This window comes from Trichomycterus rosablanca, chromosome 5, assembly GCF_030014385.1.
Source record: "Trichomycterus rosablanca isolate fTriRos1 chromosome 5, fTriRos1.hap1, whole genome shotgun sequence".
NCBI classification, from domain to species: Eukaryota; Metazoa; Chordata; class Actinopteri; order Siluriformes; family Trichomycteridae; genus Trichomycterus; species Trichomycterus rosablanca.
Genome location: NC_085992.1, coordinates 33,377,012 through 33,439,229, shown reverse-complemented (window position 1 = coordinate 33,439,229; position 62,218 = coordinate 33,377,012). Strand labels below are relative to the sequence as shown.

General features: G+C 40.1%; 1 protein-coding gene across 1 annotated transcript; it reads right to left on the bottom strand.

Annotated features, from left to right (window-relative positions):
- Positions 1-10,019: 10,019 nt before the first annotated feature.
- Positions 10,020-37,093, bottom strand: lingo2b (leucine rich repeat and Ig domain containing 2b). The gene is made up of 2 exons (XM_062995074.1): positions 36,875-37,093; positions 10,020-12,685 (listed from the first exon to the last, which is right to left on the bottom strand). The coding sequence occupies exon 2, from the start codon at positions 12,677-12,679 to the stop codon at positions 10,856-10,858; it is 1,824 nt and encodes a 607-aa protein (XP_062851144.1). The 5' UTR covers positions 12,680-12,685; positions 36,875-37,093; the 3' UTR covers positions 10,020-10,855.
- Positions 37,094-62,218: the final 25,125 nt, after the last annotated feature.

The following is a 62,218-nucleotide window of genomic DNA, read 5'->3' as shown; positions in this document are numbered from 1 at the left end:
CCAGCAGAGGGGGCACAGAGGCACAGATGATTGATGTGTCATTTTTTCCTAATTAACAATACCCTGTGCCTTGTGAGTGTTAATTCACTCAAGTTAGAAGCTTTTGTATATATCATGGTGTCTCCTCTCACATTTGGCAAACCTGTTGTTTCTCTGAAACTGTAATACCGGGGTTTTTGGCCTGGTCCGGTTTTCCACTGGTATGTAAAGTGCTTTGGGCCTCACTTTGGAACTGCCCTGGAAGAGCGGATTGCCCCAGAGGCGGTACCCATAAATTCATAAATTGTTGGGGTGGCACTCATGTATTGAAGCTCTGGGCTGGTTCTGAGGGTTCCCTATCTTTCCTTCTTCTGAGATGTTTTTTGTCTTTCATTTGTTACTTTGTTTCCATTATTTTGGCCACCTTATTTATCTGCAATTATCCCCTTTTTTCTGACTGTTTAGCCACAGTTTTGTTCTACCTTGGTTAAATATCTTGTACTTGGAGTCATTTTCATTCATGCAGGTAAGGTCTTTACCTCAAGATTCAGTTTCAACAACCTGCCATGTTATACATAAATAGTGGCTCAGCTTCTGACAAGACTGTACAAAACGTATCTTAAGGTGATATTTAAATTCTTAGCTCCTGGAGGCTCAATACCTTAATAAAACACTCTGTTGTTGTTGTTTAAAAATCTTGTTTTTAAAATCTCATGTGAATGAATTAAGCTAATTAGCACTTATTAATGCACAAGCGTGACTGTGACCTCACAGACTTGATGTGATGACACGTTTTGTGTGAATTAGCTCTGCCTGATTGGTTTGAGATAAGTAACTACTTCTATTAGCAAATATTTACAGTGTAAGTGGCTATTCTGTGTAGTTGATCCAGTAGTCATATAATAAAAGGTTATAGGTTTAGATTAAATGCAGATGGCTTTACGCTACAGTCTGACAAACCATACATTATGTTTAAACATTGTGCATTTGTGGCTTGTAAGCAACACATCATGATTTACACAAGAAGATTTCCTGTTTAGAGGATTTTTCTGTGACTACAAAGGCTAACTAAGGAAAGATATAGGCATTCAGGTTGTCATGGTAACAATAGTGCAGCACCATTTAGGCAGCACAACACTTTTAGGCAGCGCCTAGCAACCGTCGCTATGCATCCAATGGCCAGGTTACTAGACAGCAGAGGAGGTACCAGATTACAATAGGTTCTCATCAATTTAACTTGCTAAACAAGAATTACTCAGTGGTTCCTCTGAGAACTGTCAGTGTGTTGGATTAAGTCTTTGTTTGTGTGGTTAAATTCCTTTAAGTACTTTATATGCATCTGTACTCTAGACCTCACCAATAAGTCCTATTCTGATTAGAACACATTGAGCTAATTAGTGGTTGCCATGTTTCCTCTTCATTGAGCTATTCTATCTGTAAGCATGCGTTGGTGTGGAAGAGTGAAGATGCATGCTCTTTGTGTCACCCCTTTTCACATGGGGTAAATGAGGCTATTAATTACCAAGCATTCCTTCTATGCCAGTGGTCTGTTTACAGAGCACACGCAATGGCACAAGTGGATCAGTGCACCAAAGCTTGAAGCAATGCAGAGTCAGACTGGGACACCCGTCTAGTACAAATGTGCTAAAATAGATCAGCGATGATGAGGCACACAAGCTGACGGTATTCTGACGGTATTGAAGAAAGATTCAAAGGGAGATACGTATTCTGGAAGATATAAAAGGAGCTCAGCTGGTGACATCCTCCAGCGCTCTTTGTTCCTGTTTTATTTGGCAGGCTTATAGGTGTATTGACTGAAAGCTCTAAACTTTCCCTAATTTCTGTATAAGTGATGCTCATAATCACTCAGATCTCCCGTTTCTGGTGTTAAAAGCTTTTGACCATTGCCTTTATGATTTTTTGTTGATAGAATGTTTGAATGACTACACCGATCAGCCATAAAAATAAAACTGTCAATTTTTCAGCTCCACTTACCATATAAAATCTTTTTGTAGTTCTACCATTACTGACTGTAGTCCATCTGTTTCTCTACATACTTTTTTAACCTCCTTTTACTCTGTTCTTCAATGGTCAGGACCCCCACAGGATCACTACAGAGCAGGTATTATTTTGGTTGTGGATCATTCTCAGCACTGCAGTGACACTGACATGGTGGTGGTGTGTTAGTGTGTGTTGTGCTGGTATGAGTGGATAAGACACAGCAGCACTGCTGGAGTTTTTAAACACCTCACTGTCACTGCTGGACTGAGAATAGTCCACCAACCAAAAATATCCAGCCAACAGCGCCCCGTGGGCAGCGTCCTGTGACCACTGATGAAGGTCTAGAAGATGACCAACTCAAACAGCAGCAATAGATGAGCGATCGTCTCTGACTTTACATCTACAAGGTGGACCAACTAGGTAGGAGTATCTAATAGAGTGGACAGTGAGTGGACACGGTATTTAAAAACTCCAGCAGCGCTGCTGTGTCTGATCCATTCATACCAGCACAACACACACTAACACACCTCCACCATGTCAGTGTCACTGCAATGCTGAGAATGATCCACTACCCAAATAATACCTACTCTGTAGTGGTCCTGTGGGGGTCCTGACCATTGAAGAACAGCATGAAAGGGAGCTAACAAAGCATGCAGAGAAACAGATGGACTACAGTCAGTAATTGTAGAACTACTAAGTGCTTCTATATGGTAAGTGGAGCTGATAAAATGGACAGTGAGTGTAGAAACAAGGAGGCGGTTTTAATGTTATGGCTGATCAGTGTATATAAATAAGCAGATATACAGGTGTCCCTATTTACTGTAAAAAGCCATTTGGAGCTTTATAACCCCTGAGAAAAGTTACGTGTTTGGTCTCCCTACTGTGTCAGCCTATTAGTCTCTGAGATAATTGATTAAAGAAGGTGTGCCATTAAGGCTGTGATCATCAACAAGAAAAAGAGCTGATGTAAAAGGAATAAGATTTAACACAAAGGAAGTATTGTAGAAACAGCACAGTCAAGGCACATTACCACCCTTGTCATCATTACCCTGCTTAGCATTTTTACCGTAACGATGTACATTTGGTTCAGATCTTTGATAAAAAGAAAAACCGTGGTTGGCAAAAGCATATTTTAAATTCTTATTCTGTTAGAGCAGGGGTGCCCAATATGTCGATCGCGATCTACCAGTCTACACAGATCTATAGATCTATAGATCTACGCAGTGCACGCAGGTAGATCGCGCCTCGTTCAAACAGGTCAACGTGATTGACATGAAATGTGGCCACTGTTTCTTTAATTTGCGGTTTTGTACCATGGCTACGCCTCATCCCGACTAAAGCACTGCGAATCTTGAAAATTTTCATTCATCAGTAGGCAGTTTGCGCCATTTTTGCATTTTTCCTTTTGTAACCTACACTGTGAAGATGAGTGCGCAACCAAGCACAAAGAAACCAAAAACGGTTCGATTCGGACAAGAACACTGCAAAGACGACTGTTTCGTTTATACGTAGAAGAAGCTGACGGAGAAATTTTAACCCTACAATCTGACATTCATATGAAATCAAGGGCCTCTGCTGGACAACTTTTTTGCTGGCTGAGGAAAAATATCCAAAATAACAAAATGTGCCTACTTGTGTGAATCAGTCTTTTTCAACATGAAAATAATTAAGTGAAGTGACTGATGAACACTTGGAAGACTGCTTGAAAATTGGCATCAGTAGCTACTGTCCAGACTACATAAACCTGGCTGACACCATTCAGTGCAAATCATCAGAATAAGGTTAGTGTCATAAGGCCAGCCTTAAAAAGTAAATCGTGATGACCTGTGTGGGCACCCCTGTGGTAGAGGTTGTCATTAATTTTGTAGTTAGTGCGCTACATTGTAATGAGGCCTTAATTTCTAGATAGAATGCATAAAAGCTTGAATTTAATTGATTAAATTTATATTTTATTTACATTACTGCATTAGCTCTTTGCCTAATTATTTTGTAACAAACATGTTAGTAGTTAGTATGTTAATGTTAATATGATGATGATAATAATAATAACAATAATAATTCTGGGGGCTGTAACAATGTGATGTATAGGGCACTGTAACTTGCTGAGCTACATTTTTCTAGAGCATTTAACATTATTAGCATTTCCATCTTTTGCAACAGAGAATATACTCCAGATAGCAAACAATGGGTGGCATGACTTGATTAATAAATGCGTGCTAGCATCTAGCTTTAGTCACAGTACCACTCATGGAGCCCTCTCATTAGAGCTATTTGTTAGCTCCCCTCAGACTCTGACTGCCTGGTTCTGTCTCTTTTAGGCAGCAGGTGGTTCCTCAGGTCGAGCTGAAGGCTAAGCTCATGCATCAGTTCATGCAGTCTCTTAGGTACATTCAGCTACACAGAAAACCTGCGGTTGTTTGGGCTCCCACTCTGACTTATACAAAAAGAGTCTGGCAAGGTCAGAACAGAATCACTAATAGCACTTTCACTGTCAGAGGGCATTTTTACTGAAATGGCACATCCAGTGTTCCACCCCTGCATACTGCATACATAGTAACAACAGTAAAGAGCTTACAATAACTAGTGTATTACTTGAAAGCCTTCGCTGGTTATCCTAGATTATGCAAACTCTTGGAAATTCATTAATTAAGCTGCTTTCTCTTTTTAGAGACACATACCATTACAGTATTTGGAGGAGAGCAATGTTCCAAGGTTCATATCCCCAGTGGTGATATCAGCTAGTCTGGCGTCTAAATACAGACATGTTTAACTATGTCTAATGGGGGGGTCAATGTCCCACGATAGACTGGCATCCTGTCTGTGGTGTGTACTGCATTGTGCCCAGTGATTTCAGGATAAAACATGGTAAAACATAAATATGAAATCTTCACTGCACCTTCTCAGCAGGCTTAATATAGGAACAGACATTACATAACTAACTCAAAGTGGTGACTGGAATCAAATGACATATTGTGGCATACATACTTAGAAAGGCCTTATTTTTCTGAGACACTTCCCTAGGTAGGCCAACACTATATCCACAAACTCCATTTTTGAAAAATATGTAATAAAAGCTTAAATCTGATTGGTTAATTGATCTTTTATCCAAATGACAAAAGTAGATCTTTCTTCTTTTAATTTCTTATCTTCTCATGGACAACGTGTTGTGAATGCCATGAGTTGTATATATAAACAAATTTTGAATTTGATGCCTGCAACACACTTAAAATAAGAGTTAGGACAGAGACATGTTTACCATGGGGTTACATCAGCTTTTCTATTTATAGGAATAAAAAAGTCCTGACATACGCTAATGGTACCTTCACACATATGAGCAGGATAAGGATTTTTTTTGGCTCAGCACTCAACATCCATTTACACAAAGTGCTGAACCATGCATGGACTCATCTGATCACAGCACACACATACATATATACAGTGTATCACAAAGGTGAGTACACCCCTCACATTTCTGCAAATATTTTATTATATCTTTTCATGGGACAACACTATAGAAATAAAACTTGGATATAACTTAGAGTAGTCAGTGTACAACATGTATAGCAGTGTAGATTTACTGTCTTCTGAACATAACTCAACACACAGCCATTAATGTCTAAATGGCTGGCAACATAAGTGAGTACACCCCACAGTGAACATGTCCAAATTGTGCCCAAAGTGTCAATATTTTGTGTGACCACCATTATTATCCAGCACTGCCTTAACCCTCCTGGGCATGGAATTCACCAGAGCTGCACAGGTTGCTACTGGAATCCTCTTCCACTCCTCCATGATGACATCACGGAGCTGGTGGATGTTAGACACCTTGAACTCCTCCACCTTCCACTTGAGGATGCGCCACAGGTGCTCAATTGGGTTTAGTCCATCACCTTTACCTTCAGCTTCCTCAGCAAGGCAGTTGTCATCTTGGAGGTTGTGTTTGGGGTCGTTATCCTGTTGGAAAACAGTTTTCGAAGGGAGGGGATCATGCTCTGTTTCAGAATGTCACAGTACATGTTGGAATTCATGTTTCCCTCAATGAACTGCAGCTCCCCAGTGCCAGCAACACTCATGCAGCCCAAGACCATGATGCTACCACCACCATGCTTGACTGTAGGCAAGATACAGTTGTCTTGGTACTTCTCACCAGGGCGCCGCCACACATGCTGGACACCATCTGAGCCAAACAAGTTTATCTTGGTCTCGTCAGACCACAGGGCATTCCAGTAATCCATGTTCTTGGACTGCTTGTCTTCAGCAAACTGTTTGCGGGCTTTCTTGTGCGTCAGCTTCCTTCTGGGATGACGACCATGCAGACCGAGTTGATGCAGTGTGCGGCGTATGGTCTGAGCACTGACAGGCTGACCTCCCACGTCTTCAACCTCTGCAGCAATGCTGGCAGCACTCATGTGTCTATTTTTTAAAGCCAACCTCTGGATATGACGCCGAACACGTGGACTCAACTTCTTTGGTCGACCCTGGCGAAGCCTGTTCCGAGTGGAACCTGTCCTGGAAAACCGCTGTATGACCTTGGCCACCATGCTGTAGCTCAGTTTCAGGGTGTTAGCAATCTTCTTATAGCCCAGGCCATCTTTGTGGAGAGCAACAATTCTATTTCTCACATCCTCAGAGAGTTCTTTGCCATGAGGTGCCATGTTGAATATCCAGTGGCCAGTATGAGAGAATTGTACCCAAAACACCAAATTTAACAGCCCTGCTCCCTATTTACACCTGGGACCTTGACACATGACACCAGGGAGGGACAACGACACATTTGGGCACAATTTGGACATGTTCACTGTGGGGTGTACTCACTTATGTTGCCAGCCATTTAGACATTAATGGCTGTGTGTTGAGTTATTTTCAGAAGACAGTAAATCTACACTGCTATACAAGTTGTACACTGACTACTCTAAGTTATATCCAAGTTTCATGTCTATAGTGTTGTCCCATGAAAAGATATAATGAAATATTTGCAGAAATGTGAGGGGTGTACTCACTTTTGTGATACACTGTATATATATACCGACTAGACATAACATTATGACCACTGACAGGTGAAGTGAATAACACTGATTATCTCTTCATCACGGTACCTGTTAGTGGGTGGGATATATTACGCAGCAAGTGAACATTTTATCCTTAAAGTTGATGTGTTAGAAGCAGGAAAAATGGGCAAGTGTAAGGATCTGAGCGAGTTTGACAAGGGCCAAATTGTGACGGCTAGACGACAGGGTCAGAGCATCTCCAAAACTGTAGCTCCTGTGGGGTGTTCCCACTCTGCAGTGGTCAGCATCTATGAAAAGTGGTACAAGGGAGGAACAGTGGTAAACCGGCGACAGGGTCGTGGGCAGCCAAGGCTCATTAATGTGCGTGGGGAGTGAAGGCTGGCCCGTGTGGTCCGATTCAACAGACGAGCTCATGTAGCTTAAATTGTTGAAGAAATTACTGCTGGTTCTGATAGAAAGGTGTCAGAATACACAGTGCATCACAAAATGCTTCAGGAATGGTTTGAGGAGCACAACAACGTGTTTGACGTGTTGATTTGGCCTCCAAATTCCCCAGATCTCAATCCAGTCAAGCATCTGTGGGATGTGCTGGATCCAATCCATGGAGGCTCCACCTTACAACTTACAGGAGTTAAAGGATCTGCTGCTGACATCTTGGTGCCAGATACCACAGCACACCTTCAGGGGTCTAGTGAAATTCATGCCTCGATGGGTCAGGGCTTTTTTGGCAGCAAAAGGGGGACCAACACAATATTAGAAAGGTGGTCACAATGTTATGCCTCATTGGTGTATAAACAAATTTAGAATTTGATGCCTGCAACTCAAGATTTTGGGCTCAAAGAACTCGGCTGAAAGAATTAATGCACATCTTTCTCTTCGCATTAGATAACTGTGAAATCCTTGAATCTTTTCACAATGTTATGAACTGTACATGGCGAAAGATCTAAATTATTTACAATCGTGAATGAGTGGGAAATGTATTTTTTTCTATTTTATTTATGCATTTTCTCCCATTTTCTCCCAATTTAGTGTAGTCAATTCTTCTTCCACTGCTGGGGGATCCCTGATTGCAGTCAAGCTGGACCCTTAGCGGAACCCTTTTTCACCTATGCACTCTGCACAGGCGCCTCTCTATCTGCCAGTCAGGGTCCTTACACAGCGTTTGAAGACCCCACCCACATAGTCCGGTCATCCCGCCCTGGCAGAACCGTGTCTGCTGCAGGCACTGCCAATTATGGCCTCTAGAAGACACCCAGCCAACCGGTGGCAACGCCGAGTTTCGAACTGCGGAGTTCAGAATCTCTGCACTGGTGTGCTAGCTGAATATCTCGCTGCAATATACCTGAATATACCTGATCACCAGAAATGTATTTTTTTACTGGTTTTCAATGACCCATGGCTTCTCTTTGTTTGCAAAAAACCTTTGGTGGCTCCTATTATACCCCTTCATAATTTACTCAACTATTACTGATTCACCTGCTTACCTGCTGATTGTTTTAAAACAGCGTAACCTGAATGAGACAGTGAACAGCACCACTGGTATTCAAAATGAAGTTCAACTTTAGACCCAGCTCTGAACTACAGAAACATGAAAATGAAGCTGATTATCATGATTCACATCACTGCCATTGTTCTTATTGTTATGCAGACGTGGTTAAAATATGCAGAACTACTTTGAAACAGGAATATTTATTTAGCTCTGACCAAAACAAAAGAGCTAAGTGAAATTACACTATTTGGTGAAGATAAAATTTAACTGAAATGGTTGAACATAAAAGTGCTGGGTAATGCAGATAATACACTATATTGCCACACATATGAATTTGAGTGACGTCCCATTCTTAATCCATAGGGTTTAATATGATGTCAGCCCACCCTTTGCAGCTGTAACAGCTTCAACTCTTCTGGGAAGGCTTTCCACAAGGTTTAGGAGTGTGTTTATGTGAATTTTTGACCATTCTTTCAGAAGCGCATTTGTGTGGTCAGACACTGATGTTGGATGAGAAGACCAGGCTCGTAGTCTCCACTCTAATTCATCCCAAAGGTGTTCTATCGGGTTGAGGTCAGGACTCTGTGCAGGCCAGTCAAGTTCTTCCACACCAAACTCACTCATCCATGTCTGTATGGAGCTTGCTTTGTGCACTGGTGCGCAGTCATGTTGGAACAGGAAGGGGCCATCCCCAAACTGTTCCCACAAAGTTGGGAGCATGAAATTGTCCAAAATCTCTTGGTATGCTAAAGCTATAAGAGTTTCTTTCACTGGAACTAAGGGGTCGAGCCCAACTCCTGAAAAACAGCCCCACAGCATAATCCCCCCTCCACCAAACTTTACACTTGGCACAATGCAGTGAGACAAGTACCGTTCTACTGGCATCCGCCAAACCCAGACGGAGAAGCGTGATTCATCACTCCAGAGAACATGTCTCTACTGCTGTAGAGTCCAGTGGCGGCGTGCTTTACACCACTGCATCTGACATGCTTGGTGATGTAAAGCTTGGATGCAGCTGCTCAGCCATGTAAACCCATTCCATTAAGCTCTCTACGCTCTGTTCTTAAGCTAATCTGAAGGGCACATAAAATTTGGAGGTCTGTAGTGACTGACCTTGCAGAAAGCACACTATACACCTCAGGATCCACTGACCCCGCTCATGGCCTACCACTTGGTGGCTGAGTCGCTGTCGTTCCCAATCGCTTCCACTTTGTTAAAATACCACTGACATTTGACTGTGGAATATTTAGTAGTGAGGAAATTTCACGACTGGACTTGTTGCACAGATGGCATCCTATCACGGTACCACGCTGGAATTCACTGAGCTCCTGAGAGCGACCCATTCTTTCACAAATGTTTGTAGAAGCAGTCTGTATGCCTAGGTGCTTGATTTTATACACGTGGCCATGGAAGTGATTGGAACACCTGAATTCAATTATTTGGATTGGTGAGTGAATACTTTTGGCAATATAGTGTAGCTGATTGTTAAATACTACAACAAAAACAGGTTGTGAAATGTAATGGCAACAACAGTAAAGCTCTATAATTCATGTTTATTTTATTTTTTTTGGAAAATATACCAATATATTTATAATGTAAAAACATTTGAGCAGCATTTGACAGAACATCAAAAAACAGTTTCACAAATTTCTACTGAGTCACAAACACAGCCCCCAGTACCCACCGTCAGAATAGGTACTCACATCGCAACACATTGTATCTTTACAACAAAATGGCAGATGATTCTTCCTCTTCCCCAGAGGATCTGCTAACTAAATATCCTCCCAGAAGAAAACAGTGATTCTGAGCAAAACCAAACACTTTACACCACATCAATGCTGAGCCTCTTGTCCTGTAGATACGTCGTTTGTTGGGGAAGACAGTTTTTGAGTATTTGCAGCAATTTGAAGGTTTATAATACTGGAACCTAAAACATGTTTATAAATAGACATTCCCTGTTTCACAATTATGTTATTTATGCAACAACTTCACCTCTTCACATGCCTGAGCTTTTCAAATCATGCTGTCCACAGACAATGCATCGTAGAAGATGCATGAATACTCTACTGGGATACTTAATTCTGTTGGATAGCATGTGTAAACTCTTACGATAGAATACATCCATATAATATAGGCACAGACACATGCCAGTAAACATGTATGGCATATTTCTATACACGTTCATACACACATCCACACTAAAGCACACTAGTCCAACGAAAAACGGTGTGCTGCTCATTTTTCATATTCTACTAGCCAACATATCACTGGTCCTGGACTCTTTTTGTTTTTTCTTTTTAATCTCTTGCAGCTGCGTATCAGCTGATCTGTTAAACTATCATGTTAAACTTTCCTGCCTTTACAAACAACTCTTGTCTCAGATCATCTTCATGTTGACTCGTCTGGGGCCGCTGGTCTCTGTAAGATCACTGCTGGCTCCTTTTCTCTTTCGGGGGACATACTGTATGTCTACGCTTCCTCTGTGCTTGCCTTTGCCTCTGCTCCATGCGAACAGCAATAGGAAACAGAATAGAACCACACCCAAGAAGCTGAGGCAGCCCATCGCTGTGGACACAAGGATAGTAGTAAAGTCCAGAACCATCCTGATGGTGTAATGCTCTGTGCCGTTGATCAAAGAGCTGTTGTAGTCAGGGTCGAAGATGTAGCTGTGGTTGGCATAGAGAGCCACATCTCTAAGGCCCAGGCTTTTTACAGACAGGGTTATTGTTAGAGTGGCATTTCCTGCAGGGTTTGATGCCACACACACATAAATGCCACTGTCCTGAGGTTCCACCACCCGGAACTCTAGCGAGCCATTGCTGTAAACGACCATACGTCCGGTGCTCTTGGTGGTGATGTGGCGCCTATGAGGTGTCAGCCAGGACACTGAAGGGGGTGGTGCTCCATCTGCTGTGCAGTATAGCCATGCCCTCTGACCTTCTTCTGCTTGTGCAGGTTGTGTTGACATGGCAATGACTCTGGGTTTGGTGCACACAACATATCTTGAGAGCAGCGGCTCAACCACTTCATTAAAGAGTTTCCCAGCCAGAGCACCTGGGGCAGTGCATTGAGGCTGAACCTCCCCAAACCCTATGGGCAGTGTCCTCTGCAACAGCCAGCGCAGACGACAGTCACACACCAGTGGGTTCTGGCTGATCAGCAGGCTCTGCAGGGCCACCGAGGCTGGCAGCACGGCTCTTTCCAATGTAGTTAACTGATTGAAAGAAAGGTCCAGGAGACGCAATGACAGTGGCCCCTGAAAGGCCTGGGGCTCCACGCGGGTCAGCTGAGCTTTGCGTATTTGCAGAACCTCCAGACGATCTAGGCCACGCAACCAGCCAGCTGGCAGCACCCTCAAACTGCTGTGTGACAGGTTTACATGGGTCAGGAAGGACAGATGGCTCAAGACTGGCACCACTGTCAAGTTGGTGTGAGTGATAAACAGAGTGCTGAGATTTAGACCATGCAGGGCAAGAGAGGGCATAGTTTCGAGTGCTGGCCAGTGATCCAACTCTAGGTGGCGCAGGCGGCCCAGGCCTTTGAAGCTGTGTGGCAGCAGTTCGGCAATGTCCAGCTGTCTAAGGCGCAAACTGCTCAGACCATGTAGGTGAGCCAGAGCATGACTAGGCACAGAGCTCAGGTTACAGCGTTGCAGTGTAAGTGAGCGTAGCGCTGGCAGGCCGCTAAAGGCTCGTGGTGCCACAAACACCAGTTCATTATCGGCAAGCTCAAGCACACGCAGTCGCCGCTGTTCTTCAAAGCCATAGTCCAGTAAGATGACCAGTCGGTTCTGGCTTACGTCAAGTAGAGTTAGTTCACTCAAGCCTGCCAGTGCGCCACGTGGCAGGAGCGTCAACTGGTTACTGCGCAGGCGCAAAGTGCGTAAGCGTGGCTGGGCACGGAAGCTTCCTGTCTCCACAGATGAAAGCAGGTTGTTGCTTAAGTCCAGCTCCTCCAGCAAAAGCAAGCCAGAGAAGTTCTGTGGTGTAATGATGCGCAGGCGGTTTTTGCTGAGGTCCAGCGCACGGGTCTCGATAGGAATGCCCTCGGGAACCTGTGCCAGCCGCTTGCGGTGGCACAAGACGGAACGTGTGGGCACAGAGCACTCACAGCGGGCAGGGCAGGTCCAGACAGGGTATGGAAACAGTAGGAGTGGTAGGAGAGAAAAGCCCACAGCACAGGAGAACAAAGAGAGCAGCATGACCACCTGCAGGATGGAGAAAACAGACACAAAGAGACAATAAACATTAATGTAAATGTGACTCGTTTACATACGTTAACATCGTTTACAGACTTGGCAGCTATACACAGACAAACAAAACCAAATTCATTGCCACACACAACAGAAAACACACAACCTTTCAAACAATGATATAGCTGTACAAACATCTCCTTTCACCCTGCATCCCAACCCCAGACTTTTGTAAGACATGTCCTGCTCTAGACAATGATAGACGCTGTGGTGTATTGATTGTATGATGCACATACACACCCGTACACTCACTCATGCACAAGTGCTCCTTTCAGACAGACCGCTCCAAACATGCAATCACCATGGAAACCCCACGTTCCCTCACCACAAGTCTTTGCTTTCCCAAACTGAATCAATAAGTATAAAGCGCAGGCATTCTACAGGTCCCCCGAGATTCATGCCACAAAAAACATGAGCATGGCATTGTCTCAAACTACACCTATTTAAACCTTGTTGGCCATAATGATCAAATCATCATCCAGTAGAAATAAAAGAAGAAGCTAGTTTTTTTCAATTGGCTTTTAGGTCAGAGGGACCTGTTTAGGCTGGAACTACAGGATCTATCATTAATCTCATTAAAAGAATTTGACTGTTTCCATCAAAAACCTCACAGCAGGCGTAACAGCTTCCTAAAGAGGCGCGTAGAATCTTATTTTTCATCCTGACAGCATCCATAAACACCCTCACTATCTCAGAAGGGTGCAATTCACAATTCACTTCTAACTACGACTCTATTCCGGCTTTAATTTAGAGGTTATTTAAAATCTGAGCTCACACTTTTCAGACATTGATGGTGCCCACAGTACTAAAGTGGTTCTAATGCCATTAAATATGGAATGAATAATACATGTTTTATTTATGACTCATTACTAAACTAAACGTTAAAATTCAAGTGAATTCATTTTGCTACTGCGGTCACATTGAATAATTTGAGAGGTAAAATATTGGAATGTCAACAAAAATATGAACTGAATTTTAAAACCTTGAAATACAGTATGTTTACACTGCAAAGTGCTGCATTTGGGGGAATGTGCGTAGTTTCTTTATTGCTTCTGACTGGCAATAAAGATAAATGGGAACCTCAATAATCTTAGCAGTGATTAAAGAGTGAGCCACTTAAGTACTTAAGTTGAATAAGTGAAATTCTGCCCTATTATACAAGCGCTCGGATATCTATGAGGGTGATTTACACCACACACACACACACACACATACACACACACACACACACATATAAGACACAGACCATGCTGACAGTATTTCATTTTGCGATATTGGAATATTTCATCATTTTGCTATTCTCAAGAGGAGAGTATAAACTCCTGTAGTCTGGTGTATGTGACTAAACATGTGACAAATGGTTCAATATATTCAGGATTTCTCACATTTAGGCATGATAAACTGACATTTGTTACACATACAATATAAATAGAAGTATTAATACATAGGAATTCATTCAATCACCAAAAGGCTTTAGGCAAAGACTGAAAGGACTGTTTCACATCCTTAATCCAAACAGTGGAGAATGTGCTTTTGTGCAAGTGGGGAGCTATTGGCCAAGCCTCATGTGTTCAATAAATCAGAGCGATAAACAAGCTCTGTAGTAAGCTTTCCTTTTAAATCAATATCAGCAGATGCTATAATGCTTGTCATCCTATTGGCTTATGAGGGAGAGTAAGATTTAGTGTTAATAGCTATCCTTTCATCTGAGAGGTTTTATTCAACAGACGTGTTTGATTAGAATGATAAATATCAATTCTAAGTAAATTAAGGTAAGCATTTCAAAGTAAGATGTGTTGGCACAGGGGGTTGGTTGGCACAGTATTACTCTCCGTGTACCTATCATATTATTGTACCATTTCTCGCTACAGCTTCAGGGTTGTGGTGAGTCCCAACATTAGCCCAGGAACACAGGGTGCAAACAACATAATGGAGAGAACATCCCAGGGCATCAAGCAATTCACATACCTACAGGCAATTTAAATGATCCTACACATAAGTTTTAAGGAGATGAGAGAAAACAAGAGTACCAGGAGAAGTACCACAAACAGTCAGCTGTGCTGTCTTACTCTAAAAAACATTTCACTTCACATAAACACACACCCACGTGCACAACTGAAGTGGATTTAAAATGCCACAAAAGCAAGACCGAAATCTACCAGAAATCACTAAGATTTGCCAAAAGGACGAGGTTTTAAAGTAATGAGATTTATACACATCTATTTTAATACTGACTCTTACATTATGAACTCTGTTCTGGTAAGTTATCACAGCAGTGTAGCCCTGGACACAAAGCTGTATTAGCATCAATATGCCTTAAAGCAATGAATCTAAACCTTTTTGTTAGCAGGGCTGCAACAGGCCCAAAAAAGCTGTTTTGCCTTGGAAATGCATTAATGCAAAGTAATAATAGGCCTAAAGCACAGAGGAGTGAGATGTTCTTTCATGAGTAATGGGCCTTAAGTGGCACACGGGTTACAGAAAACATGCCCTAGACTAGGAGCTAAATAGACCTTTACTTATGGAATACAGTTGGCTTAGCTGGTAAGTTAAGGTAACAAGAGCAAAATAGCCAAATACTAAATATATCATGCCAACAGTGCCCCGTGGGCTACAAGGTCTTTACATCTACAAGGTGGACCAACTAGGTAGAAGTGTCTAATAGAGTGGACAGTGAGTGGACACGGTATTTAAAAACTCCAGCAGCGCTGCTGTGTCTGATCCACTCATACCAGCACAACACACACTAACACACCACCACCATGTCAGTGTCACTGCAGTGCTGAGAATCATCCCCACCTAAATAATACCTGCTCTGTAGTGTGTGTGTGTGTGTGTGTGTGTGTGTGTGTGTACTTTCTGTAATAAAAGTAATTTACCAAGTAACATGTATTTACCTAAACAATGTTTATACACAATTGTGCATAATTCTACAGGAAGATGGATTATCTGTATGAACAGGGTGATGCTAAAGGCTGTAGATCATTATTAAAAAAGTACGTCACTCACAGGAGGAGTTTATTAAGTTTTAATGAGTTAATAATTCAATTCATTCCTTTGGAAGCTTCAGGTTGAGTGTATGACAGAAGCCACGGTTGGAGAGTATGAGCTGTGACGTAACTCAGCCTAAAGTCGGCTGGATCACAGACACGTTGACTTAATCTATTAATCATACACAGCAAGAGATCAGTTTCATAGTATCAAAGGAATGAAGTGAGGCAGATGGGGAAAATTTGTTCTCCAAACACACACACACAGACACATCTATAGTTCGTAAAGATCACTCAATACAAAAGTCATCAGATATTAACAGAGCCATCAATCTCAGCTTCTGCGGGTGTTGTTGCTGATGCTGTTTTGATGTGTTGGGATAAAACCTCTCTTCCATCATCAATGGTATCAATGGTAACCTTGCTGTAGCATTAGAAAAGCTAGACATCTCTATTTCTGGGTTTATCGCTTTACTCTTGGCTTCCTAAGAGCTCAATTTTGGTTTCTCTTACCTTGTCTAATTTTAGTTTATCTAATTTTAGTCTCATCCATTTTTCATTAAGTGAAACCACCAGTAACTGAGAACCAAACACCTATCTCTGTGTATGTGTGAAGGTGTTTCTTTGTCTGACTATCAAAAGAAAAGTGTAAAGAAAGTGTTGGTTTATCCTGTTCGTGTATTATTAATAGATACGTACATATGAAGACAAAACATTGATTCTGCTTGAATTTTCAAGTTCCTTCAGGATCTATTTATCCTATTTATCATATCCCATCCATCCATCCATCCATCCATCCATCCATCCATCTATTGCTCGATCTTATTTATTCTTCTATTCCATTTAATGTTTCATTTAGAGGTCCAGTACAGTAGACCACTTGACTTACGAACAGTTTACCATACAAACATTTTGGATTACGAGCGATTTTTTTCAACTTAAAGTACGAACAAATTTCGGATTACGAACCGAAATTCGCAATCGAACAAAACACGTGATGTCACGAACAAGTTGACTCCGACCGTCTCTCTCTCTCTATATATATACAGGGTGCGAACATTCAGACAGTGGTGGTGTTTTTCTGGTGTTTTCTTTATATTTTGTCAAATTCAATATCAAAATTGCCCCAAAGAAGGTGCAGAGAAAGCGTAGTGGTGAGAAAATGAAACAAAAAATCTATTATTATTGAAAAAAAAAGGAAATTACCGAGAAATATGAGCATGGCGTTCGAGTGACTGATCTTGCCTCTATGGAATGGCGAAATCGACAATTTGTACGATTTTGAGTAGAAAAGACGAGTACAAGGAGGTTTACATTTTATAAAAAAAAGAAGGAAATTTATGATGGTGTATGGTACTGTACTGAAATGTGATCTGTGTTTTTTATGTACAGTACAGTACTACTGTGTATTGTTGTTAAGATTTAAGGGAAAATATACTTGTAATTATATCAAAAAAAGATCATTTAAGACATTAGAAAGGTTAGGGTTTGGTTTGGGAGGTCCGGCACTGATTAATTCTATTTACATTATTTCTTTTGGGAAAAATAGGTTTAACTTACGAACATTTTGACTTAAGAACAGCCCTTCTGAACCAATTAAATTCGTAAGTCAAGGGATTTGTATTAACTTTATTCTGGTATGACATCATACATATCCCATGTTGTTGTCAGGGATGTCATGACAGGTTGTCAGACATGTGTGAGTGTATGATCCAGCTTAGCAAGGCAATATTGACTCCTGCTATTGATCTTGGTGTTATTACAGGTTTACTTCCTCATGCATCACTCATACTGTGACCTAAAACAGGTGCTGTGCACCCATGGCAACCCAAATCAGTCAAGGCCCGGCATCTGCATGTTTCATATCCACAGAGCTGTGGTGAGGTTTCATGCAGTGCTTTAATAACATCAGATTGTATGTGTATTTTCTCTTTTATTATTATGCAGTACTAGGAACACTCCATGTGCCAGAGTTATATTTCTGAGAATTGTCTTGTACCGCAATATCTCTTATAAAAAGTATGATGCAGCAATTAAGTATGTGTTGTGCCTTAAAGAGTAGGTATTAATGCCCCCTTAAAATAATAACTTCAATAGAAAAACTGAGACCATCCAAGTACAGATGTTTTAGTTTAAATGTAAAATCACTCTGTAAGCTCTTAAAATTTTAGCTAACTGCATTCAGTACACAATCACCAACCATATCAGTGATCAAATTCAATTTTAACTAAATAGGAGTTGATCTGATCCCACAAAACATTACCAGCAGTTTGTCTGTCAGCAATCTTACCTACATTAAATCACACTTCTTATTTCCAAATTGTTACATTTAGTGTAACAGGGCGGGTCGCACCTCACCATTGAATTGCAAGACGAAGTCCTGCACCTGCAAGAGTGAAAAAAGAAAAAAACAAGAGCAAAATATTTTGCAAGGTTAAAGCAATACTGTGGCAGCCGCTCAGGTGGCACAGCAGTAAAACACATTTCAAACTCGTCAGTTCGAAACTCAGCTCTGCCATCCGGCTGGGCTGGGTGGCTATATAAACAACAATTGGCTTGTTGTTCATACAAGGCGGGAAGCCGGATAGGGACCTCATAACTGATGCACTTACGACCTCTGTTGGCTGGTTGATGAGTCAAGAGATAATGTGGACAGGGTGTGGCTCTTCGTACACAAAGCTGATCCGCATTTGAACTCGCCTTGTGCAGGTGAAAAGATGCATTCGGCTACTGCACACGTCAGAGGGAGCGTGTGTCAATCTCGCTCTCCTCAATCAGGAGTGGGGATCAGCATCAGTAGAGAGGAAGCGTAATGCAATTGGGTAATTTGATACCCAATTACTAGATTGGGAGGAAAATTGGGGAAAATGCAATAATAAAAAAAAAAACAATATCGTGGCTAAAAGGTCACTAACAAAAAGACAATTGCAAATTAATAAGGTGGCCAAAATAACTGAAACAAGTAGTAAATGAAGAGCACAAAAACATCCACAATCTGCAACGGAGAAAGTGGATTAACACAGAACTAAGAACTGGTTGTCAGAGGCTGCTCCGGCCGTCTGCAACAACTCAGTTCTCGAACAAAGGAAAATAGTGAAAGAACTGGGTTTAATTTTGCATAAATTTTACTGTAGCTTTTTTTCTTAAATGGGTGTAAAATTAAAAAGTGTTTTTAGGTGTTGCCACAGCAGATCTGGTCCGCATACAAGACTTGCACCACATGCTTTTCCAAATTCAACCCTCCTATCTTTATTTGGGCTTTGGGTCCGGCACAGAGAGTGCATCTCCCATAGCAAGACTGCTTTAATCTTAATTCATTTAATAAAAATTATTAAAATACATTTTTTTCTGAATACTGTTTAATGTTTAACCTGCATGCTAATTTTAATAATTAGGCACAATGAATAATTTGGATTTCTTCATTTTTGTGTTCCAGAGTTTAACACCATAGCCTTCTCACAGTGGCTGGAGGTAATGACTAAACCTAGGTCTTCCATGCGGTGCAGCTGGAAGAGATCTTTAAATACCACCTTCATTAGTCACCTCACAGCAAGCTCATTGTACTGTCTTGTATTGAATTTGTGTCTTTCTGACACCTGCATGTTTTGCAAGGCCAATACTTTTGTTTCTTCCTGAACTTATGCCAGCATTCTTTGATACTCTTTTTTGTCATCACAGCGCAACCTTACTGGACTTTAAGCTGCCTCCAGATGTGGTGCAATGGCTTCTCTATGAGCAGACCTCACAGAGTAATCCACATTATGGACATGTCAAGAAGAAGAGTGGCGTGGCTGCTCAACTTATTTAGAGTTGTTCTCATTTTTCCTGAGTTTGTATATTTATTAGCACTGGTGGACTGAGTAGCTGGCCTATTTGTGGCATAGGGGTGGTGGTAGCTCAGGTTAAGGTACTAGACTAGTGATCAGAAGGTTCCTGGTCCAAGCACCACCACAACAAAGACTGTTGGGCCCTTGAGCAAAGCTCCTAACACTCAATAGCTTTCACTATTAAAGGCGTCCGCTAAATGCCATAAACGTAAACAGTGACAACCAGTTTTCATTCTGACTCTTTTTTCCTACTTTCCTGTGTGGTTGAGCATTTTGCTGCTGGCTTATCGCCAGTGAGTGCATGGCTACCTGAGTTTTGTGACATTGCTTTAAGTGCAGGACAAGGGACGCTATATAGTGCTTCATGTCACACAAGTGGTACAATGTGTTATAAAGAGAGGCTTTAGGACCCAAGGATGCAGAGAAAAATTTTATTTATTTACAATAAATAATAATTTTTACAAGACAAATGATAATAATGAAAATAAAAAACGGAAACTGGCAAAACAGAAAACAATTCGGGAAAGCCCGAACGGAGCCGCTGGCTTGCTGGCAACTGAAAAAGAGAAAAAGAACAGTACAAAACACAAAAGAAACAATCTACCTATGCGAGGCGCGAACCCTGGTCGCTCACTCGCAAAGCGGATGCGTATCTCACCTCGCTATCCCGTAGCTGAGAGTGACGCTGCGCCTACGCCTTATAAGGAGCGTTTAAGGAAAGCGAAACCTCAGACACTGTCCGAAGAAATCGCGCAGAATAAGGTAAACGCCTTTTAAAGCGTAAATAATCGGCTGTGTCACCAACAACGCTCTGGGAAGGAGCCGATCTAACTAAAAGAGAGAAAAGAGGTGAGGCGCGGATTCGAACCGGAGTTGTGCCGATGCTAACACGGCGTTCAAACCGCTGAGCCAAACTGGCACAGCTGAAACCAGAATCCGCTTAATGCCTTAAGGGGCTGAGGTAGTTGCAGCGAAGCGTCTAGCATAAGCCCGATGCTACTCACGTTAGCCGGGCGCCTAGCAACGCTAAAAACAAACCGCAGCTCGCGGGCTGCACCGATCGCACCGTCTTTCCCTATAAAGAGAAATAAAAACCTCAATACCTCGACCTTGCGATCTACACACCCTTGCGCCCTTTTAGCGCCGGGGGTAACCGAACTGGCCCTGATAAAGGTACAGGCTGGTGCAGTGCAGCATAACCCACCAAACAAAGACAAAAGGTGCGACACCTGCAGTCTAGCAACGCCCCCTTAAATAGGGAGCTCGCAGCTGCAGGTCGTTCGCCCTAATCAGCTGGCCTCCTATTTGAGGCCATGCTGTTCTTTGTTCTGTAACGCCTGCAACGCTGGGAACTGGTGTTACGTTCACCAGACGTCGCAGGCACCCTAACACAATGAATGGGATTAAGAAACTAAGCTCTAGATGGCAAGAGTTCCTAGAATAATAGGAAAGAGTAAAACATCAATCGATTGTCTTACCCTGGTCATTTATACATTTAAATGTAAATAAATGACTGATGCTTTTACACAGATTGACTACCAGTGAAGCTGAGAAGTAGGGGGAAGAGTCAAGGGCCCAACTATGACAGCTTGGTTCTCTTAGGATTTGAAACGACAGCTTTCATTTACAAGCCTGGAGCCTTTACTACTAAGCCACCACAGATGGCTGTGGCATCATTATTGCTCATTTAAATAAGTAACATCGTTGTTGAGTCTAATAAACAAATGTTAAACGTTCTGCATCTCAGGACAATCTTTGATTTGTTCATTTCCGTTGCTGATTACTTATCCATAAGCTAAATTTAACCTGCGGGCCTGCTTTATGTTGTGGATATATGGAGTGGGTTGACACTCATTACTTTCCAAGTAATTAAGCCGAACATCCTTAAGGCTTTAATAAGTGAGCTGTCCGTTATCAGTTAGTAAAAGCAACAGCTGAAACACAATAGCAGACAGAATAATTGCATAGCTATGATATAAAAAAGACAGAAAATGATAACAAAATAATTAAACACAGAGACAGGATTATCTTTGTCAATTGTAATAACAGTCTAATATAAAGACAAAATTGAAGAACATAAGAACAAAATAAAAATAATGACTAAAATGAATGTGCAATACAGATCCATCTCTTCACCTGCCAATCTTTGATAATAACAATAAGGTATGTCTAGTCACGTATGTTAAGCCAACATGTTTGTTCTTCCCTTTTTGTAGTAAATCTAAGGAGACTTTTGTTTCTGTGGGGTATTCCTGTTCGAATATGTGCTTTATACTAGATGTCTCTACTACTTAAACAAAAAATGCCTCCAATTAAGGCTCATTTATTCAAAGAGGAGGAGGAAAAAAGATAGAGAATTGAAAACCAAGGCAGGGTTTGATCTGCTAATGCCTGCTCTAGACATTTCTATGCTAATTAACCCTGGAGCAGAAACACTACACATAAGAGGCACAAAGCCTCACCTCATACACACCCACACACATGTATATAGAGGCATGCCTATTCAATGCTATTGCTTTTTTTTTTCTTTTTGACGTTTCCCTTAAACTCGACGTGTGTGCGATTGCCGCTTTGTTCAGCGCTGGGCTTGAGCGGTGCAGTAAAACATCATCAAAGTGTGCATATGAGACAAATCTGCATTTGTGTGGAATAACCATCAAATTCACTTTTAAACCTGTGTTATAGCTTGGGGTTTGGAGAAATTGCGAGAGTTGGCTTATCCGATAAAGTCTAAAACGCTTATTGTTTAAAAAAAGCTTAATGTGACAATGTATCAAAAGAATACTAAACCTCTCTTAATTTTTACTGCTTATAATTTCTCTTCACTAATGAAATTCCTCACTCGTTGTTTTAGTACAATAAGCCACAATAAGCTTTGTGCACCACCTCACTGCATAGGAAACAACGGTACAGTCAGTGCAAAAGCTGAACTGAATACAGTATTCCAAGATCAAGCATCTCCATGATTATGAAGCATAAGGAAACAATAAAAACATGAAGGTAATGATTAGGTTTTATTATATGTAACTGGTTTTAATTGTATTTCAGTGTTTTTAAATTATATTTGTGTTATTTTCAGTGTGTACGTGTCAAAAACAACCCCATTATTTTACATTAGCCTAAAATATATGCAGTTCAACAGGACCATGGAACGCATGAACAGGTTTCCCATACACGCTTGTGGGAAAACATACCTTGAAACTCAATGCCTTTTAAATTCAACACCAGTCCCAGAACCAACTGACGTCGAGTTTCAAGGTACCACTGTATTTATATACTGCATAACCACACCTGTGTGGACCTTGTGTTGTGCATTGGGGCACAGTCATGCTGGAACAGAAAAGGGCCTTCCCCAAACTGTTCCCACAAAGTAAAAGGCATACAATTGTCCAGAATATCTTAGTATGCCAAAGCATTAACATTTCACCTCACTTGAACTAAGGGGCCTAAGCCAACACCTGAAAAATAATCCCATAGTATTATCTCTCCTCCACCAAACATTAGCGTTGGCACAATGGCAGATAATGTTCTCCTGGAATTCACCAAACCTAGACTTGTCCATCAGACTGCTAAATAAATAAGATTGATTTGTTACTGTTTCAGAGTCCAGTGACGGTGTGCTTTCCACCACTCTATCGAAATCTTGGCATTGTGTTCGGTGAAGTAAGGCTTACGTGCAGCTGCTCGGCCATGGAAACCCACGCCATGAAGCTCACAACGCACAACTTTTGTGCTGATGTTAATGCTAGAGGAGGTTTGGAACTGCAGTTACTGAGTCAGCAGAGCGTTGGCGACTTTTGTGCACTATGCACTGCAGCACTCGGCGACCCCGCTCTGTCGCTTTAAGGGGTCTGCCAATTCATGGCTGAGTTGCTGTGGTTCCTAAACAAAATAATACCACTCACAGCTGATCGTGGAGTATCTAGGAGAGAAAAAAATTTACAAACTGACAACTTGCAACAGTGGCATGCTATAACAGTACCACGCTTGAATTCAGTGAGCACTTTAGAACGAGCCATTCTTTTACAAGGAGTGCTTATAAGATGCTTGCCATGCTTGATTTTATATACCTGTGGCAGTGGGACTGAATGAAACTGAATGAAACTAAGACATGTCTGCTACAGATCTTTTGCTCTTTATAAGCTGACATGTAACATCATCAAACCTTACACATGGCAGCTAGTGATGTGTTAGTTTGTCATTTAAATTACCTGTGTAGGAAAAGTAAAGTCAAGTCAAGGCAAGTCGAATTTAGTTATATAGTGCTTTTTACATTGGACATTGTCTCAAAGCAACTTTACAGAATCCAAGACTAGCAGACCAAAAACCCCCATGAATGAATGAGTGAATGAATTATAAGGCTGCTCATGTTAGGGGTTGCCACGGCAGATCATTCATCCTCATATTTGATTTGGCACAGCTTTTACACCAGATTCTCTTTCTGACGCAACCCTCCTATTCATCTGGGCTTGGGACCTGCACTAAGAGTGCATTGATATGCGTCCCCCAATACCTAACATACTGTAACATAACACAACGCGCCCTTAGTGTTTGTTAGCCCAACCCGGGATTTGAACACCGGGTTGTGTTTTAGAAATATAAACACATTTTTAATGTAACAAAGTCTATGGAATACGGGAAAAGGAGAGTGAAAGGTATACAAAATATTTATGTTATCATGATTGGATATAAAAGAAGAATTCAGAAGCAAAGAAAAAACTCAAGGAAGCTATCTCCATAATTTGGGAACCCAAGGTAGTTTATGCACAACAGCCTAAAGGTATACTGTAGTATGAGAAATGATAATGTATAATACAACGTAACATATATTATCAAAAAAGAATGCAGTATTTGTACAGATATGGCAGCATTTATTCAAACATTTAATAAGTGAAGTGAATTTGACACTTTCTTTAAAAATCAGCAAAATAAACCTTAGCAAGGTCAGCATTGACTATAATACTTGCATGACATCTAGTATCTAGTATGTACTGTAGTACTTTGCATAATTTGAATGAGTGACTGACCTCCAATTAGATTTAAACCTTCAATATCTTCTGACCGACCTAAAAACAGTGGCATTAAATAAAACTCAATTCATTGTACCTAATGCCAAGTTCACACTACATGACTCTCCAAGTCGTCAGGTCGCTGTACAGTTCACACTACACAACTGAAAGTCGGTGTGGCTTTCACACTACACGACTGATCGGCGATAGGGGGTTTCACACTACACGATCTATCACCAACTGGAATCACAGCCGAGCTTCTCTGGTTTCCCAAACTATGTTTTGTCATGAAAACAAACACGAGAAGTGATGAAATGTTTAATGATACCACGTCCAAAAATGCACGTCAACAATAAGCAAGCGATCAAAGTTTGTAAGCTGATGTGCAGCATTAAATCAAGGAGAAAAAATACATGAATCTGAGTGGATTTGGCTTAGATTGTTCTATAGTGAGTTGGAATGTTGCAATGCAACGTTGGTGTTATGTTTTGTAGAGAACGATAAGGTCAGAAAAACTTGTGTGTGCCGATGTATTCTGATATAAACTATATTATGCCCCTGTCCCACCTTTTTACAGCGTTTCCCCTCACCCCGTATCTTGCGTTCTCATTGGCTGTTCGACATAGCACTCATTGCCAGTTGGGCAACTCAGATCCAGATATTTGACAAGCTAGATATATTTCTTCAGTTGAGTGCTCGGCGAGCCGCTCGGATCGAGTTGTTGAGTAATTCACACACAGCGATTGACAGCCGAGTTTCGATCGCCGAGCGAAAATCAGGGCAAAAATCGTGTAGTGTGAACTAGGCATTACAGAGCATGCAAAACCCTGAAGACTCCCAAAAAGGTGACAGAAATTCTTACACTGATGAGAGTAAAGTGGAACCTTTCTGCATAAATTATATCCAGTATATGTGCTGGAACAAAAGGCACATTGCCCATGTATTACCAATGTATAACATACCATAATGTTATGGGGAAGCTTTTCAACAGCATGTACTGGCAATCTGGTCACTGGAAAATATAATATACAGTACAAAAACCTACTCCCTGCTGCCAAATATCTTTAACTTAAAGGGACAGTTTTTAAGTAGTACATTAATTTTTCTTTTGTCATTACCAAAAAAATGTTGTTTATTTAAAAGATTCTAGTAATTTTTTACAAACCTCAGGTTCTGACAACCATTCCTTAAATGAATACTTTTCAAAGGCACTGTAAATAAAGTTTTCAGGACTAACAACATAAAGTAGAAATGCCTGAAGTTAGTTGCCACATAGCAGTTTTGCAATGGAAAGTGTGCCACTATTACACCCAGGCCTGGCACACAGACCTACACGCCTCCACACATGCATATTCAGTTTGCGGCTTGATATATGCAAATTCATGCACACAATGCAGATTGCAAAATGGGCTGTTACCAGGAATCAACTCTTTTCCGAGTGGTTTGTTCCCAAACAAGCTAACAAGTCGGCAGGGACAACAGATACCTGAAGTGACATGCATGTGCAGTGCTATACAAAAAAACAGCAGTTACAGTAAGAAATCCAGTAATTATTACAGTGAGTGCTTCATGAGCAAGAAGATAGAAGGTAGTATGCTTACTGTACCTATTGAACCACAGTGGTTCATTCATGAATAGATCAGTACTCCAATTTTGTTCTTAACCACAGGGGTGCAGAAATGGGCTGCAATGGGTAAAACAGTACTGGAAAAATATTGGAAAGTAATAAGGATTTTAAAATGTAGCCATTAAGAAGATAAATGATAGATCTTTAAGTGGGAATACATTTGTTTAAAGCCTGGTCAGCATGGTTTGCTTGACACACAGGAAACTCCTGGTGGTCTACAGGGCAGGCAGGTATGGATGTGTAAGCAGAGAAATTAAAATGCGCAAATACTGGAGTGTAAAAGCGGGTGCCGATTTTGGCCAAGAGCTTACTGCATTTTTATGTAATTAATACATACATTATCTCTCCAGCCTGACTCCAAAACCTACAGCTTACTATACAAAAGCTACATCTGTATCATTGGATACTATTACAGTTTTTTGTCACATCAACTTCTTTTCAGTTCTTGTTTATTTGTATGCAGCTGCACAACACAGTGCACCTTTCTTTTGGTAAATCCAATCAGCCCAGTTGTCAGTTTGGATCATTTTTCATAAAATTTTATATAAGCTTATTTTGGCTTAGCAGCAGACCAGTCCCACAGCCCCAGCATCAACATGCATGACAGTTGGTGTGACATCAATAGTCCATCAGCTTTTACAACAACAGTGGTTAATCACCCTGCTTACTCCAAAGGCAGCCCAAGCAATAAAGTGTTAGCAATGTTCCAGTTAATAAAAATAGTGTTTTGTTTCTGACATCTTATGTAACAAATAAGAACTAAATAATGTATAAATTAGTGTTGTTATTTATTAGGATTTTTAACATACTTTACATACTTTGGTTACATTCATGACAGTACAGGTAGTTACTCGTTACACAAGATTCATCAGTTCAGACGGCGCCCAGGTGGCGCAGCAGGACATTTCGCTAGCTCACCAGCACAGAGTTTCTGAACTCCTCGGTTCGAAACTTGGCATTGCCACCGGTCGGCTGGGTGCCATCTGGCGGGCATAATTGGCAGTGCCTGCAGCAGATACTAATTGGCCACCGTATCTGCAGGGTGTGGGCCAGACTATGTGTGGGTGGGTGGGTCTTCATACGCTGTGTAAGGACCCTGATTGGCGTAAGAGACGCCTGTGCAGAATGCAGGGGCGAGAAGAGGAGGGCTGTACACGTGTCAGAAGAGGCGTGTACAGCGACGTGCTCTCCTTGGATGCAATTTGGTATCTCTCAGCAGCGGAAGACAAAAATTTAGTGCGCTAAATTGGGAGGAAAATGGGGGAAAAAAAGATGTTCACGGCAAACACAGTCATGGACAGTTTTGTATCTCCAATTTACCTCACTTGCATGTCTTTGGACTGTGTGAGGAAACCCACACATACACAGGGAGAACATGCAAACTCCACACAGAAAGGACCCGGACTGCTCCACCTGGGGATCAAACCCAGGACCTTCTTGCAGTGAGGCGAGAGTGCTACCCACTGAGCCATTGTGCCACCCCAATTAGTGTTGTCAACCAGTAGCACAACTGCTTGGCTGTCTTGGCATTTCAAGTAGCAATCCTTCATTTTGCAACAGTCTATCCAAATGTATCATTGCATTGTTTTGCCAACAACAATGTGCAATGTTAAAGTTGTGCCAATCTTAGTAATATTTCTTATAATAGTTTTAAATCCAACAGTAGGTTACTAAATAGTCCATTGCTTATGAACAAATAAAAAAGGTGCAGTGAAATTACCTACAGATGTCTAATGTACAAAACTTCCCATACAAGAAGCATTTGATTTAGTACTGCTAAATAGTTTTTTAGAATCTGAATTGCAATGACATATCTAGCAAACCCAAAATAATTTCCATTTAAAATCCATCATCTTATCACAGTGGAGGACTTTTTATGCCACCACAGTCTGGGTCCCAGCATGGTTAAGCCCATTTCACAAGTACAGGCTGTTTTTTAAAGGAGGTTAACAGTTCACAAGCTTACATTACTTAAATATGCAGGGCAGACAGGCAAGTTTGATACTGGCTTTAAGCCGTCCTACTAGTCTGAAGTCATGAATACAATCTTATATGTCATCAGGTGTTTTTGTTTTAAGACTAAATGGTTTACCTTTTTAAATTAGATTATATTAAAATTGGATGCTTGTTTTGCATTACTATAATAAAATGGACAAATGAGATTAGGGAATTAATGTTTTAGGTCATTGACATAATTTAATAATATAACTGCAAAGTATATGATTATATTTGTTTATTACATTCACATTGTATGTAATTGTAATTGTAATTGTAATTTTGAAACTGGCATGTAATTTCCTAATACAATATTAAAGTATTGCACAACTCAATGCCTGCAATTATGTAAAACCCTCAACATGAACATGTTTTGACTACAAATAATGACAATGTTCTGATCTTTTAATTATCATCAAGGTTGTATACATGTGTGTAGTGAAGTGTGGAACATTTCATGCATTATTCCTTGGAGCCTTAAAGGTTTATTTTGAAGCACGATTTGTGCATCTTTTGTGGATTTACACTAATCAGCCATAACATTAAAACCACCTCCTTGTTTCTACACTCACTGTCCATTTCATCAGCTCCACTTACCATATAGAAGCACTATGTAGTTCTACAATCACTGACTGTAGTCTATCTGTTTCTCTACATACTTTTTTAACCTGCTTTCACCCTGTTCTTCAATGGTCAATGGCCCCCACAGGACCACCACAGAGTAGGTATTATTAGGTGGTGGATCATTCTCAGCACTGCAGTGACAATGACATAGTGGTGGTGTGTTAGTGTGTGTTGTGCTGGTATGAGTGGATCAGACACAGCAGCGCTGATGGAGTTTTTAAAAACTGTGTCCACTCACTGTCCACTCTATTAGACACTCCTACTTAGTTGGTTCACCTTGTAGATGTAAAGTCAGAGACGTCTTCTAGACCTTCATCAGCGGTCAGAGGACACTGCCCACGGGGCGCTGTTGGCTGGATATATTTTTGGTTGGTGGACTATTCTCAGTCCAGCAGTGACAGTGACTTGTTTAAAAACTCCAGCAGCGCTGCTTTGTCTTATCCACTCACACCAGCACAACACACACTAACACACCACCACCATGTCAGTGTCACTGCAGTGCTGAGAATGATCCACCACCCAAATAATACCTGCTCTGTAGTGGTCCTGTGGGGGTCCTGACCATTGAAGAACAGCATAAAAGGGGGCTAACAAAGCATGCAGAGAAACAGATGGACTACAGTCAGTAATTGTAGAACTACAAGTGCTTCTATATGGTAAGTAAAGCCGATAAAATGGACAGTGAGTGTAGAAACAAGGAGGTGGTTTTAATGTTATGGCTGATTAGTGTATCTAGAATGTATATGCTGTGTGATGGATTCTGGTGCTTTCTACAGTCTGGCATTTCTACAAATTCAATTACATTCAGGATCTCTTGGGCTGAAAGCCCAGTTCTTGACCAGTGTCCTTGTTTTACTTTTGATACTAAATTTTCAAAACTGAATTTGGTCACTTTGGTAAAAGAAATTAAAGTTTGTTTAAATTATAGTTTTGAAACATTGTAATTTAATTAGAATCTGCATTATTTCAGTATCCAATCCAAATTCAGGTCTCCCCTGCCCTTTTAGAGAATAATATCCAAACATACATTTTAACAGCTGTGATGCCATATGACAAAGCAACTGATACACATTGCACACATTGATCTGCCAAACATAAACCTGCAGCAGAGCCTATTCATCATGTGTAGAGATCCAGTTTGCAAAGACTTTTCAGTTTTTTATTTTTAAATGTAAATTTATTTTTCTGACTGCTTAAATATTCCTGCTAACCACAAACCCAATTCAAATGATTAATCCTGACAGCCAACTGGAGTCAAAAGCTTTAATAAAACCCCCCTAGCCTGCACCATAAATAAGAAACACACCCCTGTGGCCATACTGACAGCTACAATTGCACTTCTGTGGCACTGTCTGTAATTTGGAAAATAGCATTGACTTGTAGTTACATTTTTTATATCAACCACCAGCCCAATTCAACTGTCAGACCTATTAGCTTCGCTGCCTGAGCCCAGCCTGATGCTTAACAAATCCCCCATGGTCATTAGTCTGTTTTTGAGGATATGCTTTATTGATATGAGGGCTAGGGTACAATCAGCTACACTGCTAATAGTATTAGGTTTTTTTAGTTCCTTTTATCAATTTCAGAAAATGTGGTAAAAAAAGTAGTACCTCTGTGCACTTGGTCAATTTAAACAATAATTTAATTATTAAGTCCATTGTGAGTTTATTTAAAAAAAAGGTAAACTCCTCTTGAGTGAATGATTTTGAATTACAGTAGGAAAGAATTTCGTTTATCATCACGGTTTAAGTTTTACTTTTGTAATCTCAGAGTCAATCAGGGTATAAAACACAATAGAGGTTTAACATTTTATCTTACATCACTTTTTAAGCTCCACCTAATCTAAGACAAACACAATTAAGATTCAAAGTATTAGACTATGTCCTATGAAATGTTTAGTCTTTATCACCGTGCATAGTTAACCAGCCTGTTAACTACCTACCTAACTAACTACTGTTAAGATAAATGACCGGTTTAGCTACATACTAATATGTATAAAGGGTATCATATTGCAGATTATATATTTACATGTAAATAGCTGAAAATATGCTGTAAATCAGCACTAAGTTATTCTTACTCCTTTTTACATGTGTCTAATGCAGTCTAACATAACTAATAGAAGATGACTCACTGACCTGCTTATATAAAATGCTAGCAAGATCAAATTACACTGATCAGCCATAACATTAAAACCACCTCCTTGTTTTTACACTCACTGTCCATTTTATCAGCTCCACTTACCATATAGGAGCACTTTGTAGTTCTACAGTTACTGACTGTAGTCCATCTGTTTCTCTACATACTTTTTCAGACTGCTTTCACCCTGTTCTTCAATGGACCACTACAGAGCAGGTATTATTTAGGTGGTGGATCATTCTCAGCACTGCAGTGACAATGACATGGTGCTGGTTTGAGTGGATAAGAAACAGCAGCGCTTCTGGAGTTTTTAAATACCATGTCCAATCACTGTCCACTCTATTAGACACTCCTACCTAGCTGGTCCACCTTGCTGCTGTTTGAGTTGGTCATCTTCTAGACCTTCATCAGTGGTCACAGGACTCTGCCCATGGGGAGCTGTTGGTTAGATATTTTTGGTTCCTGGACTATTATCAGTCTATCAGTGACAGTGAGGTGTTTAAAAACTCCATCAGCATTGCTGTGTTTTATCCACTCATACCAGCACAACACACACTAACACACCACCACCATGTCAGTGTCACTGCAGTGCTGAGAATGATCCACCATGCAGAGAACCAGATGGACTACAGTCAGTAATTGTAGAACTACAAAGTGCTTCTATATGGTAAGTGGAGCTGATAAAATAGACAGTAAGTGTAAAAACAAGGTGGTTTTAATGTTATGGCCGATCAGTGTATATTCATGTATGTTTATAGATCCTGATATTAATTTTGATATTTTCTTGCACATTAAAAATAAAAAATACAATTATTTCTTAAAGATGTACCCACACGAAGAAGTGAAACCTTTCAGAAACAGTAACAGGAGCAACGATCAAACCCAGGACCTCAGATACCATGTTGCTGTCCATGCTGCCCATACACCAGCTATGCCACTATGCCGCCTGTAGTTTAAAATGTGCTTACAATCTAATGTAAAGCTTTCTTTTTCCTATCCCACTGATCCTAAACCTGATTATAAGTCCAGTTGATGCTGTTACAGCCCTACATGATGCTACTGATTGATTATTCATTAAACAGGGTTTGTCAAAAACAAATCCATTATAGAGGTTTGTTTGTAAACATTACAGTCACATTAGTAGTAAGCATTATACTTCCTCAATTAATTAGGTACAATCATCTCTGCTATTGGTATGCTTAGCTGACAATAGATCTTGCCAACACATTTAGACTCCATAAATCTTTAAACAAAAAATTTAATTATTGATTTATGGTTCTTTATATTTGTTTATATTTACCTAAGACTCTCACTGAGTAAATCTGAAGCAGTCTTGATTTAATGTATAGTGTTATATCCTTTATTTACCTATAGTTCAAATAAAGAACAGACTAGTAGTAGACTACTAGAGGTATGCATTATGAACAGCAATAATACTTATTTTAACAGGCATGTACTGATATGTTTATTAATATTAGTTTTCTAAATACTAAGCTTTGACACAATACAAGGCTGCAAATTGTGTACAGTTATTTTGCCCTTAACTAGGGTTTTTCAATCCATCAGGGGCTTAGCATTTTTTTCTACTCCGTCCAGGGTCTGTCTTGTTATACATTCACTGGCTACTTTATTAAAAACACCGTATGTGCTCTCAGGACATCCACATTTGTTTTTGGCATGGATGTCACAATATTTGGAGATGTTGACATCTATTTGAGATGTTGACATTATTGCCTCACATAATTGCTGCAGATATGTCAGTTCAACATTTATGTTTCAAATCTTCCGTTCTGCCACATCCAAAAGATGCTTTATAGGATTCAGACCTGGTAATTGGGAAGGCCATTACACCACACTGATCCCATTGCAATGTTCTAGGAACCAGTTTATGTGCACTATTATGCTGGATGTTACTATTATAAGTAGTAAACTGTTGACATAAATGAATGCACATGGTCAGTCACAATGGCATTGCAACAATGCTCATGTCCAATGTGTCTTAAAAAACACCTCCACCACCAGCCTGAACTGTTGACACAAGACAGGCTGGATCCATTAATGTATTCCAAACTCTCTGTATTTAATTAAAAATATGTATATATATGAAGAGCTGTAATTTGTTTGTAATCTGCCGAAAAGCATTTAAACTGTGTACTCAGGTCAGATTATAAAATAGAACTAGGCAATAATTCAGCCTATCATGTTTGATGAAAGTATTTATTTATTTATTAGGATTTTAACGTCATGTTTTTACACACTTTGGTTACATTCACAACAGAAGCAGTAATTACTGTTTACACAAGATTCATCAGTTCACAAGTTTAATGTCAAACACAGCCATGGACAATTTTGTATCCCCAATTCACCTCACTCGCACATTTTTGGACACAGACACAGGGAGAACATGCAAACTCCACCCAGAAATGACCCAGACCACCCCACCTGGGGATCGAACTCAGGACCTTCTTGCTGTGAGGCAACAGTGCTACCCACTGAGCCACCGTGCCGCCCTGTTTGGCCAAAATAAAATTCTACATATGATCCCAAGAGTGACATATCCTCAGTGAGGTCTGTAGCTTAAAGTACTATGATATGATGCTCCTTATCTGCAAACAATACTTCATTAAAGTTAACATGAATGGAGTGGCATACTGGGACATATAATGGGGTAAACTGTAATCCAATCAAACAATAAAATGAATCTGGAACAACATAATAATATAATCGTTCTGAAACAATGATAACCAAAAAGCCAAAATAACTTGACTGTTTCTGAAAGAAAATAATTTTAAAGTGATTGTATTGCCTAGCTAAACTTCTGACTTTAGGAATGGATGTCTATCACTTGGCCTACCTGAAGCATAGGAAAAGAATGGCAAAATGTATGGACCAAATATGAACCACAATCCTGCAAAAAGTTAATTACTAGGTCCTAAAGCTGTCATTGCCCATATCAGCTTTACAACAAAATACTAATTTACAGTAATTAGCTATAGTGTCTGCACTATTAGCTATAGTATTTTTCATATTTATATTTTTTAATACATTTTCTCCCCTTTTTCTCGAGTCCAATTGCCCGATTGCATCATGTTTCCTCTTCTCTAATGCTGACCCCCGCTCTGATTTGAGGAGAACAAAGCTAACCCACGCCCCCTCCGACACGTGGGCAGCAGCCATATGCATTTTTATGCATTTATTCACCCACACTAGGCAAATGCATTATGCGAATCAGCCTTGTGTACAGAGAAACACACCCTGAACAACGCACTCTTTCCCCGCCTCTGTGCAGGCACCATCAACCAGCCAGCAGAGGTCGTAGTTGCATCAAACACGAGGAGTCCCTATCTGGCTTAATACCCCACCCCTATATGAACAACAGGCCAATCGTTGTTCATGTGGCTGCTCAGCCCAGCCAGATGGCAGAGCTGGGATTCGATATGATGTATTCGAGATCCCAGCTCTTGTGTGCTAGCGTGTGTTTTTACCGCTGCGCCACCTGAGCGGCCTTAGTGTTTTTACTATTAATCCCAATCTTTTTAACATATCTTTGTTTATAATTCAATTATTCAAAGACATTATGTTTGTACATTTAAAGAGAAGATATTCACTGGTGGTACAATATAAGTACACAAGTATGTGAACACCACTCCTAATTACTAAGTTCAGTTGTTTCAGCCACAATTATTGCTAAAAGGTGAGTAAAATGTATTATATAAAATAAATTACATGCTTTTATCTGTGTGACAAGAGTTCCTTTTTTTAACATGACGATTTCCCTGTGTACACAGCAGGCTCCAAAAGACACGGCTTGTTGAGTTTTTTGTGGAGAAACTACAGTGGCATGAAGAACTTCTACTTTTGTATTAAACTCATCATTTTGTGGTTAAAAAATTAGGACACATCATAAAATGTGTGTAATGTTACACAAGTAGCTACTATATTAATTTAATACGTTTGGCAAATAATCAGTTTTTTAAAGATTAATTCATTTAAATTATTTAAGGGAGTGGTAGCTCAGTGGTTAAGGTACTGGACTAGTAATCAAAAGGTTGCCGGTTCAAGCCCCTCCACCACAAAGTTGCCACTGTTGGGCCCCTAAGCAAGGCCCTTAACCTTCAATTTCTCAAATTGTGTTCAGTCATAATTGTAAGTCGCTTTGGATAAAAGTGTCTGCTAAATTCCACAAATGTAAATGTATATGTACATAGTTGTGAGGAGACACATCCAGGAACAGTCCTGGCTGAGCTTGAAAGTTAAGTACTGTGTTGAACGAGCTGACAGGATGTCGAAAACCTTAACAATGACTAACAGGCTGTCTCACACTTTCACAAGTCTGAGTGCACTTGGACTTTCCTTTCACAAGTAGAGCTCATACACACACTCAGTTATATTTACTATACATTGCAATTAAGCATGTTCAACACACTCTGATGATTTTCTCACAAAGATAAAAATGGCCAATCAAGGAACATATTTTCAGAAATCTGTTATGCAATTTTTTCTTCATGTAACACCTCCTTACGATGCTAAATGCATGTATACCTAATGATACATAATTACACATAATGCATGCTGCAGCATAATAGAGCAGATTTAAACAGAATTTGCTCCTATGGCTAACAGAGCAAAATTTTGCACCGATTAAACAAAACAACACATTCTGTGTGTACCATTTTAAACCTTTTTTTTTACTTTTCATGCTAATCTAAATAATTAATAAGAATTATGCATATGGCGCAGATGGTTGAGTACATACTGCACATTAACATGGGACCTGGGTTTGATCCACACTTCCTAAAACAAAAAGGTGGGTTGGTAACTCATTATTTCTAGGTGTGAGTGATTGAATATGTTTCCTTGTTATACTGATGGTCTGACCAGGATTTAGCAGACTTAATTTTGTACACTTTATACTGGTTAACACCTGTACAGTGCAGTATAGGAGTACAACGTGATCATTGAATATTTAGATCACAGTTCTAATTTTATTACAAAAACCAGTTACCCATAATCCCCATCTCTGCTTCTTTTGTTCCCCCCAATCTCTGCTCATGCTCTATGAGATATGGGGGACCCACTGCACATGTAAAAAGAACTACAAGCAAGCCCACACAGCTTCATTATGAGAAATTACACAGGATGATTAATCACCTGCACTTATTTCGTCTTTAATGTCTTTACTCACTGAATTTAAGCCTCACTTTCTGATTTAATTTCTGTTCTGTGAGAGAGAGAAAACTTCATCCACTTTTCTTTCCCTCTACGCTGGAATTTCTGACTGTGTGAAAAGATAAAGCAGCATTTATTAAAGTCCCACAGCTATCACCAATTGAGAGGCAGAGGTTGAGCATTGCAGGGGAGTTCTACTGCCGCTATCGCTCAGAGACAGATCTGGTGTGTGCAGGCATATTAACTCTGACACCTAACTGTCACTGGTGGCAGGTAAATTAAGTATCAGGTCAACCGGTAACACTTACCTGTGTATTAGCAGGCCCTGAGTTCTCATAGTTTTCTAATTAATGTTGGTGGGATGTCTGTGAAAAGCTTACATACACAACTATCCACCAACACACACACTAGTACATTTCCCACTCATCTTCTCCATCGCTGCAGGAAAGAACTCATGGATTCACACCATGCGATGTGGGAATCTGCAGACTCCCTATGAAGCCACGAGCAGAGTACATCACCACATCCCCCTTTATGACTCACAACACACGCACATCTCTGATCTCCTAAAGCTTACACACACACACACACACGAACACACGCACAATCACACACATACTCTTTATCACAGACGTACACTTTGTATGAGATACCAAATCACTTAATACACAAATCCAACTGTGTTCTTTTAGATATTAACATGCAGGTTTGATCTGTTACATTTGCTCTCAGGATTGTTTAAAAAGTAGTGAGTGCATGCTGGTTACCTGTGGCTGTGGCTCTTGCCATAAGGATCAGCCTGCGCGTGATCGGCGTCTCGCTGATGAGCCCAGAGGAAGAGAGAAAACAGTGCTTGGCCAGTCTTCTGTCTCCACGACAACGCCCGGAAGATGCCACACCTCCAGTGCACGCTGCTCAAGAACAATAAGACTTCATCTCCTCCCTCTTCATGTCTTTTTCTTTCTATGTCTTTCTCTCTATTTGTCTTTCTGTCTGATTCTTTTTGTCTGTTGTTTTTTTCCTCTAAAGCTCAGGCTTGCTTAGACAGCATGACACTCTAACATTTGTGTGTGTAAAATCTTGCTGGTCACACACAGCGATGAGAAAAAATAAGACTGGGATTTTGCAGGTGAGCGTTTGGGGGCTAGATTAGAGTTCCAAAGGGAAACTAGGCACTTTTTGTTCGTATGACGCACACTCAAGTGAGAGAGAGAAAGAGCGAGAGAGAGAGAGAGAGAGAGAGAGAGAGAGAGAGAGAGAGAGAGAGCGAGAAAGGATGGGGTCGTCATGGAGATATTCGGGCATGAAAGCGAAATAGGGTGAAAGACTGAAAGGATGTACCTACCTCACACCCACTACAATATGAGACACATATATGCACACAAGTGATCTAGAAATAAAAAGGAGAAACTTAACAAGTATAGATGTGTCCAGACAGGTACATTTCTCAATAAAAAATAAACAATTAACCATGCTTGATGGTCCAGCTGACCAATATTTTTGGATCAAGATGGTAAAAAAGGAGTCTACTGGTCTACAAAAAAAAAAAGAAGTGATATGGTCAGATGAATCATTCCTCAGCGTACAGTGTGTAAGTGTATGTCGTGCACCAGGAGATCTGTAAAACCTAAATGCTTGACTTTTATAGTAAAAGGGTCCAATAACTCTGTTATGCTGTGGGTGGATATTATATTATTGACATTGTTCGGGCCCTCTTAGTGTGGTAGGTCACTAAACACCAATACAAAGTTTTTATGACTGATCACCTAATCATTATGTGCCAAGATGATTAGAAGGTTGTGAGTTGCCCTTTAACCCTCACCTGCTCAGCTCTGTTAGAAGCTTCTTCTGCTAAAATAATGGCAAATGAATAAATGATGGCACATTTCTATTCTAATATTTATTTATTTATTCAGATTTTACACATTTTGGTTACATTCATGACAGGACAGGACTGGTTACACAAGATTAATCTGTTCAAGTGTTTAATATCAAACACAGTCACAGACAATTTTGTACCTCCAATTTACCTCACTTGCATGTCTTTGGACTGTGGGAGGAAATCAAAGCTCCTGGAGGAAACTCACGCAGACACAGGGAGAACATGCAAATTCCACACAGAAAGGATCCAGAGCGCTCCACCTGGAAATCAAACCCAGGACCTTCTTGCCGTGAGCTGACAGTGCTACCCACCGAGCCATCGTGCCGCCCTTCTATTCTAACAAACCCTAGAATAGTCTCCTCCAGGATGGCAATACCCTATCCACAGTGCATTAAGAATCATTTAATGGTTTGATGGGTGTGAAAATGTGGTGAACAATACACTATGGCCTTTGCAATCACCAGTGGGAAATTCATTCATTAATTTACTGTCTGTTTTACCACCGCTTTATCCCATTGAGGGTTGTGGTGGGTCCAATTCACTGGGCGAATGGTAAGAAACACCTTGGACAGGTGGTCAAACCATCATAGGGTAAACACAAACACATTTACACACACGCATGGCAATTTAGTAGCTTCAATTAACCTGACTGCATGTCTTTCTACTGTGGGAGGAAACAGGAGTTTCCAGAGGATACCCACACAGACACGAGGAGAACATGCAAACTTTACACAGAAAGGACCCAGACCGCTCCACTCGGGAACTGAACCCAGGACATTCTTATATATATCACCATATATATGTTCATGCATTTTCTCCCCTTTTCCTCCCAAATTTTTAGTGTATTCAATTACCCAATTGCATTATGCGTCCTCCCTACTAATGCCAATCCCTGCCCCCTCCGACACGTGTGCAGTAGCCGACTGCATCTTTTCACCTGCATGAGGCGAGTTCATATGCGGATCAGCTTTGTTTATGGATAGCCACACCCTGATCAATGCATTATCCCTCGACTCTGTGCAGGCGCCATCAACCAGCCAGCAGAGGTCGTAATATCCTCAGTTATGAGGACTCCCAATTTGGCTCCCATCCTGTATGAACAACAGCCAATTGTTGTTCATGTAGGCTCCCAGCCTAGCCGGATGGCAGAGCTAAGTTTCAAACCAACGAGTTCGAAATGTCAGCTCTAGTGCGCTAGCGTGTTTTACCGCTTCGCCACCTGAGCGCCCGAACCCAGGACATTCTTGATGTGAGGCAATAGTGCTACCCACTAAGCTACTGTGCTGCCCATCAGTGAGAAATTTATAAACAAATACACTAAGCTCGAATCTAGACTATACACACATAATGCCAAGAGAAAAGCATACATTTACCTACTATAACGACACAAAAACTACTGCAATGTTATTTTTGTTATTAATAAGTGCTGTTAAGTCCTGATGATCGTATGATAGTGTTTCTCCAGAGAATCTTATTTTCTGTTTGGTTCTTTAGGCTTCTTAATGGCTAATTCATTATTCCTTACCTTGTTCACATGCACATACCACATTAATTATTTTAAGTATTATTAAAGATGATGTCAAGTCCTGAAGGGGAGTCATGTTTACAGTGTGTGAATCAGAACACTTAAAGTTCGGTGACCTAAGGTTAAAATAGTCTCAGCCAAACACCCTAAAGCTGCTTCTGTCTCTCAGATTACAATGATGCAACTAGTACTTTTGGCCTGAGTACTAAATGACACAAGGTTACATCCAGTACTTTTAGGTAAATATCTAACTCAGTATTCCATCATTCATAAGATAAACTTTAAGAAACACTTTATAACCATATGTTCACAAACTACAGCCCAAATGACTTACAGTAAATCAACCCTGTAATGTCCCAATAGTAATAAACTCCAATAAACTCTAATGCATTTCACCATTCATCCAATTCAAATATTTTAATGGGAACTTGGTACACTGAAAGATGAATGAATAAGTGGAGAGCTCGCTACTGAAGAGGTATAGGACAATTGTTCACACAGCTAATAAGCATATGTGGGGCAATTGTATGCACACTGCCTGTATAAAGCCAGAATTTAATAGCATGACAAAGACATTCCTTCATCATGACACTTCTAATAAACACCTTTAAGCAGCTGAAGGGAAAAATTGTGGCTTGTTTATTGGAAACTGTCAAGATGTTCACCTTTTAGTATTGTGAAATGCCTAAAGGGCTTGGAATGGATAGACAATATACAGTTGCAAGAAAACAGTATTGAACCATTTGTAATACCCTGTATCTTTCCATAAATTACTTTTCAAATATGCTCTGTTCTTCAGCAAATCATAACAGTAGCTGTTCTGCCTTAGCTAGAGAGACATAAACATTTATACTTTTTTATATCTTTATTGAACACACTCAATTTTTTACACAGCCCAAATACAACAGTGTGTCAGTCTTTGTTTTTAGGAACGGGTTGTACCATCTTTACTGCTAAAAAACTGCTGATCAGAAATGAACAATGGGTAAAGGATATTAGACAGTTTTGATTTTATTTGATGAATAGGACAAACAGAGATAAACTATGATGTTTCCTCCACCATGCTTGACAGTTAGAATTGGGTTTTGATATTAGTGTACATGCTTTTTTCTCAAAACATAGCAGTGGGAATTTCACAATTCTGTCCCAAACCTTTACAGATCTTAGTCTCAGAAGCATTATGAAACATGCAGTTGATTTTCTTTTAATGTTCTGGCTTTCTGAAAGTGTGCATATTATGAGAGACTTTAGACACTACTGAGTTTTTAGATTTCTATCTATTTACAGTTGCTAACAGAAATACCCCCAAAGCATACACCATAAAAAATTGTGATGTGTAGAGACTTTAATGAAAATATCAGTACTGTCTGCTGTTTTATTAATATCTGCAACAGGCAGTCTTAGTAAACAAAAAAAAAAGAATTTAAATGAAAACATCTAGTTCTCTAGTTCTCTTGACAAATCATCATTCACACTATTATTCAGCCCCCAGCGTCAGTACTTGAGTACCTCAGTATCTCAGTGCCAGTCTTGGTAGAACATTATTTTGCTTTGCTAACCTTGAATAAGTGATTTTGGTAACAACCGTCTGACACCTCCCTTGAGGAATCTTATATATGGACAGTGGTAGCCTAGTGGGTAGGGCTTTGGGCTATCAACTGAAAGGTTGAGAGTTCAAATCACAGCTCTGCCATGCAGCCACTGTTGGGTTCTTGAGCAAAGCCTTTAACATTCTCTGCTCCAGGGGTGTCGTACAGTGGCTGACCCCAGCTTCCAAACAAGCTAGGATATGCAAAAATCAGTATATTTATGTATGACAAATAAAGGCATTCTATTCTACCTTTTATCACTGTACAGACACTTCCAACTCATTGATGTTTGATGGTTTTCATGCTGCAACTGCCTTTAAATCCAACCAAAGATTTTCTATAGGCTTTAAATCTGGAGGCTAAGAAGGCTACTACATGATATTCCAGGACTGATACCCTAATCAGGTATTGGTTGAACTGAAAATGTGTTTGGAATTATTGTCTTGCTGGAAGGTCCAGTTATCACCAAGTTTCAGTTTCACCACAGAAAGGATAACATTCCTCCTCTAAATGCCTTGGTATTTCTGTGAATCCATGATGCCAGTCACATGGTCATAACTGTCAGGTCCTGCAGGAGAAAAATATCCCCACATCATCACTGACCCACCCCATGCTCGACTGTAGGGATTGTACTTTCCTGATCATAAGCCTTATCTTTCTTGTACCAGACAAACTGTTGATCCATATGGCCAAACAGTTCCAGTTTTGATTTGTCACGCCATAGAACTGTGTCCCAGAACGCTGCAGGTCTATCTGAATTAAATCTGGCATTCCATTTTAACCTCCTGTGCTTAAAAAGTGACATGCATTGTAAAGTCCAGCCTTCACATTTATCCCAGCCCTCATCAGGTCATCCTGTAAGTCTTTTGCAGTAACACAAGAGGGTTTCCTTTGATGAGATTGCTAAAGCTTTTAAGGCTTTTTTCCCCAGGCAGGCAGGTTTGCTGCTGCTCCATACATTGCACAACAGCACTCCCACTATTCTAGGAATGTTCAAGGTCTTTGAAATGTTCTTATAACCATTGCCCTTTTGTTGCAATGAAATCGCCTCCTTTCTCAGCTTTTGTGGCAGCTCCTTAGTTTTCACCATGGTTACAACACACCTTGAATCTCTGGGTGGTGTTTATACATCACAGCTGAAGCAAATTAGAGGCTGTTACTTATTTCCCTATTTTCTTTTGGGGGTTGAATATTTCTAAATGCTGCTGTTTGAACAGCTTGATTTATTGTGTATTTAGAAAAGCCCCCAGGTTTTTAAAATAAAGCTTTATTCTTTTTGCAGCTTTATATACTGCTACAATTCTTTAATTCATCCTCTACATCTATACATAGACTTAATTATTAAATACAAATCATGTCCAAATAAGACAAGAAAAGTAGCAATTCTTTGTGTTATGAGTTTAGGTAGAATCTGTGTATCTTTTAGAATGACTTGGATAAAAATGAATTAAAATGTTTAGTGACTTTTGCAAAAGGGTTCTTCTTTGTATCTAAGTCATGACTATGCCACTAGGGGCAGTGGTAGCTCAGCAGTTAAAGTACTTAGTTAGTATTCAAAAAGTTGCCAGTTCAAGCCCCACCACCACAAGTTGTCACTGTTGGGCCCCTGAGCAAGGCTCTCAACTCTCAATTGCTCGAATTGTATTTAATGATATTTGTAAGTCGCTTTGGATAAAAGCGTCTGTTAAATGCCAAAAATGTAAATGACCAACAATGGTAGACAAACACTTTGTCGGGAAATTAACAAATTCAAACAGCTGTAACATTGAACACTTGAGTGTTCATTTAAAGTCCAGCCTGGAAAAGATATGTAAACCCCCTATGTTTAATAATCTGTAGAACCACCATTAGCAGCAGTATTGTTTTCTGCCACTACTGCTTAGACATTCCCAGTGGTAATGAGGAATTTTATACAATTCTAAACAGATCCCTTCATGTCATATCACAGCATATACACCGATCAGCCATAACATTAAAACACCTGCTTGTTTCTACACTCACTGTCCATTTTATCAGCTCCACTTTGTAGTTCTTCAATTACTGACTGTAGTCCATCTGTTTCTCTACATACTTTTTAGCCTGCTTTCACCCTGTTCCTCATTGGTCAGGACCCCCACAGAACCACCACAGAGCAGGTATTATTTAGGTGGTGGATGATTCTCAGCACTGCAGTGACACTGACATGGTGGTGGTGTGTTAGTGTGTGTTGTGTTGGTATGATTGGATCAGACACCGCAGCGCTGCTGGAGTTGTTAAATACTATGTCCACTCACTGTCCACTCTATTAGACACTCCTACCTAGTTGGTCCACCTTGCAGATGTAAAGTCAGAGACGATCGCTCATCTATTGCTGCTGTTTGAGTTGGTCATCTTCTAGACCTTTATCAGTGGTCGCAGGACACTGCCCACGGGGCGCTGTTGGCTGGATATTTTTGGTTGGTGGACTATTCTCAGTCCAGCAGTGTCAGTGAGGTGTTTAAAAACTCCATCAGCATTGCTGTGTCTGATCCACTCATACCAGCACAACACACATTAACACACCACCACCATGTCAGTGTCACTGCAGTGCTGAGAATGATCCACCACCCAAATAATACCTGCTCTGTAGTGGTCCTCACCATTAAAGAACAGCATGAAAGGGGGCTAACAAAGTATGCAGAGAAACAAATGGACTACGGTCAGTAATTGTAGAACTACAAAGTGCTTCTATATGGTAAGTGGAGCTGATGAAATGGACAGTGAGTGTAGAAACAAGAAGGTGGTCATAATGTTATGTCTGATTGGTGTTAGTTTGGGTTAATTTGGGTTAGATTCTGAACACAGCAATTTTAAAATGTGTCTACTGTCATTAATCTACTTGTATATTTTGGCCATTGACTTGCATCACTATTTAACATCCTCCTAAAGAATTCTCTGCAAAGCTGCAAATTGCTAGGACACTGAGGCAGCTAAGCAGCCCTAAACAATGACCACCATCAGAATTCACAGCTAGAACGTGTGTTGCATCATTTCCTCCAAACTGTAGCATTGTGCATTTCTGCCAAAAAAATAAGTATGGCTTTAGCATGCTCTAGATATTTTTGCAGCTTTTGCTGTTTTTCTTTGGATGATCGTGATCTTGTTTACCGTTATATATTGTGTTTTAGGGTGGTCTGTGCAGAACACCCCTAGTAAGTATTGTAGCAGCAATACTAATTTCTAAAAATTGTTTACAATTTGTCTTTTTCAGACTGATTAATGCACAGGTCTTTTCTTTGTTTCTGTTTGCATTCTACAATTTCTCTTCTGTTTTTCTCTTAATTGCTATATTTTTGTAGTCTGTGCATTTATGTAAGCAGATTCAGACTTTGCCCTTTATTAGAGCAGGGCAGCATTACAACTCACAGGTTCGAATGTAAGAAGTACAATTTTGTGTCTTATTATTTTAAATACAGTGTGATTGTCTACTATTGAGACTTGGTCTTAAGATATGGTGTAAATCAGACCAGGAGTAATTGCTGCATACATCCAGGTAACAGCCTAGCTGTTAAGGTACTGGACTAGTAATCGAAAGGTCGCTGGTTTAAACCCCATCACTGCCAAGTTGCCACTGTTGGGCCCTTGAGCAAGGCCCTTAAACCTCAATTGCTTAGACAGTAAACTGTCACAGTACTGTAAGTCTTTTTGAATAAAAGTGTCTGCTAAAAGTCAAAAATGTAAATGATTACTTCTTGTTGTGTGAAATATTCAATTCAGTGGCAACGTCTGTAGAGCAAGCAATAGCCTAGTGGTTAAGGAACTGGACTAGTAATCAGAAGGTCACTGGTTTAAGTCCCACCACTGCCAGATTGCTACTGTTAGGCCCTTGAGCAAGGCCCTTAACCCTCAATTGCTCAGACTGTATACTGTAACTGTACTGTAAGTTGCTTTGGATAAAGGCGTCTGCTAAATGCTGAAAATGTAAAATTCAAGGTTTCATAATTAGTTTTGCATATGTATGCAGTAAAGGTTGTTTTTTTGCTGAAAACCTTAAAATGAATAGTAAATAGAAAAACAGCTTGTTTACTGTACATCAGAAAGATAAATATAGGGCACAATTCTGAGTGTTACGTAAAATATATTGTGATTGTACCATCACACTTACAGTATAATAAACACCTCTCAATAGCAGAGAAACAGCAAAGAAATCTTGATTAATATAAGCACCAATACAAAGAATAAAGATTTGGGCTGCTCAGGTGGTGCAGCGGTAAAAACACACGCTGGAACCAGAGCTGGGATCTCGAATACATCATATCAAATCTCAGCTCTGCCTTCCATCTAAGGCTGAGCGGTCACATGAACACCAATTGGCCTGTTGTTCAGATACGGGCGGGACTAAGCCGGATGGGGTCTCTCTCCCATGACAATTACGACCTCTGCTGGCTGATTGATGGCGCCTGCACAGAGATGAAAAAAGAGTGCTCTCAGGGTGTGTCCTCTCTGTACACAATGCTGAGGTGCACTGCACTCGTCAAAAGTGTAGGTGATTAAATGCATACGGCATGCTGCCCACGTGTCGGAGGGGGCGTGGGTTAGCTTAGTTCTCCTCAATCAGAGCAGGGATCGACATTGGTGGAGAGGAAGCATGACGCAATCGGGCAATTGGACGTGCTAAAAAGAGAGAAAAAGGGGAGAAAATGCATGAAGAAAAAAGAAAATAGAAAAAAAAAAAGAATAAAGACTTGATGAAAACACTATATAACCAAAAAGACAGCTAGGATAGTTAGACAATATACTGTCAGTCAAAGTAAATGACTGAAATAAAGGTCCCAAACTAAAACACTTATGAATTATTTTCAATACTGCATTGAGAAATATTCTCTCCTGTAGTTTGGCACCAAGTGTTAAGCCACGACCCATCACTGCTTGTAAAGACCCAATTATTATTCCCTCACCTCCTTATTGTGGAATGCTGTGATATGAATATTCTATACACGTTTAACTGTATAGTTAAATAAATAGCAATAAATGTTGCCTCTGTCCTAACTTTTTTTTTCCCCCCTTTTTCTCCCCCTTTAGCGCAGCCAATTGTTCAATTTGCATCGTGCTTCCTCTCTGTCTATGCCGAACTCTGCCCTGACCGAGGAGATCGAAGCTAACCCATATCCCCTCCGAAACATGGGCAGCAGCCAGATGCATCTTTGCTACCCACACATTGATGAGTTTGGCGCCACCCAGCATTGCATGCGGAGAGACACACCCTAAGGGCACTCTTCCTCATCCCTGTGCAGGCGCCTCTAATCAGCCGGCAGAGGTCGTAATCGCATTCTGACAGAGAGAGACCCACATCCGGTTCTTTGTCCCGCCCCCCAACTGAGCAACCGGCCAATCGTTGCTCATACAGCCGCCCAGCTTCGAACCGGTGAAGCAGAGCTGGATTCGATAAGGTGTATCTGGAATCCAGCTCTGGTTGCAGCGTGTCTTTTTACCGCTGTGCCACCTGAGCAGCACCTAACTTTTTTAGAGTGTTTTGCAGGCATTAAATTCTAAAAGTGTATCTATTTACATAATACAATGAAGTTGATCAGTAAATCAGTTTCTACTTTTGTCAGTTTAATAAAGATTCAAGACAATTAACAAATAATATTTTTTCTTTTTGCTGCATTTTACACAATGTCCCAATTTCTTTTAGAAATAGGCTTTGTATATGTTTATTTGTCAGCACCATAGTAAGTCTACATTGTTACTAAGCTAATGTGTGCACAGGCTGTGAGGTGAATACCCAAAGGACATTCACACATTGCTATTAACAGATTAATCTTCATAAATCCAGCATGGAGGTCTGAGCTGGATAAGTATAAGCTCTCTTTCAAGTAATACTAATGCAAGACCAAAGCTATCATATTATTCGACTTATTATTTGTGCTGAAAGAAACCATTGTGGCAACTCAGGCAGCTTGTATGACTGCATTTGTTTGTGTCCTGACTGCAATAAAGACTAGAAACCATAGATTAACATGGGCTGTTTTTTTAATTTACATGAAAAATTATCTAGTTTTCGTGGGGACGGTGGTAGCCTAGTGGGTAGAGTTTTGGGCTATCAACTGAAAACAAGGCCCTTAACCCTGTCTGCTGCAGGGGTGCCGTACAATGGCTGACCCTGTGCTCTGACCTAAGCTTCCAAACAAGCTGGGATGTGTGAAGTAAGAATTTCATTGCACTGTACGTCTGTATATGTATAAATGACAATTAAAGGCACTTGGTCTTCTGTCTATTCTTGACAAATGTCCATGCACTCTATTATTCAACCCCTAGCCCCAGTATTTGGTGGAACATCCTTTTGCCTTGATTACCTCTAATAAGCAATTTTAGTAAGTGCTAACACTTATGACACCTCTCTTCTGGAATCTTCACCCATTTTTCTAATGCAAAGATGTCCAGCTCATTAAAGGTTTAATGGCTTTGAGCTTCAACTGCTTTCTTTACATCCCACCAAAGAGTTTCTATGGTATTGAAATCTGGAGACTGAGTAGGTTACTCCAGTATATTCCATCTGATTCTTTAACCAAGCTGTATTTGACCTGGAAATGTGCTTGGCATCATCGTCCTGCTGAAAAGTCCAGTTATCACCAAGGTTTAATTTTACCACAGAAGGCTCAACATTCCTCCTCAAAATACCTTAGTATTTCTGTAAATTTATAATGCCAGTCACACTGTAAAGGTTACACAACCCCTTCACTGTAAATCATTACTGACCCATCTCCATGCTTGACAATAGGGATAGTATTCTTCTGGTTATAATCCTCACCTTTCTTGTGTCAGACAAACCACTGATCCATATGGCCAGCAGTTCCAGTTTTGATTTGTCACTCCATAAAACTGTGTCCCAGAACACAGCAGGCCTAGCCAAATTCCTTTAGGTGTATTTAAGTCAAGTCATGTGCTTCTTCCTGTGCTTCTTGGTCAGTAGTAATGTGTGTCATAGAGTCTGGTCAAACATTGGCTTAATGAGAGAGCAAAATAAAATAAAATAAATATATTAGATTAATAGAAAAAATGGCACTGGAAATTACTTTATGAGGGACTTTATGAAGCTCTATGTCATAAAAAAGCAAACAGCACTGTGTTAAAACCTACTGTGTTAATGCAGGTCTTAATGTTAATCTACAGCTGAATAAACTGTTTTGGTGTAAATTTGTGCTCAGCTGGAGGTAGGTGCTAATTAAACACTGGGGATTTTGCTGCATATTATTCAGAAACCATTACTGGCAAATAACTGAGTCATTTTATGAATAGAGTTTTATTCCACATTTAATAAGAAGTGTATAAACCTAAAAGTCAGTCCTGTAGAATTCACATCACTCAGAATCGGAATCAAAGCAGTTCTTTTAAAAAATTTAACAGGAACACTATACTAGACTTTAAGACAATTCTAGAAGAGATGGGAAAAGATTGGTAAAATATGTCTGACAAATGTATTTCTAAGGCTCGAGCACTAAGGAACCCAGCCTGCTAAATTTACTGCTCAAAAATCTCAGAAAAACAGTAAAAACTGCAAGTGTCTACCCACAATGTTCATGACTCCATAATACAAATGATACTATGCAAAAGTAAGAAGCAAATCAATGATATCTACAGGTCAGTGATGGCTCAATACTCAACTAATCATCAAACGACGTTTAAGCCCTGCCACTTCCAGGTTGCCATTGTTGGGCACTTAAGCAAGGCACGTAACCCTAATAGTTTGAACTGTTTGTTCACAATTGTAAGTGCTTTGAATGAAAGTGTCTGGTAAATGTAAATATATCTATAAGAAACATCAGACCTGGATAACTTTCCACCCTGAGCGAATAGTGATTTTTACTCTCAATAAAAAATGCTTTGAAGAATGTAAGATCATCAGTTTGTAAGCTGAAGCTGATTTTAATTGGGTTATACAGGAGGACAATCAAATAAAATGTGAAGTCAAATCTACATTAAAATAGATAAAGCAGGGGTGCTCAGGTGGCGCAGCAGTAATACACGCTAGCACATCAGAGCTGACATTTCGAACTCGTCGGTTCGAAACTCAGCTCTGCCATCCTGCAGGCTGGGTGCATACACAAACAACGATTGGCTGATGCAGTTACAACCTCTGCTGGCTGATTGATGGCACCTGCACAGAGACGGGGGATAATGGGATAATGGTGTAAGATCGTCAGTTTGTAAGCTGAAGCTAATTTTAATAAAGCAGTGCACTAGAGAACTCAAATACGTTGTGGCTCTCCGTACACAAAGCTAATTCACATATGAAGCCATCTTGTGCCGGTGAAAAGATGCAGTCAGCTGCTGCACACGTGTTGGTCTTGGCTCGCCTCAATCAGGGTGGAGATCAACATCAGTAGATAGCAAGCATAATGCAATCAGGTAATTGGACATGACTAAATTGGGAAAATTGGGAAAAAATGCAAAAAAAAACCAAAAAAAAAACAGATAAAGCAAAACTAATACTATATGATAAAAAGTGTTAAGTTGCAGTCGGTGCTGCTAAAGGAGATGCAACTAGTTATTATGTCAAGGAGCAATTATTATTTTAAAACAGTGATATGAGGGCAGCACAGTGGTCCATGTGGGTTTCCTCCAAGTGCTCCGGTTTCCTCCCACAGTCCAAAGACATGCAAGTGAGGTGAATTGGAGATGCTAAACTGTCCATGACTGTGTTTGATATAACCTTGTGAACTGATAAACCTTGTGTAATGAGTAACTACTGTTCCTGTTATGAATGTAAGCAAAGTGTAAAACATGACGTTAAAATCCTAATAAACAAACAAACAAACAAACAAAAAAATTAATATGATAATGAACAAAAAAATGATATGGATAAATATGGATAAATGCAGGGGCGTAACTACCGGGGGTGCAGGGGGTGCAGGTGCACTGGGGCCCATGGCGTGGGGGGGGGGGCCCTCCATGACATGAACTCAACCTCTATCGCACTCATTGGCTGCACTCGCAGGGTCGTTATTATTATATTACAATATTGTAGCGGCGTTATGCGAGTGACATTCAGCTCAGTCAATCAGAATGCAGCACCTGGTTTATACATGGGCGTTCGGATGTTCTGCAGTTAGTTTTGTATATGACCCCCTAGTAGCAAGTGGCTAATGCTAGCGGTAAAGTGCGGCGATAACGAAAGTAAAAAACACGACAATAATAGTAAATAATAAGTAAAATATTTAAATAACTAAAAGACAATATCAGAATACATGTAATCAAAATATACAGTGAGTGCACAGCAAGGGATTTTGGGAATCTGTGTAACCTGCTTAAAGTTACTAGACCTATATATATATATATATAAGTGAATAAGATATTACATTTGAACATTTCCAGTATTATTTAATGCTGAATTAACTTTAAACGAGATTAAATGATCTTCATACTTTCTTATATTTGTTGCTAGTTTCATTAACAATATTAACATATTAAACAATACTTACCTTGCATTACACAGAAACAAATTTACTCCTTCAAGATGTCTACATTAGATGCTAAAATCTTTGAATGTTCAGACACATTATGCTGTGATATACTGAGAAAAAGAAGACTTGTTGGTCTATGCTTTGGGATTTGGGGAATAGGGTTCAAAGGGCCTGCTTGGCTTTAGCGTTTCTAAAATTGTTTGACTTGTGAGAGTGATCGATAGCAAATCAGGGATGTCGTTGCTGTGAGTTCAGGAGCATGTTCACTTCTCTTACTCCATACGTGAACCCTTATTCACCAGTCAGGTTGCCATGGGAAACCATCGGGTACCGACAAGATGAAGCCGCAAGGGATTTCTTCTAGTTACGGGAACACACACGCGAGCACACATGCACACATCGTCTGCAGAACAGAATAAAAAGGTGTGAACACTAGAGCTTCATTTCAACTCTTCACTCGTTATCATTTCTAGAAACAAAACCGAACACCTAAATGACACACACAGAAAATTCAGTGTTTTGACTGTGGTGATGAATTGAGAAGGAGGAGAATAAGTCTGCCCAACAATACCACTGGGACTTCGGCCTCTTCCATTAGCCTGTCTGTGCCAACAGGACTAATTAGGCTAAATTAGGCTAGTGTGTGTGTGTGTGTGTGTGTGTGTGTGTGTGTGTGTGTGTGTGTGTGTGTGTGTGTGTGTGTGTGTGTGTGTGTGTGTGTGTGTGTGTGTGCATGACTTTAAAACCTCATTTAGACTCCAGTGTTTGGAAATAAGTAATGCAAATTCTCATGTTATTAAAATGCCGTCTACACCCTCCTGCAGTTAGTTCAGACCGAGATATTCTCGGTAGTTGTGTTCCCTCATGAGGGAGTAATTTGTGCATAACCGCCTTTTGTTAAAGCAATATTTACATAAATATTGTAACCTATTTTAATATGATTATCTTCACGGTCTGGTAGCGTTGTGTTATTGTTTTGAAATGTTAATCATTTTACTAGGTTTTTTGCTTACCCTGATCTTGTTTGTCAGTCTGGGCTGCGTGTGCACAGCAGGAAGAGTTTTGGTGGGTTCTGCCAATTAAACAATCTGGTGCATTCAATGGTGGAAACAAGGTAAACTACAACAACTAATCAAACCTTTCTCTGTAACTGTAATACAGTGGTAACTTGACATCCCCTAAACTCAAAGTCTTTGAAACTTGAAGAAATTTGTACCCTTAAACTTGACGTTTCATTTAAACTCCATGAGCTCAGTTTTTTTTTTTAAGTATTTATTTAATTTCAAATTAACAATAACCAGCCACTTTGTTCAGTGCTCGGCTTGAGCGGTGAAGTAATACGTCATCAAAGTGCGCATATGAGACGAATCTGCATTTGTGTGGAATAACCATCAAATTCACTTTGAGAGCGTCCACATGTATCTGTGTTTAGCTGGATTTTCTTCCTGTTTCACTTTTAAACTTGTGTTATAGCTTGGGGTTCTGTTGGGGTTCTGAGAAATGGTGAGAATCAGCTTATCATAGAAAAAAGGCTTGATGTAACATAATGTATTAAAAGAATGACACAGGAACACTAAACTTCTCTTAATTATTACTGATCATAAGTTCTCCTCACTAATGAAATTCTTCACTTGTTGTTTTACTACGTCACATTAAACTTTGTGCGCCACCACACTCCATAGGAAATATCAGCAAAACCAGCACAAAAGCTATTGTGCTGCTTCTCATGTGAATGTGACAATCCTGAACTGAATACAGTATTCCAACATCAAGCATCTCCATGATTAAGAAGCATAAGGAAACAATAAAGAAGTACAAGTAAAGTGCCGATTTTATTGTATATTTTTTATATTGTATTTAACTGTTTTTCAATGTATTTCAGTGTTTTCATATTATACTTGTGTTATTTTCAGTGTATAAGTGTCAAAACAACCCCATTATTTTACATAAGCCAAAAATATTAGCAGTTCCACAGGACCACAGAATGGATTAACAGGTTTCCCATACATACTTATGGGGAAAAAATACCTTGAAGCTCAATACCGTTAAAACTCTACGCCACTCCCAGAACCAATTGATGGACCACTGCTAGTCAATGTTTTTTTATTTGTGAGCAGTACAGATTGTGGTGAAGTGAGGGCTCTCGGGTGCTTAACTATAACATGACAAGCTATGCTAAAGAATGCTAGAACATGATACCAACAGTCAAACATGAGATGAGTTTGGCAGGTGGTAGTGTGATGATCTGGTGCGATTACTAAAGAAAGAGCATTAAAGAATCTGTATATTTCTGAATGTGCTTAATTAACCACTGTTTAGAAATAGTAGTTCTCATTGTGGTTTGCTGAGGTCCCAGAAGCATAAAAATGCCTTTTATTTATCAATGCAGGTTCTACACTGTCCACCAGCCAGTGGCAACCCAAGCTCTAGAGAACAACCACAGACAGGAAACTCTATAAGACCAGAGGCGACTAATAAATAAAAAAGACCGATTGTCACTCCAGTGCCTGACACTATCTGTGTCTCCAGGATGTATCTTGTGTGGCAGCCTGCTGCCATAGATTAAAAAAAAAGCACGCAGAGTTCCCATGAAAAAGATCAATAGAAATTTTGGCGAAAACAGCTGGCGGGAAAATAGCTGTGCATAGGTAAGCTCAGTGCCTCAACCTCTCGGAGTGTACAGGTACACAACAATGAGCCAGCAGCAAGGTGGCCAACAAATACAGTATTTAAACCCCCCTTAAAGCTGAAGCAATTTTGTAAAAATTTAATTGCCCCCTTAGCTAGTAAATCAACCAGTTAACCAAATTTAATTGACAAGTGGGTTTAATATCATTAGGCACAACCAGGCATGATTACTGCCAGACCTGTTGAATATATACATCACTTAAATAGGACCTGGCCAATAATGTGAAGCAGGCTAGAATGTCTCTAAAAGCAGCACATGATGCAAAACACAGTCATTAAAATCTACCAGTCTGCAAAGGGTTACAAATCCATTGCTAAGGCTCTGGGACTTCAGCGAACCACAGTGAGAGCTATTATTCACAAATGAAAAACAGTAGTGAGCCTTCCCAGGAGTGGCCAGCCAAACAAAACCACCTCTAATGCACTGACGGCTTATCCAGTACGTCACAAAAGAACCCAGGCAAACAACTAAAGAACAGTAGGTCTCACTTGTTTTATTTAAGGCTAAGGTACATGATTTCACAATACGTTAGACACTGGGCAAAATGGTTTAAAGCCAACACTGCATTCTAACATAAGGACATGATCCCAACAGTCAAACATGGTGGTTGTTTGATCTGGTGCGATTACTAGAGGAAGAGCATTAAACAGTCTGAGCAGTATATTTCTGCTGTCTTAGTGTCTAGTTAGCTAGGAAAACATTAATTGGCACCACTCAAGCATGCCACACCATCATAGTTTATCAAGTGGACATGAATTCTGCATTTCTATTGTTGTGTCCTTTAAACCCACCAATATGTCAGCCACAAGCAGCACACAAAGCTGGCTACCTCTAATCTCTCTAATAAACATTACTAACAAAAAACATTTCTCACACTCAGACTGTACAAATAAAATTAGCTGAACAATTAAAATAGCTATAGTCAAACATGACCAGCACTGTGTGGTTTATTAAAGCAATAAGCCACGAGAGGCCGTGCATTACTGTGATTTTAGCACGGGGATGACGTTTTTGGCACGACGCGAAGCGGAGTGCCTAAAACTTCTTTCCCCGTGCTAAAATCATAACAGTAATGCACGGTCTCGAGTGGCTTATTGCTTTTATAAAACGGCGGTCAACATAAAATATAATAAATACAACAATGTTTAATTCATAAATGTATTTATTGTGTATAAACTTACAATAAAGCATTCTTCCGCGACGCCAGGTAGTTCGATAAACAGTGTTGCTAGGCAACATGAGGGCGAAAATAACATTAATTTTTTCTATTCATTGGCGTATTAATATGGAATGATGTGAGGTGGTCATAGGTGTGCGTTTATCGGGGATTTTACAACGGCTTCGAACGCGGCTCAGCCAATCAGATTTTAGGACCCGAACTATCCGTTTTAAAATGGATTTTTTTGCATTTCAGTGGAAGAATTCAGACAATTAAAATGTGCAGTAGAGCTAATATTGCCAGGAGAGCCCATTAAAATGTCAGATCACTCACAGGCAAGTGTTCTCTCAGGCTACCTTTACTGGCATTGACTTTCTGAGCCAGTGAAAGAGGGAAATTAGTGGTTCCATCTAGTGGCTCCCATCTTCCTATGTCATGCCTCTTAATCTGTCAAACAAAGAGAGGGAGAAATTCTGTGCTGACAAATGTACAAGCTTTATTATTGTATTTAATTATTAGGATTTTAACGTCATGTTTTATACACTTTGCTTACATTCATGACAGAAACGATAGTTACTCATTACACAAGATTCATCAGTTCACAAGTTTAATGTCAAACACAGTCATGGACAATTTAGTATCTCCAATTCACCTCACTTGCATGTCTTTGGACTGTAGGAGGAAACCGGAGCTCCCGGAGGAAACCCATGCAGACACAAGGAAAACATGCAAACTCCACACAGAAAGAACCCAGACCGCTCCACCTGGGAATTGAACCCAGGACCTTCTTGCTTCTCTGATACAGGGCAAGCTGTAGCCTAGTGGTTAAGGTACTGGACTAGTAATTAGAAGGTCACTGGTTCAAGCCCCACCACTGTCAGGTTGCTGCTGTTGGGCCCTTGAGCAAGGCCCTTAACCCTAAATTGCTCAGACTGTATACTGTAATGTAAGTGGCTTTGGATAAAGGTGTCTGCTAAATGCCTAAAATGTAAATGTTCTTGCTGTGAGACGACAGTGCTGCCCCTATTATTGTATTTAATAATTTATAGATAAATTCATTTCGTTTAATGCACTTTAGATGTGCAAATGAAATGCAGCATCTAAAAAGAAAAACTAAACCATTTTACATTTAAAAAATCAGATCTCATGCATTCATCTTTATACTCTGGGTCCAGAGATCATTTTTGGAAACACTGGGTGCAAAACGTGACAGCAACTCGTACACACTCACCTACCTACACACCTAGGGGCGACTGAGGTAACCACTTCATTTACTATCATATTTAGGTGTGGTGTCACAGTGGCTCTGGTGCATATCCTGGAATCACTGGGTGCAAGGCAGAAACACACTTGACAAACTGCCAACCCATTATAGGAATATACACACATATTTACTCATTTTTACTTATACTTACAGACAATTTAGATAAGGTAATTTACCTACTGGTGTGTTTTAATAAATAGGAGGAAACAAGATTAGTCAGAGAAGAAAAACATGCAGACATAAAACACATCAACAACACAAGCTCTGCATACACAGTAACAAAAGACACTTAGTTTTAAACAGCCAGGGAACACTGGACACAACTGGACGCACTGGGAACACTGGATGTAAGGCAGGAATGCACAACACAGTCATACATTCACACTCAAGTTTCAGGTGATTTACCTACCATCACATATTACAAGATGGGAGATAACCAGATTAAGTCGGCGTAACCTTCGCCCTACCTCACACCAGTGGTGCCAGCCCTTGGACCCAAGCCCCTAACTTTTGGTGTCTTGCATTGTACGGGTTTCGAACATCACTATCATTCCAGTTTACCTTTTCCCTCTGATACAGTTCCAGTGTGAACCAGACAACATTTTGTTTTTAGGAGCAAACTGTGGGAATCATTACATTTTGAGCTGCTGAGCTACAGAACAGTGGAAGCTCAGCAGTTAAGAGCAAGAGTAGTAATCATAAGGTTTCTGGTTCCAGCCCCATCATTGCCAAGTTGCCACTGTTGGGCCCCTGAGCAAGGCCCCTTATGCGTCAATTGCTTGAACTGTGTTCAGTCATAACTGTAAGTCACTTTGGATAAAAGCGTCTGCTAAATGCTTCAAATGTAAATGTAGATTACTCAGAGGAAAAGTCATGCAGAAATGAAACAAACTCCTCGCATAAAGTAAGAGAAAGGGAGGATGAATCCTGGTTTATGGAGCTATGCAACACCAGCACATTATGCTGTGCCATTGCGGTGCCCTTTTTTAATGTCTATTGCATTTCAGCTTGAATTCCTTCTGAATCCTGTTATTGCTGAATTTTAAAAAGATCTATTGTGGATATTACGGATGTATGTTACACATGTAGACAGGTTCACTGAATAATGTGAGTCAGAATGTGCATTAAAGTAAAAGAAAAATTGAACAGCTGAAAATAATGCAACTCTTGTGAGATGCAAGCAGCATAACTATCAAATACTGCATCTAACTAATTAATGAGCTACACAAAACCATCCTCATGTGAGTTTATTGAGAATCAGTGAGATTGCTTTGGCAGGCTTTCATTCCAGATGCCAAAGCAGAGAAGGTAAGGGAGCCCCTCGTTTCCCGCCGCTCAGTAGAATGGGTAATTAAGGTTTTTTGCAATGAAATATAAATGAGTCTGTGCATTAATATGGCCAAGTTCATCTTTGAGTGGGATAAGACCATCTTTAAATATGGCAATAAGAATACAACTTATTTTCATCTGTATATCCGAAATCAGGTAAATAAATAAACACCACATCAATTCAGTTTGAGAGCTATAATGATGATTTTGCTTTCACAATTGATAACATTTTAAGTATTTATGTATTATTTATTAGGATTTTAACATCATGTTTTACACACTTTGGTTACATTCATGACAGAAACAGTAGTTACTCGTTACACAAGATTCATCAGTTCAAGTTTTGTCAAACAGTCATGGACAATTTTGTATCTCCCATTCACCTCACTTGCACGTATTTGAACTGTGGGAGGAAACCCACACAGACATAGACTCACACATCACTTGTTTACTTTTAGACAAAATGAACTTGTGCATATTCATAATGAATTCATTACTGTATTACATGTAGGAATCAATTATTAATCACTCATGAAATAAGAGATGAATTAATGCTATTTCATGTACCTGCACTATAATGTTTTTGGTATGGTAGTGTGTTTATGAATCTGTTCATTCAGTGCAGGCAAACCTTATGAATCCAGCCACATGGCTTAGTGTTTAGCCAAAATTATTATTATGATGAATCCTCAGGAAAGTGAAGGGAGATTAGTTTATGCAAAAAACAAAACAAAAAAAACTCTTTAATCTCTGTACTGTGTATTGTCTCTACTACTTAATGATATTGCATTATGTAATGTATGCTAATATAATGTACTGTGTGTTAACAAGAACGACCTATTAACAAGTCATTATAAACATCAATCTTCCACTTCATATACCAAATTGACATTAAAGCAGATGCAGTAAATGTAAAGGCAGGTGAAAATACCCAGAAATTGTACAATTTTTTTATTATTTACCGTTTAATATTTCATTCACTGCTGCCTGTCCCATATGAGAACATGACAGCGCCGGGTTTGTTTGGAACTATTGGAGGGTTACATGAACCATGTGACGGCGAGATCAAGGAGTGTCGCAACTCTCTCTCGCTACGGCTCTGGGTAAAAGATAGGTAACACCCTGGACAGGTCGCCAATCCATTTTAGTAGCTCCAATTATTAGCATGGCGGAGATACCAGGACATGGGCCATTACACAAGGAGAGCTGGGCAGGGCCATAGAAGGGCATCAACCCAGCAGCAGGTCCAGTATTTGCTCCTTTGTGTGGAACAGGAAGAGCACTATCAGAGGCCTACAAAATTACCTCCACCCAGCTACTGGAATGCACGTTTTTGACCAAACTATTAAAATTACAATTAAAATGTGGCATGAGTTCCTGATGTCCTCTAGTGGGACCTGTGCTCACAGCCCAGCACATTGTAGCTTGATTGACATTCACCAGAGAACACCAGAATCCTTCAGAGATGAGAGCAGGTTCACACTGAACATGTGACAGACAGGAAAGAGTCTGTAGATGCCATGGTGAACATTATGCTGGCAGCAAAATCACCAACACGTCCATGCGATAGCCAACAGTACCCTGACTGCTGTTAGGTACTGGGATGAATGAGAGTCATTTTCAGACCCTACGCTGGTGCAGGGGCCCTGGGTTTCTCCTAGTGCAGTGTGAAGGCAGTCCTGGCTGACAAAAGCATTGATGCCATTGACTGGCCTTCACAATCCCCAGACCTGAATCCAACTGAGAACCTCTGGGACATTATTTCTCAGTGCATCTGATGTCACAGACTGTCCAAGAGCTCACTAAAGCCTGATCCAGGTCTGGAGGATATCCCCTAAGACACCATCTGTCGTTTCATCAAAAGCATGCCCACACATTGTCGGGAGTGTGTACCAGCAAAATGTTAATTGCAGGAACTTCTAATCGCTTGCGTTTGATTAGCTGACTATCAGGAACTGCCTCTAAAAAGTAGAATCTTGGGCAGTGTGGTGGTTTGTGGCAACTGAAGTTGGTCGAGAAGTAAAGGACAGCAGGACTAAGCAGAAAGACTACTGTTTCTGCTAATACATCTGTGAAGGGTTAGGGTTTTTTTTAAACATTAAGGGCATTCTAGCAGAACTGTTAAGGCATTCAAGCAAATTCACTCCATGTTCAGACTATTTGATGAAAACACATAAAAACAACAACAAATGGATATGCATTGATCTGCAAATGTGAGATAGTATATTAAATGGAACAGTGGTAGCCTAGTGGGTTTGTTTTTAAATACCATGTCCACTCACTGTCCACTCTATTAGACATTCCTACCTAGTTGGTCCACCTTGTAGATGTAAAGTCAGAGACGATCGCTCATCTATTGCTGCTGTTTGAGTTGGTCGTCTTCTAGACGTTCATCAGTGGTCACAGGACGCTGCCACGAGGCGCTGTTGGCTGGATATTTTTGGTTGGTGGACTACTCTCAGTCCAGCAGTAACAGTGAGGTGTTTAAAAACTCCATTAGCGCTGATGTGTCTGAGCCACTCAGTGTCACTGCAGTGCTGAGAATGATCCACCACCCAAATAATACCTACTCTGTGGGGGTTCTGACCATTGAAGAACAGGGTGAAAGGTGGCTAACAAAGCATGCAGAGAAACAGATAGACTACAGTCAGTAATAGTAGAACTACAAAGTGCTTCTATATGATAAGTGGAGCTGATAAAATGGACAGTGAGTGTAGAAACAAGGAGGTGGTTTTAATGTTATGGCTGATCGGTGTATGTCTATATGACAAAAGCATTCTTCTACATTCTAAATGTTTAAGTTAATGATATTCAAAAAAGACTGAAAAAGGCTTTTGTGGAGAAAACCAGGTAATAATTCTGTCTAAAAAGAACATGCTACAACAGTTTAAATTACATCTGATCAGACTTTTCTGGTTGTAGCAGGGTGATAATTGGCTTCAACATTTCTGGTTGTCAAATTTGAGCTTGTCTCATAGCCACAGGACCTGAGTCAGAGTCGATAAACTCTTTGGAAAGCATTCTGAAAGCCAATACATTACTGAACCATCTGTCTAAAGCCTAAAGCCAAAACAAAACTGGGTCAGACACGGGGACAATGATTTCAAACTAATCATTAAAGTACTTCAATATTCAGAAGAGACAAGTCAAGGTCCAGTCCTCAACATACTGTGCTGGGACATTAAGGATGCTGTACATTGGAAAGAATCATTAAAGTTATATTTAATAAAAGGGAAAGGGATATTTTAAAAAGTGGAACTGGGTGTACTAACTGTTACCAAAAATAAGCTAAAAAGCAAAAAGGTTTAAAAAAACATTGAAATGTGGTGTTTTTTTTCCCTACCTGATGTTAGATGCAGGTTGGGAGCACCTTATGTTTTATGTCTTATACTGTTGCATAACTGCTAAATTAATAGTTTGTTTATTAAAGCAATAAGTCACGAGAGGCCGTGCGTTACTGTGATTTTAGCACGGGGATGACGTAAAACTTCTTTCCCCGTGCTAAAATCATAGCAGTAACGCACGGTCTCGAGTGGCTTATTGCTTTTATAAAACGGCGGTCAACATAAAATACAATAAATACAACGTTTAATTCATAAATGTATTTATTGTGTATAAACTTACAAAAAGCATTCTTCCGCGACGCCAGGTAGTTCGATTAACAGTGTTGCTAGGCAACATGAGGGCGAAAATAACATTAACTTTTTCTTTTCAGTGGCGTATTAATATGGAATGATGTGAGGTGGTCATAGGTGTGCGTTTATCGGGGATTTTACAACGGCTTCGAACGCGGCTCAGCCAATCAGATTTTAGGACCGGGACTATCCGTTTTATAATAGGATTTTAACGTCATGTTTTACACTTTGGTTACATTCATGTCAGAAACGGTAGTTACTCATTACACAAGATTAATCAGTTCATAAGTTTATATCGAACACAGTCATGGACAATTTAGTGTCTCAATTCACCTCACTTGCACGTCTTTGGACTGTGGGAGGAAACCGGAGCACCCGGAGTAAACCCACGCAGACACGGGCAGAACATGCAAACTCCACACAGAAAGGACCCGGACCGCACCACCTGGGGATCGAACCCAGGACCTTCTACTAAATTAATAGTAAGTGCATTTTTATTTTCTTACCAGTGCATTGTAACACATGGGTGTTCCTGTTCCACAGCACTTCTGGAACTAGAAGAAATGAGAAGAAATGCAAAACAGCTCTGATCCATCAAGACATGGATGGATTTGATTTCACATTTTAACTACATTTTCTGTTTTTTACCCCAAGGTGGCTTTGATGAAAACCTGTTTACCCACCTGAGGTGGAAACCTGCAAGTCACGACTGCTGTGCCAACAATGCTGCTTCTGTTAGATATGATGGGAACCTGGTGGGTTTGCACCCAAAATGTCCAGAACTCACTACAGACGTTATTACAGACTGAACTGAATAATGAAGAACTCTAATTGTTTACATTATTATTATTTAGCAGTATAATTATTATTTATAGTATAATTTTGTGTATGTATGGTTTGTGTAAATCCTATACATTCAAGGAGGATTGAGGTCCTTGCCAAGTCTGATTTCTCTCAAGGTTTCTTCCTGTATTTTTAAGGGAGTTTTTCCTTGCCACTGTCGCCCTTGGCTTGCTCGACATGGGTTTTTGGTCTGTCGGTCCTGGATTCTGTAAAGTTGCTTTGAGACAATGTCTATTGTGAAAAGTACTATACAAATAAATGAAAAGATGTCCTTTAGTATATGGTACAAGGACTTGCTAGAGATACCTAACCCAGTTGCATTCAGGTCTTTATGCCTGCTCAAATCTGCTGCATTTAACATGTGTACTAACTACAATCAGCCCAAATTCAATACATCACCTGACCATACTGTACAACTGTTACAAAATAGCCATTTGGTGGATGATCCTAATGTTTTGGCTCATCACTGTATATGCCAACATCAAAACCAACCTCTCAAAAAAACTGGAGGAATGGTTTAGGATTGGTTTGGTGCCTTAGGGCCTTGACAGCAAGGTTATTAAGGGAACAGTGACAACAAAATTATAGCAGTTTTACCAAAGAATGCGGGGTAGTAGGCTGATACCTAAATCTTAACAGAACTTGGATGGCACTACATAATGTAAGTAAACTTCTGTGTTCTTCACCCATGAACATTCTTAAGATGGTGTGGCACCAACTGAAAAGGGTGGTTCATGCAGAGAATTCCAGAATCATCTAAAATTCCTTAGTGGT

Excerpts from the sequence above, each read along its gene's own strand:
- lingo2b (XM_062995074.1), bottom strand. The coding sequence starts at position 12,679 with ATGCTGCTCTCTTTGTTCTCCTGTGCTGTGGGCTTTTCTCTCCTACCA.